Source organism: Pinus tabuliformis, chromosome 2_2 (assembly GCF_031772625.1).
Source record: "Pinus tabuliformis cultivar Carrire ecotype Pingquan chromosome 2_2, CPIR1, whole genome shotgun sequence".
Taxonomy (NCBI): Eukaryota; Viridiplantae; Streptophyta; class Pinopsida; order Pinales; family Pinaceae; genus Pinus; species Pinus tabuliformis.
Window position 1 is genome coordinate 812,746,392 of NC_142300.1, and position 72,089 is coordinate 812,818,480.

At 37.9% G+C, this 72,089-nt stretch overlaps 1 protein-coding gene across 3 annotated transcripts; it reads right to left on the bottom strand.

The window, feature by feature from the left end:
• Positions 1-25,813: 25,813 nt before the first annotated feature.
• On the bottom strand, positions 25,814-42,564 carry LOC149195432 (DEAD-box ATP-dependent RNA helicase 15-like). Of its 3 annotated transcripts, XM_089405254.1 has the most exons (13): positions 42,376-42,563; positions 41,509-41,580; positions 40,248-40,389; positions 40,029-40,129; positions 31,991-32,163; positions 31,623-31,854; positions 31,378-31,496; positions 30,611-30,667; positions 30,331-30,515; positions 26,754-26,898; positions 26,557-26,640; positions 26,327-26,390; positions 25,814-26,143 (listed from the first exon to the last, which is right to left on the bottom strand). In XM_089405254.1, exons 2-13 carry the CDS (start codon positions 41,513-41,515, stop codon positions 26,133-26,135), a joined length of 1,320 nt encoding a protein of 439 aa, XP_089261380.1. In that variant the 5' UTR covers positions 41,516-41,580; positions 42,376-42,563; the 3' UTR covers positions 25,814-26,132. The 3 variants fall into 3 exon arrangements, with proteins under 3 accessions (XP_089261380.1, XP_089261382.1, XP_089261381.1); XM_089405256.1 differs by lacking the exon at positions 41,509-41,580; XM_089405255.1 differs by lacking the exon at positions 25,814-26,143 and having other exon boundaries at positions 26,316-26,390; positions 42,376-42,564.
• Between the last annotated feature and the right edge of the window lie 29,525 nt (positions 42,565-72,089).

Consider the following 72,089-nt stretch of genomic DNA (forward strand, 5'->3'; position numbering starts at 1 on the left):
GACATAGACATAAGCCTAACAACCAAACAATTTTAGGTACTAAAGTTGTGGTTTCATCCCACTTCATGCTTATTTAGATGTCATATTCCTTACAAAGTTTGTGGTTGATATTCTTTGAATATTTTTTTTCCTGAGGGAAACATCAAGTAATTTCATTAGAGGACAAGAAAATTACATGAGTAGAGTATCGTAGAGGGTATTTCCATCACCCCTATTGGATCAAAATCTAAGTTATAAAAAATTATTAATTGAATTATTATATCAATAAGGAACCAAAGACAAGTTACTTGAAGAAATTACATATCAGGAGGTTGAAAGGCTACTGTTGAAAATGCAACAAGAAAATCCTAATTTAATTATGTCCTTGAATTAAATTGAGAATAAAATTGTAATTCCACATCTCATGACAACTTGTATTAGTTAACTAAGTTAATTTGACTTAGTTGGCTCAGTTAATTCGATTTGAGGGTCTAACTTGAGTCATGTAGAGTGTCTCCTACTTTATAGGATCCCTGATTGAGTTTATTTTGAGTTGTAATTAATTAATTCAATTTAACTGAGTTAAAGTCAGTTAAACTAGTTCCAACTGTTGGAGGAACTAGTGGGAGGTCTAGGAGTGGGGTGATGTCTACAGTGATCAACCAGTTAACTGATGATTCACTCATAAATAACTCATGCATGTCAGATCTAAGAGTTACCCAATTGAGATTGGAGTTCAGGGACAATGTATTATCAGTTGCATAATCATCTGAATTGTACAAGTGGTGCATGGTGCATGCAGTCAGAGGAAGGCCTATGATAGATTCACAATTCCTTTGAGGAGTTTCCCTAATTAATATGGGCTAATTCCCAAGAAAATAGGGACTTGGGCAAGCATAAAATTGGTTAAGTATTGGCTTAGGCTTGTCTAGGAAGCTGTGAGACAGATAGAGATAGTGCAGAGGTTGCTCGGGCTTGAGCAAAGCATTGTAATCTTCTCATATTTTCTGACTAATGCAATATATAGATAGTAGGGGTTTTTAGTTGTGGCTTTCCCCTGGAAATAATTGTGTAATGTGTTGATTGAATTATTTCTCTTGTATGCTTCGTGATTTTGCAATCGTTTAATTGTTTCCTCTAAGGAGTAGAGTAGATTCAAGTCTATTGTTTTAGTAAATTACAATTAGTAGTTTGAATCTATTAGGAATTTCTACAGCTACCCCATCAATAAATATTAGTACCATTGTACATCAACATAAACCAACATTTACTTTCTATAGCATTCCAAAAATATCCAAGGTTTTCATAGTAAGGTCTTTCAGCAGCTCATTGGCAATTATAATCAATAAATGTTAATATCATTGTACATCAAAAAAACATTAACATAAACCAAAATGTAATATTAGTACCATTGTACATCAAAAAAATATTAGCATAAACTAACTTTTCCTTTCTATAACATTCAAAGAAAAAAATTCCAAGGTTTTCATAGTAAGGGCTTACAAAAGCTCATTTCATAAATAGACAATTCCTAAATCCAAGATTCTTAAAAATAAGAAAGGTCTCCCTATGTGGATTATTTGATCTCTCAACTGTCTTCTTGCATCTCCAACCCATTCTTTGATCGCCTATCAAATTCCCTATTATTTTCCCTATAAACATGAGCAAATGTGATATGAGTAAAAGAAAATTGTAGTTGTTTGATGTCTTGAAGCAGGAGTTGTAAGAATAAGTTTATTAGCTCAACATTGTCATTGACCCGTTGGATCATGAGGAGGGAATCCCTTAGGACTTGAAGTTTAGAAATACATCTTTGAAGAGCAATTATTAGAAGCAAATTAACAATTATAAATTTCCTTTTGGTTATTTTTAGAACGACTAGTGTTAGATTTAAGTTAAGGAAGTGATTTTGTGAGTGTCAAGTGAAGCCCCCCACTCCTCATCTAAGTGGAGCTCCTTGGGAGGCCCTATTGAACAATGCACATGGATTTTTAGTATCAATGTTCATGTTAAATATCCAAGCATGATGACGTATAGTTGAGAATAGGGGAAAGGAACTTAAGATATTTAGATCTCAGGAAGCGTATTTAAAGGGCATAATGTCATTGTTCTCCATTAAAAATTATGTTTCTTGCAAGCCAAACTCCCAAATTCCATAAAGCAACTTTAATAGAGTCCCTTTTCCATTTGGATTTCAATCCTATAAGTCCTTCAATTTCATTATAAACTTGCTTTGGGAAAGGCAAAGAGAGGACAAGGTGTGTGTTTTTTTTCAAGTTGGATTCACATAAGCTACATCTTTGAGGGCCCTCATAGCTTCTTCTTCTTTTTGGCAATAAATCCCAAGTTCAACATCTATTGTTAAGAAGAAACAACATAAAAAAAATTAGTTTTTGCAAGGAATTTTTATTTCCATAGCACTTCCCACCACTAGCATGAAAGTTGGTCAAAGCCTTCAATGGATAGAGACTTGTATTTGAGTCTAGGTTCATAACCTCCTAAAGGGTTTGTTAACCAAAGGAGTTAATTCTCCACTTCGATGATTAAAAAATTGTGTTATTTCTCAAACTCTTGAGTAGGAGGAAAAGTCTTAACCTTAACAGGAGATCATAGATGCATTGTCAAGCAAGCCACCCACTATAACCTTGAAGGTCTTGCCCCACACTTTAGACTACAAAAAACTAGGTATCCTAGGGTTAATATCTATGGTCAATATAGCTATATGAAGTAGAAGTGTTAGTTAGATTTGATTGTAAAATCAAGTAATCAATAACAGGTTTTATTTGTATGTGAGAAATCAGAGTATGCAAATTACTTAGTTGATTACTTCAATTACACAAGTCCCAAGAAAATTACAAGTTATATTAAAGTGCTTGTGTATATAAGTGTTGGAATTTATCTTAATGAGCGAGACAATGATAGATGACCCCAATTACTCATAAACCCAATGGCATACATCAATCATGTGGAACATTCATGAATACTCAATAGTAGCATTGATATCAACAATCCAATTTGTAAAGAGGGAACTATAACATTCACCCAAGCATGAGATTATAGGAACATTTAAATATCAAGTTGAAAATCTACTCAACACCATTAGGATCACAAAAAATTCTTAGATGTCAAGGATACCATCAATTAATTTATTGTATTGTCCCATAGATTATACTTGTGAGATTTTGATGCAACTTTTTTTTATGTATTGGCAAGTATCAAAACTCATTATCGGAAACAATTTTGATCTATCCAAGGAAGGAGTGACAAATTTCATATTTTTGAATTATTTAAAGGTTGAAGACCATAAAGGACAGTTTCCTTTCCTATGTATAGAAACAATTCTATGTTGATACAAGAAGATTTTGAATCTCAAACAAGGGGGTCTATATACTCCTACAGCGACGCATTCAAATGTGAGAATGTAATTTACATCATTATAAATGAAAATTATGACATTTTCCAAGGAAAAAAATACACTTTTGAGCCACAATAAACGATTAAGTACGCTCATTGGATTATCACACGTGCAAAGAATAGATCATGTTATGCAAGAGGCAATCTATCGCTATGTCATCCTAAAGTGCTATGTTGCCATCCTAAATTATATTCTCAAAAAAGGGTTATTTTCCAAATTCAATTATCAGTCTCTTGAATGTATTGAATGGATAAATATACCTATAATCAATCCAAGCATATTCAAATCACTTTGGAGTTAGAAGAACTGCATTCCTTTCTTGATGTTCTCATATCTAGGAAGAAAGACAACTATTTAAGCCATCAAGTATATCATAACAAATCCCACATTAAATAATAGCTTCATGATCATTCCCATCATCACCCTTTCCGAAAATTAGGAGTTACCAACACCCTTACAGCTCAAACTCTTAAAATTTTGAATGATGAGCATTTGGACCAAGAAAAAAAATGTTTGATCAACAAATTCATAAATAGGGGATATAATGAATTATAGGTTGAGAAGGATTTTCATAAAGACAGAAATATTTCTAGAATCATTGACCATGATTTTATCATAGTGTGTTGATCCCTTATATTCAAGGCACCTCAAAAAGATTGCTAGAATATTAAGTAGAAGAATAATAAAACTATTTTTCAACCCCCTCCTACCATCATGAGCTACCTTAAATTGATAAAGAACTACATGGACACATACCTTCATAAAGGTGTCTATCATATGTCATGTTCCCTTATCCTTCCTACATTGGTGATGGGAGGTCTTTTCAATTTGGAAATAAAAAACATAAAGCTACTAATACTTTTAATCATGTTAGATCCTTAACTAGATGATCATGTTAATAAGGCAATCCATCAAATGGGGTTGATCACTTGCTAAAAAAGAGTGAAGGTATCTATGGAGAAGGTAAAATAGTGAAATTGTAGCAATAGAGAAGATGGTCAGCAGTTATATTATTTTATATATATTTATGTTCATAAGTCCATTGAGGTTATCTCAGGTGGTTGAGTGGAATAGTTGTTATCTTTGAATGTGACACGAAGAGCTATAATGCCTTGATGAATATTGTTGTAATTGTTTTAAGCCTTGTGAACTCTTAAGTGAATATACTTTTAGGTTGGCTTGGTATCAGCAACCTCACTTTAGCCCTACGGCTTAGAGAGAGGTTGATTTATTTCCTCAAAAATATATATATATATATATCCTTCACTCCACCATCAGCCCTTGTTAAATCTAATCGCTACCACTATAACCACCTCATAATTCATTTTCTTTCAATCTTTCTATTTGTTATTACTTCATTATGCAATACCTCTTCTCGTCATTATCTTGATTTTCTTAATATTTCTTTACTATATCTTTCTTTCTGTTTTATTTCAATTTAATTATAAATTAATTCTTTTATTTTTAATTTATTATTTTTATTTACATATATAAAAATAAATTTATTTATTATTTATTTTTATAAATATAACATTGTAATATTATATCATATATTTTTAAACCTTTTATTGTTTAGGTTTATTTTTCGTTTTTATCATTTATTATGATATTTTCTTCATCTTTTAATTTTCCTTTTGTTTTCTTTTTAATTTTCTTATTTCTCTTTATTGTTATTCATTAATGTGGTTTCCCTCTAGTTATTATTCTTGACTTCTCAATTTTGTTATTGTTATTCATTAATGTGGTTTTCCTCTTGTTATTATTCTTGAATTCTTAATTTTGTTATTATTTATTTTATTATATTTTTTTTTATTTTTTTTATTATAAATTTATTTATTTATCAATATTATTTTATTTATTTATAATTTTTATATATAAAATAATATATTTTTATTTGAATTTATAGTTATAATTCATAGTTTTAAAATGAGTAACAAGTTTATAATTATATTAATATTATATTGGTGATAAGATGCATTGTTAAGCAACAATTTTTTATGTTATTGATTTCCTGGCCTTAAATATATATATATATAATAGTATTGTTGTTTTTTTTATATTTTAGTCTCAATTTATTTTATTTTAAAATTGTTGTTTTTCATATATCTATCATTTTTAAATATAATTTCTTCAAATGATTTATTTTAATCATGTTGAATCGGTAACTTGTTGTATTAATCTAGGCAAGACTCAGGATCAAACTTAGTTGTTGTCATTATAACACCAATATTATATCCGGCAGCTTGCAAGCCAAATATACCAAGGATTTATGACTTAGAAAATGTCAATACTCCATGAGGGTGGGGGAGTCTATTCCTTTAGTCTTATCACAACAGGCCAAAGATATCCCCACATGGGATTCGAAACCAGGTGAAGAGGATAACATCTCATTGTACGAACCACTTGTTCCTCCCACGGAGAGACCCTTAATTTTTTTTAACTAAAGGAATCTACCATTGGGTCGGTCTCAAACTCGCATAACACAGGGTCAATTCCAGCCACTACCACTATAACCCCTAGGTGAACCACATCACCACCAACAAGCGGCCACGAGTAAACTCAAGGGATTTTAACCTAGAAGCTCATGGTACATAACACTTCATTATCACGGTGATCGATAAATGCTTTTCCCCCGGGGGATCTTTCTAATGATTAGTTTATATCAACATAGTACACCCACTGTTAGATCATATATCCTCTATGGATGGTCTTTATGAGATAAAATTTCCAACAACTTTTAAATGATGTAAAATCATAATTCATGGATGTAAATACCCTTGCATTTAATATTGTTGTATAGTGTTCCTTTCAATTCCTACTACATTTTTTATTATCCCTTACATCGAAATAACCATTTACTTTATATGAGCTCAACGCAAAGTCTCCAATATAGCCATTTGTACCCTACTCTCTTGTAAACCTATAAGCTATTATATTTTTACCTATTGCATTACACTATATGTATAAGAAGAAAGACAATAACACAATTCTTAGTTATTCATAACAACCAGCACCTCATAAGAAGCAGTTCAACATTGAAATTCTTGGAAAAATGGAAGGTTGTTCTTACCATCTAACCCAAAGCCTTCGACATTGTACAAGAACATGTTGAAGAATGTAACTCGTGTTGGTCTTCATAATTGTATTTGAGTCATGATGTAATTTATTTATCAAAAGAAAGAAAGAAAAAAATTGTTGAGATTGCAACAAGATGATGGAGCTTAGTGAAAAGAGTCGCCTTCACTAAGTGGGCCCGCAGGCTATTTTTGGCGCAAGTCTATTTTTAGACTATGTCTATTTTTAGACATATGGATCATGTCTATGTTTATGGATGATTGATCAAGTTGGGAAAATAGATGGACTTCTATTTTTGATGAAAGTGTGAGTGATCACAGTGTGAGTGATCAAGTCTATTTTTAGACTGGCTGTCAAAAATAGAAAAGTCAAATATTATTATCTCACAATAATATTTGGACTATAAACTTAATCTTATTCTCTTGGAGCACTTCAGTTTGAGCTACGGAAGTGGCACATGCAGCTGTCAGAAGGAAATTCGTTTTTCTTATGAGTCAGTTGAGTTGTTGCATGCATGACTTCAGTTAGAACTCAAGTGAGTTGAGTTTAGTGGACTGGAGGTACAGTTGATGGAGTTGTGTTCAGTTTAACTTAGTTAAACTGGTTGTAGTTAGTCTAACTGCAGATAGACTAATGATGAGTTGTTAAACTAATTATTAACTCATAATACAACTAAAGAATACATCAGTTAACTCAGTTGCATGTCAGTGCATGTTCAGTTCAACAGGGACAGGTGGTAGAGAATCAGATTGCTATCAGTTGTGACTATAGTTGTGCACCAGATCTTGCACAATCAAAGGATTGAGTATGCCAATGAGTTTGCTCACGTATTTGGCCCGCATTTTAGCCTTTGCTCACGTCCACAAAGAGTGAGTGACTATTTTGCAGGTGAAAATCGAGTTTGGGAAGCAATTCTCATCAGTTCTTGAGCAGGTATTGAGCAGTGGAGGCAAGCAAGCAGTGGAAGAGATTTGGAGATCAGATCTGAGCTGTATTGTGTGTAACAGAGGTGGAGATACTTGTGAGAAGTATTATGTTGTGTAATGTTACATGACTCAATCATTAATATACAGATAGTGTGGGGTTTTTAGCGAGATGCTTTCCCCGGGATACATACTGTGTTAATGTGTGAATGCTCTTGATGTTTTATTGTTATTGATGCTGCTATATTCTTGATCAACGTAGAGGAGCTTATGTATTGTGTATGTTTTCCGCATTAGTACATGATCAGGATAATCTCCATTGAATATGTGTTAAATTATTCAAAATTTCTACAAAAATGTATTAAAGAAATTGACTTATTAAAGCATGGGTTTCATGCTTGGGTCACTTGTTTATAGGTCAAAGCCTCCATTGCATGCTTCTAGGGTTTATGTTAAGTTTCCTTGTCCATGACATAATGTAAAGAACCCTTCTTGGGATTTACTTGTCAAGAAAGAAAACTATTTTAATGTAAATTAGGTCTTTTAGGCCTCCTCCACCAAGTCGGCCTCAAACTAGACAAGTCGGCCTCAAAATTGGGGGCAGAATCACTATATAAAGTCAACAACTTGACCTCATTTATCACTCACTCACAAAAAGTTTGATCTGCAACTTTTGGGGCTAGAAAAAGTGTAAATTTCAAGGAAAGAAGAATAAAAGGATAGAGAAGGAGAAGGACATCTCTCACAAGCATAAGAAGTCAAAATTATCTCTCTCTCTCTTTCTCATGTGAAGTTGCTAAGTTTTTGGAAGGGTCAAAACTTATGTTCTATTGCTGGGCCGAAATTCTGTTGGTAGGGTTCGAAGTTTTGAAGTTAAGAAGTCAAATTTCGGGATTATTATTGGGTTGAAGCTACTAGACAAGAAGAGACTATTGAAGGTTGTTGAATCATTTTGGAAGGATGATTTTTTGGAGGAAGTTCTATTGGTCTAAGGTCTTGGTCCATCTCATTTTGAATTACTGAAGGAAGAGTTTTTTGACTGATTTTTCCGCTATATAGGGGTTTTACCCTTGCTTGAGTGCCTACATCTGGTGTCCTTGATATTTTGTATTAGTTTGGTAATTTCTTGATGAACTAAGATAAAAGGTAAGAAAATAAGAAAGATAATAAGAATCTAAAGATATCACAAGTAATTAGCAACTAGAGAAAATATTTTTGCCTTTCTGATTTTTTAACATGGAATCAGAGCTAAGGTGAAGAAGGAAAAAGGAAGGATGAAGATTTATTTAGGAAAATGAGATCAAAGAAAGTTAATTAAGGAAAAAGTGTCATATAAGGAGATAAGTCTACTATATACAGGAAATATGTCAAACTCAATGAAGGGAGAAAACAAACTAGAAGGAGCCTCCAACTACAGGGCCTGGAAAAAGAGTATAGATCTCATTCTCAGAAAGAACAAAGTTTTGGATTTTGTTCAAGGAAAAATCAAGAAGCCTACAGACGAAAGAAGTGAAGCAGAGAAAGCAAAGTTCAAAGAAACTGAAATCTTGGCTATGAACCTAATAGTGGATGGATTTAAGGACAATCTAATTCCATACATGTCCCACACAAATTTTGCTCAAGAAATGATGAGGCTCTCTCCAATTTATTCACCATCAAGAACATTGGTCAAATAGCAAGCCTCAAGAATAAATTAAGGACTATTAAGATGACAAAATATGATATTGTATCATCATACTTTATAAGGATATCTAGAATCAGAGATGAACTCCAAGCAATAGATGAAGTTTTCCCAGAAAAGGAGCTTGTAATTACTGCTCTTCTAGGAGTACAAAAATCTTGTAGTGCCTTTGCATCAGGACTTAACAGTTGAAATGATACACCAACGTTTGAGCAAATGTGGAATGCATGCAGTCAAGAAGAAGCCAGAATATGTTAGTAAACAACAAAAAGGAGGAAGAAGAAAACACCTTGAATGCCTATTTTTCTCATCACAAGAAGAAGGGAACCTTCAAGAAGTTCAAAGGACAAAAGAAGAAAGTGGACCTATCCAAGATTGAATGTTACAATTGTCACAAGATGGGTCACTACAAAAGCTATTGTCTATACAATCCAAGAAATAATAAGAGAGAGAGGGAACATGTGAATGTTGTTGATGAATATCCACCTAAGAAGAACAAGATCGAAGAATCAAAAGTCAAGGACTTATACTACTAAGTCCTCTCTCTCTCAAATAGCCCTCTTAATCTTTTGTTTTTTTAATTGTTTAAATTCCTTTATGTTTTGATTTCTAGAATTTATAGGTCTAACATATTGGACATTGGATAAACCAATGCTCCCCATGTGTTTTGCGACATGGAATAACCACCTCTCATGGATTCTTATCTCTAGCGATGTGATCGTTGACTAACACCTGCGGGTTTTGGTCTAACAGAAATCGTGATTCCCAACAAGTGGTATCAGATCATAGGTCACAAATTTGATACACACCCGGCTCGCATTGGGGGGGAGATTGTTGGACATTGGATAAACCAACACTCTCCGTGTGTTTCACAACATGGACTAACCGCCTCTCTTGGATCCTTATCTCTGGCGATGCGATCGTTGACTAAAACCTGCAGTTTTTGGTCTAACAGCAATCGTGATTCCTAACATAACAAGTCATGTTATAACATTTTTGAATTATTTTGATAAGTTATAGGAAACCGTCTAGATTGGATTAAGGGGGAGCCCTCACCATTTTACCAAAGATAAGTATCTTGTTATTTGTCTCCTCTTTTATGTTTGTCTTTTCTCTCATATCAAGGTTTGTTGTGTTATATACTAATAACATTTTCCTTGTACTTCCCTTGGTAGGAAAAGATTGCAGAATAAACAAAAGTTATGAAGGAGACTTCAAAGGATAAACTTGAAGCATGGAGGAAGTTATCCTGCAAAGGAAGCCCTTCATAGAATTGATGTCCTACAAGGTTTGGTAAGAAAGAACTCAAGGTATGTCTTAGACTATAAGTCTTGTTATAAAGTTCTCTTCATGTAAAAGGTATGTTCATTCTTCTTTTGAAATTTTCTTTACATTACTAACATCGTTATGTTTAAGGATTTGAATCACAAAGGTTTGTGTTAGGGTGATTAATCATTAGATTGAATCTACCCTCATGATATTATTTGATCATTCTTGTGTAACCCTAACCTTTAGGGTTCACTACAAAACCCTAGCCTCTTGTTGTTAAGGGTATGTCAATGTTGATTATGAAACTCTAGTCTACTTAGGGTTAGTGATGAAATCTAGAATTCCTATTCTTTTGATGTTTAGGTTTTGATATTGTTATGTATTGAATCCCTAAATATTTAGGGTTTGGTAAATTAGGGTTTAGGAGAAAATCCATGTATTGTCTATAATAATATCCTAGGAGTGAAACCCTAGGTGTATGTTCGTATGTTTGATCAAAACCCTAGCCTGAATGAAATTGTTGTATACCTAATTTTGATGTATTTATGTTTGTGCATTGGGTTTACCTAGTTGATATTGTTGTGATATACTAGTAGATGATAATGTGGTCCTAGATATGTATATGCAAGTATGCTAACCTAATTGTCGATGCTCTTAGTTTGTGCATTCTAGGGTTTGTAACAAAGCCCTAGTAAGAATATTGATATTCTAGAAGATAATGATATTGTTTTCAATTGTTGAAATGAATTTACTTTGATGATAAAATCTAGGGTTTGCAACAAACCCTAGTAGATTCTATCATACAATTCTAAAAGTAATATTGAAGCCCTAGATGTATAATATTATGATTTAATTGTAATTTGATTGAGTTGTCGATATATGAGACCTTGTGTCTCGATGATAAAGTCTAGGGGTTTGTGACAAAAAGCCTAGATAGAAATTGAAGTTTAGTATGTCTCTTATCTATTATGAACCTAACTAGGCTGAGGTATTTTATGTCTAGAGTTTGAATGCTTTGATGCTTCCATTGTAATAATTTAACATCATTAACCTCATGCTTCTATATGTATTTAGTTGTAATTGCCATTAAAATTTTGCAGGTACATATCTTCGAGATATTGAAGATGTTTGTGATTGAAGATATTTATAATAATGAGCATGATGAAAGGAAGCTATAAGAATAATGATGATCAAGATGACCTTGATGAAGTTGTGAAAGATTGAAGCTTCTTTGATGTTATAGAAAAATAAATTGTTGATCTCCCTAAGTTAAAAGGGAGCATGGTTAGAAGAAAAGAGTGCATCTCCTCAATTGAGAGGGAGGGAATATTATAAGTCATGATGGATACCTTATAGAATAAAACAAAGAATGAATATATTTGTTAAGAGGTGCTACTAAAGAAATGAAAGAAAAAAAGCTTTTGAATATGTGAATATCAATAACTAAGTGGCATCAAGATGATTGAGAACCTCGAACATTTTTGTTTACTTGTATATGTATATTTTAAAGTTTATGGTTGATTGGGGTTTGTGTTTGAACAGGTAAATCTCTCCATAAAGAAGGATGTGTTGGAGCATCTAATTCCAACCACCTGTTAGGTGTCAAAACCATCCCTCCAAGTGTCCTAGTTTAGTTTCAATTAAGTCCATTTTAGTCGAATTTGACTCCAATCATTTATTACTGATGTTTCCAATATAATCTTATTTAACTAATTCATAATACTGAGAAGAGAAAGTCCTCTACTCCACGTTTCGTTCTCTTCAATTCTTGCCATGGTATTAGAGCTTAGCCTGCGTGAGACTCCTTGAGAGCGAAAGAAGAGAAGATAGGTTAGTTTGCATAAGACTCCCTGAGAGAGCAACAACGTGAGTGAAGAGATGGAAGCAGAGAGAATATGTGAGCCAACATAAGACTCTTTGGCAAAGCAGCAGAAGTTTGAAGAAGCCTACTGCAAAGACGCAGAAAGAGAGAGCGTAAGACTCTTTAGAGAGCAATAGCTTGAAGAAACTTGAAGAATCCTACGAAGAAGCAGCAAGAGAACCAAGAAGCCAGCTACGGCTAAGCTAGGGAAGACGAACGCGAAACTGATTGAAAAAAGTTCAATTTAAAGTCAGATTATTTTTCAGAAATTTTTGTGTATTAACGCACCCTACAGCATTAAAGACAACGTATTAATGCCCACACAAAATACCTGAATCGCGTTAGCATTACTAACGCAGCTGAGAAGGAAAAATATCTATGTTAGTTTCAATTAATTACACGCTTTCCGCACTAACGCAGGTTCTATTCAACACACAGAGCGTTAAGGTACCAAGTTTCCGCAATGTCAAAAATTCCTTCATAAAATTCTGTAGCAAAAGTCAAGAAATTGTCTGTTGAAGATAAGGTGAAGCCCATTGGTTGCATGAAGCACGAAATGTGCACAACGCTGAAGGTTAAAGAAGCCAAGACAGCCAAGGAGGCCTTGAATACCCTTGAGAGATGTTTTGGTGTAAGGGGGAGTATTGAAGTTGAAGATGAAGGTGGATCTATCGCTGCAGATCTACATTCATATGAAAGGATTGTTGAATCTCACTGTGCTCAGCCACAAGTGGATGATGTCTATGAAGAAGTCGCAAAAGCAAGAGAGAATGAGCACATATATGCTCATGAACCCCACTATGCACAATCACAAGTGGATGAAGGTATGTTGATTCCAGCAATAGAGATTGTTGATGACAATATGATGAATCCAACAATAGAGCTTGCTGATGAAAGTTTGGCGAATCCAACAACAAAGCTTGTTGATGACAGTGAAACTGCCATTGGAGAAATCAATGCTATGGTGAATCCAACAATTAATATTGCTGATGTAAAGTTTGATGAGGATTTTTTGACTAATGATGAATGGTTGCAGGTGATGCAACAAAAGCATCATATAGACATGATGTTATTCAATGAAAAAAACCCACTTGAGTCCATAGAGGACAACCTACTTGTAGCAGCACAGGTTAGTAAAGAAGTCGAAGAGACAAAGATAGAAATAGAGGAAGAGGCAAAGAAGGAAGCCCACAAAGAGAAAACGGAGACAAAGGCAGAAGCAAAGCTAGAAGTGCAACATAAGGAAGCTCTCATTACAGAGCAAAAGGAACAGAACCAATGTGGTTCTCCAAATATTTTTAATTCTAATACTGATTTCAAATGTGTAGGTACACATAATGATGTTGAAGAACAGTTAAATTTCCTTGAAACATGGCTTGCAACACCATGTCTAGATGAGGTTTGCATAGAAGCTGCAAAAATGAATTTTGAAGACAGCATGCATGATGAAGAAATTAATGAAATTTTCAGGTATTGGAGTCCTGAAGAGATGAAATTGTATTATGGTCTTATGTTGCAACAGATTGATGATGAAAAGCGCACTACAAAAGATAATATGTGGCAGCAGCCCACATACAAGTCATTTTTGAAGAAGTCCAGGATATGCTTAGACAGTCTGGAAGAATGGAAGACCTACACCAGCAAATGAAGAAACTGAGGTTTGAAGGATACAACAAAGAGAAAAAGTTAAAACAATTTAGAGGCTACAAAATCTGGAAAAAGAGAAGAAGAAAAGTTGAAGTCAATTTTTAAATTGTAAACCTAGCTAAGACATAGACCAATAGGTATCTTAATTGAATTTTATGTGGTTGGAATTAAGGGGGAGTGTTGGAGAATCTAATTCCAACAACCTGTTAGGTGTCAAAATCGTCCCTCCAAGTGTCCTAGTTTAGTTTCAGTTAAGTCCAATTTAGTCGAGTTTGACTCCAGTCATTTATTACTGATGTTTCTAATGTAATCTTATTTAACTTATTCGTAATACTGAGAAGAGAAAGTCCTCTGCTCCACATTTTGTTCTCTTCAATTCTTGTTAGGATGAACACTTGGGAAGCACACTTTAACAAATGGATATATCTAGTTTATTAGGGAGAGATGAAGCATCTAATGGCAGATGCTTGGGAGGACATCTAGTCGGCCTATGTGTTGATGTCTAGATCCCGAAGAGGGAGGGTGGCGTTGGTCATGGAGCTCCGACCTTGGATACACACCTAGATCCCTGGGTTGATGGTTAGCAAGTAACCCTGATGGTACCTAAAGTGGTTGAAAGCTTGAGTCCATCTTAGTCCCACCTGGATAGAATACCCTGGTCAAGTTTCTAGTCTACAACACTGAGTGTGCTAGAACTCTTCGTAGTTCATTTTGGAGATCTTCCATGTACCTCTATATATATGTAATTATGAATACCTCCCTAGTTAAGAGGGAGTGTTGAAGAATATAACTAATGTCGGTCTTGTTGAAGAATGTAACTAGGTTCGGTCTTCATAATTGTACTTGAGTCATAATGAAAGGTATTTATCAAATCTATTTTGTCATGTCAAAAGCTTCCTCCATCAAGTCACCTTGCATGTCGTCCTCTATGCTAATCTACTACAAGTCGGTTCCACAAATAAACTCATGTCGACTCATTTACAAGTAGAAAACAACTATAAACAGAGGTGTAAACTTCACTCATCAAGAAGTGAGAAGTAACAAGTTCGGTTAGTTGCAGAGCCAGATAATTTGGAGGTTGGAGGAATATAATCGCAGGCCGAAACATTTGAACTATCATAGAACCAAAATATGACTGGATCGAAGCATGATTAGGCATCTCACATGACCAAAGCATGAAGAAGGTTGCCACAGAATTGAAGCAGGATGTCACAAGACCGAAGCAAAAAAAGGCTACTACAGGAATGAAGTGTGATTGGGATACCACAGAACTGAAGTATGACACCACTGAAGTATGACCGAAGCATGACATAGTTGCAAGAGTGAATCAGAATACCGAAATCTGTCAAGGGTTGTTATCATATTGTTGCAGGGACAAAGTATTGTATAACTAAAGAATGATGTGGCAAGGTTGATTTGATGGATGGAAGAAGTCTTTGGTCTAGGTTATGAGGGTCTTGGTCATCTCAGTTTTTGTTTTGAATCTAATGAAGGAAGAGTTCTTGACTGGGTTTTTCCCTGGTTGTGTGCCTACGTCTCATGTCCTCCTTTGTTTATTGATTGGAATTAGTCTTGATGATAAGAACAAGATAAAGTGAAAGAATAAAAACTAATAATGAAACATCATAAGATAATGTCATAATAAGATAAATCAATCAATTTTCCACCCCAATGGATTTCTCAACATGGAATCAGAGTTATGTTGGAAGAACATTGAAGATCACCTTTTTGGAAAAAAGGAAAAAAAGTCTTGGAAGGAAAAGGTTACTCCCTAATCTATACAAAAAGGAGTGAAGACATGAAACTTATGTTTGAAGGACCGAATGGTTAATTGAGGAATCCATGAAAATCAAGTTGTCTGGAGAGTAAAGCGATGGTGTAAGGATCCTTTAAATAGTCTGAAATCATCATATTTTTTGTGCCACAAAACATGTCAATATATCATCATCAATCATCAAAGAAGCAAGTTATACAGTAATATATTGGGTGATAGAAGATCCTCTATTCAAAAAAAATATGAACCCTGACAACGATATAGAAAGCTGACCTTGGCAGAAATTCAAATGAAAGAGATTGACCTAGTAATCAAAAAGGAGAGTCATCATAGGCACATTCAAAATATGGACAATATCTTATCTTGAAGTCTCCTTAAACAAAGGGCATTCAACGAACCAGATCAAAGAAATCAAGTGTTGTCATTGTTCCTTAACAAATGCATATGCAATAAGTCTCATGGATTATTAAATGAAATGTATGTAAACATAAGGTACGTATATTTATTTTATTTAAATGAGTTTCTAGGATATCAATATATATAATATTATAAAATCCTAGACGGTCCATATAAAACTCCTTGTTTATAATTAGTCTAGGGTAAACATTGTAATCCTTAGGTGACATACGAAAAACTCTTATAAGAACCTTAATCCTTATCTTCTAGGGTTTGTAGGTAATCTAGGATGTCAAGTAAAACCCTAGTGTTGATTGAAAGAAAAGATAACTTAATTTTATATATATAGGGTTTATCGTAGGATTCCATCCTCCGTTATTGCATAGAAAATCTAGACTAAAAATTAACATCATGTTCCTGGTATCACATATTTTGCTTGGAAGTATGTGTTACAAGTATAAAAGATCATGGTTGAATTCAAAGAGAGCACTTCAAGGAATCCCTACAAGGTTTGTTAAGGAACATCTCTAGGTATGTCTTAGACTATACACTTTATTCTCTTAATATAAAAGGTATGTTCATTATCTTTTGAAATTTGTGTTACATTACTAACATCGTTATGTCAAAGGTCTTTTGAATCTTAAAAGATTCTTATTTGGGTGATTAATCATTAGATTGAATCTACCCCCATTAAAATCATTCATCTTTTTGTGGAACCCTAAAAAGGTTCTCTGTAAACCCTAACCTAAGGGTATGTTGATGCTAATGTGAAAACCCTAGCCTACTTAGGGTTATTGATGAAATCTAGAAAATATTATTCTTTTGATGTTTGGGGTTTTGATGATGTCATGTTTATAGTTTTGGTATACAAACTCGTGTCCTCTAGGGTTGGATGGTAATCCTAGACCTTTAGGGTTTTTGGTAAATTAGTGTTTATGAGCAAAACCCTTATGATATCTATAATAAGATCTTAGGACTGAAACCCTAGGTGTATGTTAGTCTCTCTTATTGAAACCCTAGCCTGATCAAAATTGTTACATGTCTAACTTTAATGTATTGATATTTGTGTCATGGATTTGTCTGATAAACATTGCTATGATATGTGCATGATTACGAAATCCTAGATATGTATATGTGCTAACTTAATTATTAATGATCAGTTCTAAGGTTTGTAACTAAGCCTTAGTCGAAATGTGGTATTCTAAGATATGATGTTTAGCCTTAATGATAAACCTAGGGTTTACAACAAACCCTAGTAGAAGTTGGTCATATTGTTGAAACCTTAGATTGTGCTATAATTAGTTTTGACCATTGATATCTAAGGCTTACTGTCTCAAAGATGGAATCTAGGGTTTGCATTAAATCCTAGTAGAAGTCTAACATATGAACTCTGAAAATTGTTAGAAGCATTACTTGTTTGAATTGCTTCTAGGGTTTGCAATATATCATTGAAGAGTTTGTCATATCTCTGAAAGAAATATTGAGGCCATGGATATAATGAGATTGATATCTTGATTAAGTTACTAATGTGATCTAGGATTTGTAGGTAAAACCCGAGCAAGAAGTTGAAGTATAAAAGTATGTCTCTTGTTGATTATGAACCTAAGTTTAGGTATTTGATCTCTAAAGTCTAATGCTTCCGTTATTATATGATTTTGATATTATCAATTTCATGCTTCTATCTATATTTGGTGGTACTTCTTGTCTAAGGTGTGCAGGTACATAATCTTCAAGGTGTTGAAGATATTCGTAAGAAAAGTTGACTTGATGATGTAGCTATATGAATGATAATGATGAAGATAACTCTGATAAGAAGGATGGAAGCCATAAATGATTTTTCGATGTCATTGAAATTAGGTTATATCCCTAAGTTAAGAGGGAACCTAGATAAAAGAAAGGGTATATCTCCCAAGTTGAGAGGGAGGATATATTATAGTCATGATGGATTCCTTGAAGAAAAAATTGGAGAATGTATATTGAGGTGTTGTTGAAAGAAGGAAAGCAGGGTTTAGTTGTAGAATATGTCGATGCATGTGAAGTAGGAAAGGAAGTTGTATGATTGAGGAAACTCCTATCAATATTTGTTTGGGAAGTCTCTATTTCCCACTATGATAAATTGTGAGGCAACATCCAGATGTTTGAAGACCCTGAAGATTTGTGTTTACTTATGTATTTCAAAGTATGTGATTGATTGGGGTTGTGATTGTTCAGGAAATCTCTCAAGGTTTTGGAAGCATGCGTGATGTTACCGATCGATTTGATCGGGAGAGATTCAAGTGTTGAGGCATCATGTGTAAGACATAATGCCTTGGCTGACATATGGTCGGCCTGTGTGTTGATGTCTAGTTCCCGAAGTAGGGAGGGTGGTGTTGGTCATAAAGCTTTGACCTTGCATTACGCACCTAGTTCCCTGGGTTGATGGTTAGTAAGTAAGCATGATAGTGCCTATAGAGGTTGAAAGCTTTAGTCCATCTTAGTCCCACCCGGATAGATTGTCCTCGTTAGGAATCTAGTCTGTGGCACCGTGTGTGACTAAACTCTTCGTAGTTCATGTGTTTTGAGATCTTCCATGTACCTTTATTGGTATATGTAATTATGAATACCTCCCTAGTTAGGAAGGAGTGTTGTAGAATGTAACTAGGTTAAGACTTCATAATTATACTTAAGTCATAATGAAATGTATTTAGCAAAAGAAAGAAAGAAGGAAAAATTATTAAATAAATTGACTTATTAAAGCATGGGCTTAGTGCTTGGGTCAATTGTCATAGGTCAAGCCTCCATTGTAAGCTTCTAGGATTTTTAAAGTCAAAGTCAAATCTATTTTGTCATATCAAAAGCTTTCTCCATCAAGTCACCTCGCATGTTGGCCTCTATGTTAATCTACTACAACTCTGCTCCACAAATAAACTCATGTCGACTCTTTTTACAGTTGAAAACAACTATGAATAGACTTGTAAACTTCGTTCATCAAGAAGTGAGAAGTAACAAGTTCGGTTAGTTGCAGAGCAAGATAATTCGGAGTTTGGAGGAATATAATTGTTGGCTAAAACATCTGAACTATCATTGAACCGAAGTATGATTGGATCAAAGCATGATTAGGGATCTCACAAGACCGAAGCATGAAGAAGGTTGCAATCGAAGTATGATTGGGCTACCACAAAACTAAAGTATGACACCATTGAAATATCACTGAAGCATGACATTGTTGCAAGATTGAAGCAGAATACTAAAGTTTGTCAAGGGTTACTATCATATTGTTGCAAGAACAAAGTATTGTAGAACGAAATATCTAATACAGAACAAATCACTGAAGCATGATGTGACAAGGTTGACTTTATGGATGGGAGAAGTCTTTGGTCTAAGTTATGAGGGTCCGAATCATCTCAGTTTTTGTTTTGAATCTATTGAAGGAAGAGTTCTAGATTGGGTTTTCCCCTACTTAAGGGTTTTCCCCTAACTGTGTGCCTACATCTCGTGTCCTCTATTTATTGATTGGCATTAATCTTGATGATAAGAACAAGAAAAATTGAAAGAAGAAAAATTAATAACAAATCATCACAATATAATGTCATAATAAGATAAATCAATTAATTTTTCACCCCAATGGGATTTCTCAACAGGTCTTCATAATTGTATTTGAATCATGACGTAATTTAATAATATATATATATATATATATATATATATATATATATATATATATATATTAAAGAAATTGACTTATTAAAGCATGGGTTTCATGCTTGGGTCTTCATAATTGTATTGGAGTCATGATGTAATTTATTTATCAAAAAAAATTAAAGAAATTGACTTATTAAAGCATGGGTTTCATGCTTGGGTCATAATGTAAAGAACCCCTCATTTATTTGTCAAGAAAGCAAATTATTTTAATGTAAATCAAGTCTTATAGGCCGCCTTCATCAAGTCGGCCTAAAACTGGGGGCAGAATCACTATATAAAGGTAGCAACTCGGCCTCATTTGTCACTCACAAGAAGTTTGATCTGCAACTTCTGGAGTCAGAAACAGTGTGAATTTCAAGGAAAGAAGAAGAAAAGGATAGTGACGGAGACGGAGGAGGAGGAGGTCTCTCATAAGCAGCAGAAGTCAAAATTCTCTCTCTCTCTCTCTCACACACACACGTGTGAAGATACTAAGCGATTGGAAGGGTCAAAACTTATGTTCAGTTGTTGGACCAAAATTCTATTGTTGGGGTTCAAAGTTCTAAAGCTGGAAAGTTGAATTTCTCGATTGTTCTTAGGTTTACTAGACAAAAAGAGACTATTGAAGGTAGTTAAATCATTTTAGATGGCTTATCTGGTGGATGAAGAAGGTCTATTGGTCTAAGGTCTTGGTCCATCTCATTTTGAATTACTAAAGGAAAAGTTACTTGCCCAAGTTTTCCCCTCATTTGGTGTCCTTGATCTTTGTGTATTGGCTTTGGTAATTGCTTGATGAACTAAAAAAACATAAGAAAGATAATAAGAATCCAAAGATATCACGAACATATTTTTCCCCTTCTCATTTTGTAACTGGACATGTTATAGGAGTAGTTTTTTTTTTTGTTTTTTAACACCAAGGCACTTTTTAATAGAAGGGGCAACCGTGACAATTTTACAATCTGAAATAAAATATCTACCGCAAAAGAGAATTTTTTTTGTAACGCTAGGCACTTTTTAATACGACAAACCAGACCAATAAAAGGGGCAACCGTCACAACTTTACAATGTGAAATAAAATCTCTACTACAAAAGAGAAATCAAGATGGAGAATACCAAGTTGTCAAGTTATAGGGAGAGTCGTCATACACAAATAGCCAATGTAACAAGATAGATTTCCCCCACTTTACAGCTAAAAAAGAAAAAGCTAAAAAGAGGCTGAAAAAAAGAACACAAACCAGCATAGGTAGATGATGAACCTGTGACGAGAATTTGCCATGAGACCAAGCCTTACAGTAAAGACAGAGGCCCTGATCCATCGAAACGAACGAAGTGAACACAGTCGCAACTAGTGAAACTACTAATGTATAATAGTTTAAAGAAAATGGTACTTGACATAATTAATATGTTGAAGAGCCCTAATCTGGTACATGCAAATTTCCAAGGACCGAGACCTCGATGGCAAAAATATTACGAAGGAAAATCCGGTTTTTGGGATGGTGAGGATGTTTTCCTTGAGACAGAATTATTTTGCTTTTTGACTGGGTGGTTGCCTTTCCTTGCATATATAACTCTCTTTAAACTTAAAATAAGAATCCGGTTTACGATGGCAAAAGTATTACGAAGGAAAATCCGGTTTTTGGGATGGTGAGGTTGTTTTCCTTGGGACATGGAATTATTTCGCTTTTTGGCTCGGTGGTTCACTTTCCTTGGATATAAGCCTCCTCCTTAAATATATCGTCATCGTCTTTGAACTTAAAATAAGAATCCCATTCTATAATTTTGGTGTGCCTTTATCATCGATAACTTAATTTCTAACACGATAGGGAAATATAGTCATGAGATTCAGTGGCAAATTAAATCTAAAGAGGAGCAATATGTATAGAGGTTATAAAGTTGCAATGAATATGCGCTGCATTTTGTTAAACACATTGTATAAATATTGAACTAGAAAAATCAATCCAAAAAACAGGTGAAACATAAATCAATTAATCAAGTTGAGGCAATTAAAGGATAGTTCAAATATGTTTGATGCATAGAACACTAAATGGAGTTTTTATATAAATGATAAAATAAACTTATAAATAGTGTAGGGATAAAAGATTATTGGAGAGAACATAATAATAATATGACTTAAATAAAAATTTAAAACCGACAACAATTTAAAAATAAAAGAAAAGAATTTTTAACCAAGTTAAAAAGACACAGATTATTAAAAAATAAAAGAGTAAGTTATATGAATCAAATAAAATTTCAAATTAGAAAAAACATTCCAAATTTACTCATGTGAAATTAAAGAAAAAACAAAACAAAAACATAGCCTTTTTAAACCTTTCTGCTTATATGTTTGACCTTTCTGGTTATATATGTTTGGATAAAGACGAATAAAAAAATTATTTTTTAGGGGTATCAAATCAGTTAATGATAAAGATAACCAAACAAAAAAATCTCTTCATACAAAAATCTGAAATTGTTTTTTTTCCATGAGAAATTGCTTGCAAACCTGAATGATGATGGGGCAGAGAAATGCAGGAATCACCTAACAGTCCAAAAATACTCTATAGATAAAACAGAAATGTGACCAAAATTGCTCGGAAGCACATTATAGCAGGAGAAATAGAAACCCCCAACACCTTAGCTCTAAATCGCTGAATCAAACATCTCAATTCAAATGCTTAACCCACTTTAGGTGTGATCCCTGTGTGATTTTGACAGCTTAAATACCCAAATAACAATTCTCAAACCAAAACTTAAGTGTGCAGTCATCTCAACATTGATACAACTTAGCAAACCCAATAACTTTTTACAAACTAAAATGTAAAATGTGAGTGTTCACGTTGAACACCCTCGTCCTACAATCTATTCATGTTGAACGCCCTCATCCTCCATGTATATATGCATGTGATTACACTTGGGAAACAAAACTCTGGCCCAAAATGCTCAAAGAAGGCCACGTTCCCTCGTAAAGGGACCAACGTGTGTATGCATGTGCACCCTCACTACAAACGATGAGGGTGTGAACCTCTGTGCATTTGGAAAACGACTGCAACCCAAAATGTTCAGAAGCAAGTGATATAAATTCCACGGCCAAGGGGTACGAGGTACTGGAGGATCATCAGGAATCACCACAACGGCCCAGTGTATGTTTCTGCTAATAATATAGGTGTAGCCACCAATAATATCACTAGATGCTTGTTACCCACGGAGGTTCCTCGATATTATCAACAACTCCGGGGTACGAGGTACTGGAGTGGTCATCCAGAATTACCACAACGGCCCAGTGTATGTTTCTGCTAATAATATAGGTGTAGCCACCAATAATATCACTAAATGCTTGGTACCCACGGAGGTTACTCGAGTATCATCAACAACTCCAGGAAGCCGACCCCAAGGGATACGAGGTACTGGAGGGGTCATCAAGAATCACCACATCGGCCCAGTGTATGTTTCTGCTGATAATATAGGTGTAGCCACCAATAACATCCCTAAATGCTTGGTACCCACTGAGGTTGCTCGAGTATTATATACAACTCGAATCAACGGTCCTTTGCTGCTCTTCATTAAAGGCCTCGTACTCCCTTTCGAATCCTCTTCATTACAAGGAACATGAAGAAGATTCCAAATTGTTGATTTCAACCTCGTCATTCCAAGGAGTTGGCAGAGCACAGCTTTACCTCCAAATGAATTTGATGTTGACGATCATGAGATAAAATTGTTAGGGAAATATTCTAAACAAATAATTATATAAGCAAAAATCAGCAGAGCACAGTCGAGATACTGAGAAGCACGGGATAGAGAACGATTTGGCATCAAGGAACTTGAGAGGGTCTCTCTGGAATGCTGGACAGATCTGAATCAAAAGACATCATTGAACACCTGAGCCAGAACGGGATCATCAAACACACTTCCTGTTGATGAACCATACTACAGCAAGCACCCTCAAGGACCTCCAGAACCCACTCAGGACTGCAACCAAACCAGCTGATTATCGGCTGAATACAAAGGGCAGGTCATATCCAGATTAATGATTTTGTTTCTAAGGAACGCTGAAATAGTAAATTGATTGCTTGAATATAACAGATTGTATTAAGAACTATCTACCGACTCTTTTGACAAAAGGGCCAGTGTTTATCTTCTAGAACATCTCCGGACGAGTGTGTTCAATTTATCTTTAACGATCGGATAGATAATGTAAGCTCACTTCTCGAACATGAGATCTGAGATAAACGCATCAAATTTTCTACCTCCACACTACTAGATGCAAGAAAATAACCAACCGCACATACACTACTAGACGCAAGAAAATAACCAACCTAACATCCACTACTAGACGAAAGAATATAACCAAAAGGACATATAAAGTCAACATTCAATGCTTGATTGTAAGTATAATTTTTTATCAGAAATAATTATAGCACATGACCAAGACAAGGGTTCACTTTACAAGGTTCTGATTTTACTGAGGATTATCCGTGAGATGAAACTGAAGACAAAGAATCCAAACATCAAACAAAGCATTTCAACTGCTCCGATAAGATCCTGTCCTACAAGAAAAGCCACCACAGCGAAAGAAAGAACCATACAATGATTAAAAACAAAACCAGTGTTATCAAAACAATTTAAAAGGGTTGTTGTCAGTTCCTGCTCCATGTAATGTTAAAGGTTATGCTAATAATAAGAATCCCCATATAAACAATGATATTGATTATGTTTAATTATATTTAATTGAAGGGTGATACTAATGATGAGAATCTCCAGATAGACAATGATTTTGATTATGTTCAATTATATTTAATTAAAGACAATGATTTTGATTATGTTTAATTATAGTTAATTGTGTAATGATTTTAATTATGTTTAATTATAGTTAATTGTGGAATGATTTTTTCCGCGACTCCACAACACCATTTAGGGCCTCTTTGTTCACATATGAACTATTTTAGTTATATTTCAATTATATGTACCATTGCTATGTGCTTGAGAATTTTACTTATATTTGTGTAAAATGATTAACAGAGATTGGGCAGAATGGTTGTTATCTTCGCCACCCAGGTTCAAATTCCAGCTAGTGACAAAATAAGTTATAATGCCTTGATAAATATTGTAGTAATGGCTTCGTAATAAATATTGTAGTAATGGCTTCGTAAGGACAGATCTCACTCTGTGCCTGCAGGAACAATGGAGATATTCACCGTAACAAAGGATCTAACAGTGGAGATATTCACCGTAACAAAGGATCATTCCATGTGAGGCCCACTCTTCTCATATATATCCTTGTTTCCCAAAATCAAATCAAATCAAAGGTTGGGAATTGTTCGACATGGTCTGTTGCAAGGTTCATGTCATCTGCCCAGCTCCTAAATGTATACTTCTATATTAATTATGATGTACTCTAATGGCGAGGATCTGTACTTACACGCACACCCACCGCCCGATATCTTTTACCTACCAAAACTACCACGAAAGATATACTTGGAGAATGTAAAACAGAGACGATATCAATTCCTATAACAAAATGGCTGAAAGCAAATTTTTAAGAACTAGTCATGCACCCATAAAGGAAATAAACAACATAAAAAACTAAGATACTTTGAAACAAGAATTGAATGCAATTTCTATAATTTTTCCGTCATATAAAAGAAAATATGTAACACAATTCAACAACGGTAACAGACCTGACAAGCATATTTACCATTGCTCTAATATGAAAAATGCACGTCTATGATATTACTTTCATGTCCTCAACTTCTAAACAAGATATTCACATAGCCAAGTTTGGCAAATCAACATGCCACAATACAGCATACATGTTTTCTACTCTGTTACATCATCCCATCTAACTTCGATATCAATCATTCTACTTCGATAATCAAGATATATGCCCGCAGAACAAATGCTACCATTAACGGAGATCAAAATATATGCCCGCAGAACAAATGCTACCATTAACGGAGATCAAACAGATACGTATGCCTGCATATGATCTTTAACTCATAATATTTTCAAGATATAGCCATAAATTAGGGCACTTCATACTATTTTGGATCTCAGCCTTTAGGCATTTCTTAGAGCATTAATAATACACCAATATATATGTTACAAGTAAAAGATTTGAATAAATAAGCCTACAAAAGCATTTCAGGGTGAAAAGAAAGACCAGGTACTTAATAAACAAATGCTAATACAACAGCAATGTGTTCATTTATAGGATATATCAATTCAGTCAAGTCTTCAGCAGCATTTCCAGAGTGATTATCCCATCATAAGAGTAGGTCAGGTTAAACTAACTGATCAATCTAAATATACGCTGCTCAACAAAAATTGCTGCTGTCTCCAGCTCAGATGTGTTCAAAATTTTCCAGACATCCTTCCAGGGGGAGGCAGAAACGAGACCAACCCCTTCTTGAAATTGCTCGAACTGAAAAGCCTTTGAAAGTAGCATCATACCAAATCATTTATGATGGCACTGCAATCAAACAGAAACATACGTTTTTATAGCCAACATGCCACAGCTGCAATCACATCATCGATAAAAGAAGGCCGCACTATGAATGAATCATCAGCAAAAGCCAAGCAGTGAATGGATACAGCAAATGGCAAGGATGAAATGAAAATCAACCATTCATAGGTTTGCACAACTAATACTTACTATATGTAGATGTATCTATTTGTGCTGGGAGCTCCTTTATGTCAACTTCAAAACGTTCTTGAACCTAAAAAAGAACGAAATATATGTTGCAAGTCAACTTCAATAAATTCTTAAACCTACAAAATGCACGATATGAATGATGCAAAATAACAAAAGCTGTCATTAGACGACCATCCAGGCAATGAAAATCATTAATAGCTCTTGAATAAATTCTTCAGTAAGGCACATGCCTGGTTGAGCACATCTGAGTCAGAAGCAGAGGAAACAAACGTGATTGCAAGACCCTTCGTACCAAATCTGCCAGCCCTTCCAACCTGCATAAAATCCACACTCTCAGTTCTATATCTTAAAATTAAAATTACAATTTATAAATATTTGAATACTAAGTAAAAGCATTCTTGGACCGTATATATGTATGTAGGCATACCCTGTGCAAGTAAGTATCCGCAGAATCTGGCATGTCATAGTTAACAACAATATTTACACGCTCAATGTCGATTCCTCTACCAACCAAATCAGTTGCAACTAATATCCTCTTATGACCCTCCTTGAAACCTTTGTATCTTGTCAATCTGCACACAGAGAGTTATCATGAATTACTGATGGCTTAATATATCACAGCAAATTAATGAATAATAATTGTAATCAACAGCCTCTTAGAGGCAACTTTCTCAAAAGCAAGAAATAAGATATGTTCAACCTTGGATGAAAGCTATAATTTTCAATTACCGGATATTAAAAATATGGTGTAGCAAATTAATGTGCCGTTATATAGTGGCACTCAAATGCTTTGTCAACTGGGTCTAACTTAATTGAAGTTGTTCTGCTTCCCATCCAAGTTTAAATCACATTTGACATGTTTGCCCCCTATGGACAATGGGGTGGCTCAACCAGTCATGAGCCAGACATGAAATCTCTCCCAATTTAACAAGATCATGGGTTCAACTCTCTTGACCCCCCCCCCAAGGTTAGGTGCTTGGAACTTTGGCATCAACAGTCAATCCTGCTTACAAGCAAAGGATTACATGGAATACTCAGCAGGCTTTTGCATATATAAGAGGGTGGTGGGTATTCGAAAAAAAATAATATCATGTCTACATTATTATTTTTTTCCCAATATCGACACCCCCCCCCCCCCCCGAACAGCCCTTTCGTAAAAAGATATTACGTCATTCAAATGCCACCAACATAGATCCATGTCAACCCCAAATCTAATTGGGGTGAGAGGGATCGAGAAGAAACAAGGCACAACCTTAATTTCTTTTCACCTGTCTCCATGCTTATTATTTTGGGGTTAAGATGGATCTATGATGGTTATTTATTATTATATATATGATTGATAGCCTACTTTTATGCACCACAGACCTCAATTATTTTTCCATTAAACACGTGGACATTACATATCTCATTCACTCTGGGTTGTCCATATCACTTCATATTCATTAGCAAGTAAAACAAGGTAACTACAGGTATTGGTCCCTGGGGTTGGGGATGCAACACCCAGGTCCCCCGCACTCTCATCCTTGGGAGCATCCCAGTGGACCTACAAATTTCCGATATCACAGGCTCCTCCTAAAGGCTTCCCTCATGGACCAATATGACTCTTCTAGATGAAATCATGCTAACATCATACTGCAGGTGATGTCACTGCCATTAGTTCCCCCATTGAATTGAAATTGTTTTTTCGGTAATGTAAGCAAAAGCATAAAGACCACCAGCTTTAAACTATTTTCACCGTTATGGGCTAGTTATTATTGGGACACTAGCAAATTCAAATGCTAGAATAAGGGCTTTAAGATCTGGTGAAATTAACCTAGATATTGGAATACGCTATCTGACATTTATTTCAAAGACAAATAAATTTGCCTGGAATGCACTTAAATGCAAAGGGCAATAAAATAACCACAAAAGTGGCACCGAGTAAAAATCATCTGAAAAGAGGCTTAAGTTTATTAAATAATTGTTCATAACAGTAACATAAAAGCAACTCAATTGGGTCTAACCCAGGCAGTTTAGGAATGTCATACTCTGCACCCAGGAACAAATCCCACAAAAGACATGTTGAGCTCTTCACAGTATAATGTTGTCTAGGCCTTGAGCCATAAAAAATCCACTTTAGCCCGATGTTTTAAAAACCTTAAAAACCAGCCTGGTCCAACTCATCATAATAGGTCAAACCAGCCAATCAGAAAGGGTGCCAGTTCAAATCAGCCAACAATCCAGAACAGCGATCCATAAAGAATCCACTTTAGCCCAATGTTTTAAAAACCAGCCCAGTCCAACTCATCACAGGTCAAACCAGCCAATCGAATAGGGTGCCACTTCAACTCAGCCAACAAATGAGACCAGCAGACCAGTTTGTAGCTATTTAGTACAGTGGCCCAGACCAGCCAAGCCAGCTCACAAACCACAGTTAGAATGTGGAAAATGTTGACTATGTATAGTGTATAGGGTTTGATCTACAATTGTCCTTTCTACATGTTGGCCAGAGTTGGTCCTCTTATAACAAAGTATTCAGTGAGGACCTTCAGGTCATTATTGCAAGGCCTGAAATATGCATTGAATGGTCGAGACTCTAAAAAATGGATTTTGATGCATATTCACATCAGTAGAATGCTGATCTGTAGGCAATCTTGTAAAAATCCTACATCATATGGGAAAACACACCTCACCAGGAGCTGACACAAACATCATATTTGCATCATTTTATTAACTCAGAATCAGTGTTAGTCTACAGGGGAGAAAATCTTAAATCTGTTGATAAATGCCAAAAATAAAAGCGAATAAAAGCTGATGGTATTTGCTGACAAATGCTCTTCTTCACTCAGCATTATGCTCATATTATTGTTAACTGGGCACTTCGACAGATTTTAAAGGCTATCCAAGGAGATAATCATGCTGGAAGTTGTTGGCAGCACACCTATTTTCAAAGAATCTTAAGTTGTTGCAGCATTTGAGTCAATCCAAGTCTGAGTCAAAACCCAAGTTGGTAGGTGGCCAAATCAAAGACCGAATCTGAGTTTTAAAACATTGGTTTTGCTTGGGTACCATGCTTGAAAAGAGGGGAAATGCCTGGCAGGTTTCATGGGGATATGTATTTCACACGAACCCAAACAAAAACAAAAACAAAAAGCAACAAAAGAGGACAGCCATAGCTACTCCCAAGCATCAAAAGCAAAAGAGATACAAGTGACACTAAAAGTACAAATAGAGGTAGAGAGAAGAATTACTCAGCACCAAAAGTACAAACAGAAGTAGAAAGAAGAAATACTCAGTAACAAAAGTACCAATAGAGATAAGATGTTGGGGGAATAACATGGCTCCTTCTAAGCACCAAAAGATACAGGGGAAACTAGAGGTAGAGAGTAATACAGGTCAATACTACAAAGAGCACTTCTCATCACAAAAGTAGAGGTAGCTGTTTAGATGCATTGTCGGCAAGCTAACCTGACATCACCAAATCCTTGTGTACCAATTCAAAACCTATGATTTTGAAATAACAGCCTATGATGGAACTGAAATTAGTCACAGTTTCCAGTAAGGCATAGTAACTTAGAGAAGCTAAACACAGGCTACTCTAGAATAATGCAGATATAAACAGGATTTTGATATGCCATTAGTCGAAGATTCTAGAAATGTTGTCAACAACTAAAAATAAAAACAATTTTAAAATTTTAAACCGTACTAAAGCATTCAAGGCAACACAAAATCAGCACACCTTAGTATAACCAAATATAGTAATAGTTTACAAATAAGGAGCATAATAAAACATGATTAACAATCATCAAAACGCAACGGATTTTCATGGAGTCCTACAGAGCTAACAGCCACAGCCTTCAGTTAACAACACCAGCCATTCAGAAACCGGGGATGAGGAGTGAATATGCAGGGCACTGGTCAAGAAACAAGCTTCCTTGTTCTGAAGGTTCAAATGCAGGAAATACAGTGGTGCTGAGCCAAAACAAAAAAAAAAAGTATTAAATATTATGAAAATATAAACACACCTTTCTTCCTGTGTCATCCCAGAATGAATGCATATGGAAGGAAAGTTACACTCCACAAGTAGCTTGTTTAGCTCCGCAGCTCTGTTCACGCTCTTAACAAATATCACCACTTGGTTGAAGTCCAGCGCATCGAGCAAATCATTCAATTTTCGGTTCTTCTCCAGCTCACTCAACTTGATGTAGTGCTGAAACAAAGACAGGGTGTAAGTACCAAAAAATTGACACAAGAAATGATTGACAACATGAATTTAATTTGCATAGTACACTTGTAAATAAACACCTGAACTAGTCCATGAAGTGTCAACTTTGCCTCATCATCAACGTATATCTCCATAGGCTGTAAATGGAAACAAATGTCAGGGCAACATTAGGTGAGGTGTTGCGATGAGGAGCCAAAAGTGCCACAACACTTGCTTCTCCTTGATCCAAGCAGAGCATATGTGGAACGAAAAGGACTGAAATGTTCAACTAGCAGCATCGTGGTCCAACATACTGTCTCTGAGTTCTGAATTTAATACTTTGCTACTGCAATGAATTAATTATTTGTATTGCTGTTACAAAAGCCAGTAACTGAGGCCACATGTAGCCATATCTCCATCACATGTGCAATGGCCACCATTATAAAATGCAGCCCTGCATTCCCCCTAATGCAGCTCCATTCTTGAGAATGCAAAGAGAAGTCTTAAGTAACAGGCAAACCCAACATCGAACATTTATTACATTAATTACAAATCTCAGATTCTTCACAGTTGACAGACTCCAAGAAAAATCACTGGGAATTAACAACGTGCCTACTTTGTAAACACAAACATTGACATCTACGGAACCTTATCCAGAACATAATATGTCGAAATGTATCTGTGTAAATACAAGTTAGCACTTTAAAACAAATAGAAACACTGAACTCTACTGCATGTGACTAATAACACTAATATGCATGTAACTAAGAAAATTGAACAAGTTAATCATCACCCCCTAACTAGTTTCCTTGATAAGGAAAGAATATTCTGTCAGTTAACATGAAATCAATTGGACAAAAGACTTTACATCTTGCATAAATCTTTTGCAGACAGGCCGAATTTCCTTGCTCAGTGTGGCTGAGAACATCATTACTTGCTTGTCATGAGGGGTCATCTTGAAAATATCCTGGACATCTTTCCGCATGTCTACACAGCAAGTAATGTCAGATATAGCAGCAAAACTACTTGAATGTATAAAAATAAAATAGTTAATATTGAAGTGACAAAAAAGGTATATCACGAGATATTTAAAAGAGTGGTTCACTAGCATACCAAGAGATTCTAGCATTCTGTCACATTCATCCAGAATAAAATGCCGGACATTTTTTAGATTCAGATATTTCTCTTTTTCTAATTGCAGTATCCTTCCAGGGGTTCCAACAACTATATGGGGGCATTCATTTTTTAGTAATGATTTATGTGTTTTAATATTTACACCCCCATAGAATACAACCACTTTCAAGTCTGTCAAGTAGGTGATAAACCTCTCGAATTCATGGCATATCTACAAAACAAAAATTCAGAACTCCCAGTCAATATCTATGATATAGATATCAATGTAAGATATATGACTAACATGCATAGGTAATGTAAAAACTTTTTTCAAAAAGCTATTAAATCATATCTATTCTTCAAAATACCTGATATGCCAATTCTCGAGTATGACACAGGACAAGAGCAGCAACTTGTCCTGCAACAGGTTCAATCTGCTGCAGTGTTGAAAGTACAAAAACAGCAGTCTTCCCCATTCCAGACTTTGCTTGGCAAATTACATCCATCCCAAGGATTGCCTGGGGAATACACTCGTGTTGTACTGAGAGAACCAAACAAAATAAAGTAACATTCTCCGTTAGGGCTTATATGACATTCATTATTGTCTGATGCAGAATTCTTTAAGATAGCCATCATTATGCTCCAACTTTAGAAGCACGGTGCAAGTAAATTACCTGCACACATCATTAAATGAACGTTTTAGACCATAAATAAAAATCAAATTAAAAATTTTCACACAATCTTTTCAAAGGATTTGTTATACACCAGTGACCAGAATGTTAAATACACTGCCAATCTAAACCACTTCAAAATCTTATGTTCACGACAAACACCAACTCTTGATGCAAAAATGAATAAATTTGTATTTCCTGTCTTTACGATGTTTGGCACAAAAGAAGCAACAGGACTTCTGACAATAGAGCACATTGTACCAAATTAGAGGCCCAAAAAAAATTGGTATGTTGTGAAACTTTAAATTCCCTCTAAACAGAATATACAAACCCATATCTAAGAAGAGAGAACTTGTCACAACATTCCACTATAACACTCCAAGACTAGCAAAGCAAAAAATACATTCAATTTCTGGCATAGGGAAACAATTTGTGAAGATTGATTTTCCTATTATTGAAGTTGTGAAAGGACTACAAAAGAAATAACACAATAAAAAATATAATTTCAAGTCAACTTACAACGGCTGTATTTCAACATATTACTAGTGAAACTTGAATTGTAAATTTAGTTTAATTAAACAACACTTTCATTTGACAAACTACTATCGAAGAAACATACAGAAGATATATAGCATGAAACAATTTTATTGTACATGAACAAATCTATACTTGCATGTAGTATCAGATTCATAGTGCACCCCTTTCCTTTGCTTACATTATGATTAAATCGATGAGAGTCCTCTTTTCTTATTGGAAAGAGGAGCGAATTTTTTTACCAGTAACAAGCCCATTGTTTTCTCAAAGGCTAAACATGTTTGATTTTGGAAGTGAGTCTCTTAACTGGATGGTCAGACAGCCATAGAGAAGGAGGCCGAAATACAGAGAGCCTGGTTCAAGTGGCCAACACTTGGGCTGTGTAGTGCAGAACTCAGAAAACAGCTCGGGCACAAGTAAAAAAAGGAGAGTAGATTCTGCAAAAGGACTCTTTGTGTTTCCCATACGGTCTGGGTGACTAGAGCTAATTCTTACCACTGGATGTGTCTGGCACAGCAGAACGGGTGGCATGCATTGCTTGATATAGGTGCTTTGGGTCCAAAGGATATAGATTCTCTTGGACTGTGCCTCTTTAGGCCAGATTTTACAAGTCATTTTACAAGGAAGCCAGTTCAGACCCAAGAGATATTACTTGTGAAACTTTAAGTTATAAACTTAGTTTAATTAAACTGAACCAGTAACGCAATCAGCAATATAAAAGAGATATATATAGCATGAAACAATTTTGTTGGACAAGCACAAAGCTATCGTCATGTATGTAGATAGTATCAGATTTATAGCACACCCATCTCCTTGGCTTCAACTATGATTAAGCCAACACAAGGCCTCTTTTCTTATTGGAAAAGAGGGCAATTTTTTTTCTTATCAGTAACAAGTCATACTAATGTTCAAAATGCAATCCTTCATCAATTTTCATAGAACAGTCCATATAAAAACTGGACATATTTATAGCCTTGAAATGCCTACTGAAGTTACCAATCCCAGTGTATCAGATATCTGATATGGGTACCTATGCTATACCCAACACAGGGCTGATACAAAGTATCTGTATCGAGATTCAGATATTGGCTATCCAAATCCATACAGAATGGCAGTACCTGGAACTTGTATACTACAGAAAGACAGAGCAAACGATTCAATAAAGAATAGAAATTTAAAAACAAAAAAGAACAAAATAATTCTTAAAAAAGGGCTATTGTCACTCGTGTTAACAACCTCCACAATAAGTATGAGAGTGGACCTGAACCCCACAGCAACAGCGAGATGCAAAAGGAAATGACAACCCCTTTCCGCTACAGGGTCCATGTCACCATATAAATTAATATATAAAGGAGGGTAGAAGGCTTGGTAGATTGTTAAAAAAAATTGTTGAAGTTTACATTCAAAAAGTGTTTAATAGTCAAAATATAAGACTAAAGTTTGATTATCTTTTAACACTTTAAAACTTGTAATGATATTACACACAATATATTACATTTTTTTTTAAAAAAGACATTTGATTATATTTTAATCCTTTAAAACTTGTAATAATGTTACACATAATATATTAAATTTTTTTGACAAAAAGACGTTTCTATTAACTTGTATACTACAGAAAAACAGAGCTAACGATTCAATAAAGAATAGAAATTTAAAAACAAAAAAGAACAAAAAAAATTCTTAAAAAAGGGCTATTGTCACTCGTGTTAACAACCTCCAAAATAAGTATGAGAGTGGACCTGAACCCCACAGCAACAGCGAGATGCAAAAGGAAATGACAACCCCTTTCCGCTACAGGGTCCATGTCACCATATAAATTAATATATAAAGGAGGGTTGAGGGCTTGGTAGATTGTTAAAAAAAAATGTTTAAGTTTACATTTAAAAAGTGTTTAATAGTCAAAATATAAGACTAATGTTTGATTATCTTTTAACACTTTAAAACTTGTAATGATAGTACACACAATATATTACATTTTTTTGAAAAGACATTTGATTATATTTTAAACTTTTAAAATTTGTAATAATGTTACACAATATATTAAATTTTTTTGACAAAAAGAGGTTTCTATTAATATAACACTCTCCCCCAAGGAGACATCTAGTATTTTTAATAACCATTCAAACTACCATGGGAATTATCATAACAAACACGTGATAACAAAGACAGAGCCCCACAGCAGTAACGAGCAGATAAAGGAGATAACAACCCCCTGCCACTACAGGGTCCATGTCATCATATAAACTACTAATATGGAGAGGGGTGTTGAAGGCTTGATAGATTGTTAAAAAAATTGGAAAGTTTAAATTTTATAAATGTTTTTTATAGACAAAAGATAATACTAATGTTTTGATTACATTTTAACGCTTTAAAACTTGTAATGTATATTACAAATTTTTGACAAAGACATTTCTGTTAATATAAAACTCATATCTAAGGTGACATGAAGATATCTGGCATTTTCAATAACCATTCAAACTACCATGGGAAATATCATAAAAAACACATTGTAACAAAGACAAATAACACATAACTAAGAACAGGCAATACATATTTTAACCTGTACAAAACAGGAAATCTAGCCATCCAAGAAGTGGATTGTTGTAGATGAAGAGATCACTTGGAATGTTAAAATCCATTGTTGTAACAGCTCAAAACATAGCGCTAGCTGTAGACTGAACACATCATATGCCAGTGTCTCAATGCTATTGGGTTCCTGGCTCTTGAAGTTCTCATCAATCAGACGTGGATAAGTAATGTCCAGAATCATGATTGCAGTGTGTAGACGTGCAAGCACATCTTTTGTTATCTCCGCTGCCAATTCATCCCTTTCTCCAGCATATATTTCAACCTAACAAAGAAACCAGAGTTCTCTTCTTTGAAACCAAAATTTGACTGCACAAGTTGTTTCCCGGGATCAGCCACAGACTTCTTGGCCTGACTTGAACAGTTAAGGCGTTAAACAACTCCTATGTGTGAAAGGGGTTCTCAATCTCATCTCTGACTGCTGCAGCATAATCCCAATTTCTTGGGCACCCACTTCGTCTCTAAGCTAAGAAATCCACCATAACTCATAGCAGAGAGCAGAACAAAAGAGGCAGACATTGCGATATCCCAGGATTACACAAATGAGGCTGCATTTACTTGGATTCTATGATGTGGGAATATACTAACATGTCAATACCGTTTTACTATCAATACAGTTTTACTATCCATGCCAGGCAGGAACTGACCTGCCAAATCTATCAGCTCTTGTGAACATAATTTGTGAGGTGAACCGAACTTATGGTAGAATAACGGGTGAAGATATTTTAAAACATTAGTACTAAGTGTGTTTCACTATTTGAAGGACACCATGGGCATCAGTACAAATCTCTCTCGTTGAAGAATTCTCTTCTTTGATGGACATGGCCCCATTAGCTAGCTGACCTGCTAACTAGAAGGAGACCACTTGGGCGTGCTCAAATTTAAAATTCTTAATTCACTATGCCAATATTGATCTATAACATCAATCACCTGCTAATCATCCACTAATGTTCCCAGCTCTTTCCATTGTGACTCTGTATGATGACATTAAAAAGCCACCTTCAGAAAAGAAATTTTCCATGTAGTTTCAAAGATCTTGTGATTCCATCAAAATGATCCTAATCCACTTGGGTTTTCCTCACTCCTACATCTCTTGGATCATGGCCTGCATATCATCCCCAACATTCAGCATCCTCATAAATGGTTCGGCCTCTCCCTTCCTTCATTCTGAAAGGGGATTGAGACAGGGCTGCCCCCTCTCTCCCCTGCTCTTCCTTCTGGTCATGGAAGGCCTTAGTCGTCTCATAGACTCTGCTAAGAGAGCTGGTGATATCCGGGGCCTTCGCATATCCGATTTATGTTTTCTCACACATCTGCTCTTCGTGGACGATGTTCTTATCCTTCTTGATGGCAGTATTCGAGACTCTCGGTCTTTTTCAAAGATCCTCCTTCTTTTTTCTGCCGCTACAGGTATGCTTCCAAACCAGACTAAATCCTCTATCACATGCTCTCGTACTACAGTACAGGAATCTCAGCTAGCCCTTCAGGTTTTTCCATATATTGCTCTCCCTCTGGATAGAGGACTCAAATATTTGGGTTTCAGACTCAAGCCTACTTGTCAAAGAATTGCTGATTGGGTGTGGTTGGTCGCTAAATTGGAAAAAAGACTCTCAGGCTGGAGCTTCAGATTCCTATCCAGGGCTGGCAGATTGGTTCTCATTAAGTCTGTACTAGAGGCCACCCCGGTCTTCTGGATGGCACTTGCGTGGATACCGAGGAACATTCTGGGCCGTTTGAAGCAGCTGTGCAATCGATACCTATGGAATGGCAACCAGGACAAAAGAATATTTGCATGGATGAGCTGGAAGAAAATCACCCTGCCCAAAAAATGGGGTGGCTGGGGTCTCAAAGACCTACCCGATTTCGCATTGGCTCTTGCTGCTAAGATGGGATGGACACTATTAACCAGCCAAAACCTATGGGCACAAGTATCCTACCACAAATACATTTGGCCTCAGAACATTCTGGATTGGGCTAGACTACCATCTTGGACAGCGAAGGGATGCTCATCAATATGGAAGGCCCTGATACACTCCCTTCCCCTCATCTGGGATAATCTAGTATGGAGAATAAACGATGGAACGAGGATCGGCCTAGATCCTTGGATTAATAGTGGGGGCAGACACATCCTCAACCGAGATCTCATTTCATTCCTACATGATCGAGACATTTGGAATTTTGCTCATATTGCTGATCAGCTGCGCACAGACATTTTCACTCAAGCTTGGAAATCGGCTCAGCAACTTGACCTTCCTCCGCAGTGGCATCAAGAATGGAGTGAATATGTTCTTGCATTGACCGAATCCCATATCCGCATCAAACAAGGATCTGACGAACTTATTTGGTGTAAGGCGGACAATGGTATATATGCGCCTAAGTTTGGGTACAGCACACTTATCTCTCACAAAAAACCGGAGCCATCGCCATCGTGGTGGCGCGACATTTGGAAGCTGAATGCTCCTCCACGCACCAGATTATTTTTCTGGTGTGTTCTCAAAGATACCATTCCCACGGCTGAACACCTTACTCGCAGATCCATCTATGGACCTTCCTGGTGTACATTCTGCAAAGCAGCATCAGAGACTTCGGCTCACATATTCCTCCATTGCCCGGCAGTTCACACTATGGAACAACATCTGCACACAACTTGGCATTACGGGGAACTGGAATGGTGATGACATTTTGGGTGCATGGACTGCCTGGAATCACTGCCACCCGGGTTCCAAGCTCCTAAACCTCCCCCTCGTGACAACCTGGCACATCTGGTTAGCTCGGAACCGAGTTATTTTTGAGGATCAGGCTGTGTGCTGGCCCCGTACAGAAGCAACCATCGTTGTCATGTACCATGAATTACCTGACCCTCCTCCCACTCTAACCAGGACGATACAGGCTCATCCCTCTATTGATAAATCGACCCCGTGGAGCAACCATCGTTGCCATGTACCATGAATTACCTGACCCTCCTCCCACTCGAACCAGGACGATACAGGCTCATCCCTCTATTGATAAATTGACCCCGTGGGCCTTCTTCGATGGGGCTGCGAACCAAACAGGAAGTGGAGGTGGATTTGTTTTGCATATCAATGAACACCATAGATACCTTGTAAAAATGGGATTTGGCAGAGGATCAAACAATTTCCCAGAGCTCTTGGCCATTCGAAATCTACTACATTTCTCATTGACACATCAGTGCACCAATATTAACATATTTTGGGACTCAATGACGGTTGTTAATTGGATCAATAATGTCACTATTTGTCATACACACACTCTCAGCAATATATTATATGATGCACATACTCTCAAGGCTGCATTTAATCATTTCTCTTGTCTACACATTTACAGAGAACATAACAGCGAGGCTGACAAATTATCCAAAGAGGCCATGATACTTCCCAGAGGCGAATGGCTAATTGTGGAGCAGCAGGGGACGGATGAGCACAGGTTTTATCATAGGCCATACATAGACCAGAGAGATCAGCGGGACAACAGTCCCGGTAGCCGACAGTAATATTGCAATTTTGTCTTTGATGAAAAACTGTATATAGATATGGATATTATATAATGTATGCAAATAGATCCCTCGTGATCTCGAACAGGCTACACAGACAGACTCAGTTTTGTTTCTAAATCATTTTGTAAAAACTCTGATACATCACCCTGCGTGGTGGATTTTGTATGAACACTACAGCATATGCCAATGGCATCTACTATATGTAATTTTCTTAATATAATGAAAATTACTGATTTTTCCAGTGGAAAAAAAAAGGAACTCCAATGTTGTTAGTGATTCTTGGAGTGACCTGATGCCTGTACTTTAAATATAATTTATATAATATAATATTTGTTATAATGTCAATTAGGGCCACCGATGGGGCATAGAGCAGACGGTAACAGATTTACACAAAGTGAGTCTTGAAATCTCTGATTCAAAAACACCACAAATTTCAGACTAAAAGAAAAAGTGCTGACACTGAATCCTTTGAAGGAAAAATCGTGGATGTTGGCACTCACTATTAAACATAAGACTATCTTTGAGTTTGCTGAGACCAAGAGTAATTAATTTGTGCTTGACTTCCAAAATTAAGATGATTGCACACAGAGAAAAAGAGTGAGAAAAGGTGTGAAGCAAGAATTAAGTCCAGTAGTTAATTAACAGAACTAATGACTTCATTTCCCTTTCTGCAGATAGTGATACCAATTGATCAACACTAAATTGCAAAATCACGTAACACAGGTTAGTCATGCATTTATTACAGCATTCAAATCACTGAGTATTTATATCCAGTATTGTTAACAAAAAAAATTGCTAGCCTAATTTCCTTTCTGCACAGAGGCATATTAGATAGCATTTTGTGACATCAAAAACACTCAGAATACGACATATGCCTATCATTTTTCTGCTTTTTGGAAAGGAAGGAATTTCACATTCTAACGGACCAAAAATAATAAAACAAATAATAGCAACATCAAACACAGCAGTAAGAACTCAGAAAACAAAATTTTGTTTAACAAGATATATAATCATCTTTTCTGAATTACTGTAACCAGATAATGGCAAAAAAAACGGGAGAGAACTGTCATATTATACCACCAATAAGTTAAACAAGAATACCTTCTGACGGATGTTCAAATCCAGAGTCTACAATTGCACGAAGTAACTCTGGTTTCAGAAGAAAATCCCTGAAGCCTGAACTATGAATGCCAACATAACCTCTGTGGAATAATAGATGGAGTTAGTTGTTAAGTGGCAAACAATCCATGTCCCTAAATTCTTGGAAATAAGAGTAAACATTATATTCACTGCTCAAGAGTACATCATACAGAAACTTACTTTTTCACAGTTTCACCAGCTCCCCTTGCTGCAACTGATTCCTGTGCAACATCTTCTTCTTCATAGTCAAGGAGTTCTTCCTGGTAAGTGTCGCTTTCCTTCAATTCTCCCATGTTGGTTTCTACCGTGAGAAAATGTGACGCTGTAGAGATAAGACACGAGTGTCATGCTAATAATAAGTGATAAAATCTCAATTTCTAAAACAGTAAACAGAAACAAGATGCATTCCTTTGTACAAAAATGGCACTTCGTAACTGTCCCTTAAAAGGCAACATAAAAATGTGATAAAAAAAATTAACCAATCAAGTCAACTTTAAACAACAAAATTGGACCACGTTTACTTAGGTTATGATAAATATATTGATTTACAAAGGAACAAACTGTTGCAGAATTTATTTCTTAATACAAGAATTAAGTTTTATCATTGCCTTTAAACGAGGCAAACAAAAAGGAAAAAAGGCAAATAACTTGATTTTCAAAGAAGCAAACTGTAACAGGACTCATTTCCTAATAGAAAATTATTGTCCTTTAACACAGCATACAAATTGGAGAAAACAATTAACAAAACTTTAGTGGTTGCAAACTGAAATTGCTATAAAATCATTAATATATCAAACAGATATAACAAAATTATACTATGATTGCTTATGCATGCTAAAATTGTTTGCTCCATGTGCCACAAAAGCACGAGAAAGAAATGTGGCAAATAACTTGATTTTCAAAGAAGCAAACTGTAACAGGACTCATTTCCTAATAGAAAATTATTGTCCTTTAACACAGCATACAAATAGGAGAAAACGATTAACAAAACTTTAGTGGTTGCAAACTGAAATTGCTATAAAATCATTAATATATCAAAACAGATATAACAAAATTATACTATAATTGCTTATGCATACTGAAATTTTTTGCTCCATGTGCCACAAAACAGGGGTTAAAATAAACACTTGAAATCGTAAGTAACCATTTCCATTAAGACCAGACGAAGAAATCCATGTATTAAACTAAGTGGGCAAAAATCGATCAACATGAAAAGCAAAAGCTCAAGATTAAACATTTTATTATTGTGTATATTTTGTGACAACCTCAAGTGTCAATAGAAAGAGCAATATTAACGAGAAAATATATGCTCGACAAATAAGGCTTAAAAGTAAAGCCAGAATATCTCAATTCTAAAAAATAGGGTGCCAAAAATAGTTTCTTTTTTCCGAAAACTAGCAAACTTCAAAACAAAAGCATATTAATAAAAAAAACACTTAACTGTTCATCGAACTATGGTCCAGTAATAAGCGCTTAACACCAGGATGGCCCCAGGTTCAAATTCGAAGGGCCTCTGCCAGTGATTAAAAAGAGAGAAGAGAATACAACACAAATGAGAAGTTGCATCTAATTCTTTAAGTACTACACAAAACAAAGTTCCAGAAGAGTGATACTAACAATAAGTCAAGTTCTGACCCAAAATTCCTGGAAAATGTCAAAAAACATTGGAAACCCGTGCTTATTTCACACCCTAAATAAAATTGCGCGTTGTTCATACCCTAAGACATTGACAGAGTTTAATTCCAACAAACCCTCGGCCTCAAAACATCAAATACTTCAAAACATACAACGTTGCTTCAGAACCGAACGCCGATTTACTTCGAGTTGAAAGCCCTCCTAATCTTGAGCTTCTCCAGTTGAACCTCCAACAGACTTCGGAATCCAAAAAATTAAATAAAACAAAGTGAAACCCTTACAGATCAAAACATTCAACAAATAAACACTCAAACCCTAATGTTTTCGAGAATACATAGAAGACAAAAGCGACAGGTTGAAAACTCGGGATAGTTTAGTACACCCCTAATCCAAACCATATAGACCACATACAAAAGGACTAGTTACTAACTCTCAAGAAACCACTAAAAACAGGGAATAAAAAAGGGTCTAAAGGTCATTAGCACCTACTGCAACCTTGAAGAAAATTTCAAGGAGGAGCCTACAGGAGATCGCGAAACAAAAAAAATAGGTCAAATAACACACAGGTAATTATCACCCATAAACAGCCACTTTTTGGACCATACAGAGGCGAAAAAAAATATTCCACAGGCAGAACGCCTGCAAAACACGAGGAAAGCTTAAGCGCACATACCACAGAGAGCGTGGAGGCTCGAACACGCAACCGCCGAGAGGTAACGAACAGATCTGAAGACGCAGCCGCAGTTGTGGAGCAAGGACAATGATAAAGATGAAGAGAATAAGAGAAGGAACAAAGAAGAAACCCTCGCCTTGTCAACGCGCTCAAACTCCACGCTGACGGGTTTCTTCCTAGGGTTTCAAGTGGAATCTTTTTAGATTTAATTTCTAGATGTTTTTCTGTGCTCTAATTTGCTTAAACTTTGGTAAAGTTTGTTAATTTTCTTTTCAACTACAAAGTTAAAGCTTCAAATAATCCAGTTTTGAAAAGTGTGGTTTTATCCGTTGGTAGATTGTGCTTTTTAAGGTAACTTGGTGGTGTAATAATTGGGTTTTACGGTTCACATTGGCCCTTTTTTAAATTAAATTATTTTTATATTTATATTTCCTCCACTAATTTGAAATATATTTTTATGAAAATGATTATTTTGAAATTTACGTTGTAATTTAAATAAATGTGATTAAAAGTTATTTGCAATGTGAATGGTTTAATGATTGAGAACATTGTTTTATTTTTCTTTTCTCCCGCCCAAAGGAATTCAATATGTATACTTAGTTAAACTATTGAGCGAGATGAATTCAATATCTATACTTGTATTTGTATAAGTTTAGTTAAATTAGGTTTGATAAGTTTTTTTGTATCAGATTGGGAGCACCTACAGCGAGACCAACCAGCATCCATCAGCAAGGAGGCCAGCCTACAGTATGCAAGAGCATATGGAGCGGGACGAACCAGAGGCCACCTGCATAATCTAAGGACCAAGGGTGGTCGTTCCCTAAACCTTTCCTTTTTGTGCCGCCCTGCATATCCGCCACGTCTCATATCCTTATCAGCCATAGTTACTAGCTTAGCTCTCAGCCTACGCACTGGCATTATGCCCTGCATATCCGCCACGTCCCATATCCTTATCAGCCATAGTTACTAGCTTAGCTCTCAGCCTACGCACTGGTATTATGACTTTGTTCCACGTTTATGCATGCATGTGATTAGTTGCGTGGACAAATGGCCGATAAAGTGTTTAAGCCTCAAGCGCTCTAAAATCTTATAAAACCTTCCTGCATTCAATCGCACGCGGTTTTGGCCTTTCGGCCTTTCGTCTTCCCCTCGTCTGGACTGGGGAGGTTCACGCTCGGTTGTCCTTGTGCCTTAGTCTGAATTATCGTCCCTCTGCAAAATGTTAATATCAAAATTCCCCCCGCTCGTTGATGGATTGATGATGCACAGTCGCATGCGGTCTCTGGCGCTCTCGCTCGTGGTGGTGGCTCGTTGTTAAGCCTTCCAATGGTGGTGAAGACAAAGGGAGCCAAGGCGTTATCTCATCGTTATTATGATTTGGTGTGCATGGAACTGGAGGAATTATAAAATTTTCAGAGACTCAAAGGCCCCCTATAATTCCATTTTGCAGCGCATCATTTCAATTTTTTATTCAGTTCCAAAAAAGTAGCCCAAAAGTCTGGGTCTGTAACATGACTATGGCCTCTTATCTATGGTTTTTTTGGTGGATATGATGTTCAGCATGTGTATTTTTGAGTGCTTTTTTGCCATGATCTAGAACCCGTTCTAGATGTTTTGGATTATTGGTAGATCTTGTTTTCCACAGTCTTTTTTTTGTTGTGCTGAGCTATTTGTCTTTCTGTTCTAGACACTATCATGGATATCTGTTTATTTGTTTATTTTTCAAAAGATGTCTTGGTACATGGCTGCTCAAGCTATCTTTTTTGTATCCTATCTCAGTTTTTATATTGACTCAATAAATTTCTTTTTATCATGAGTTATAAGTTTATATAAATTAGTTGAGTCTATTTTTGGTGGTTAGGAGGGTTTAATGATAATTTCCCCACCCACATTTAAGTCTTATTGACATGATGTTCTTTTGGGAGTCGTTTATGTAATGTTTGTCTTGACTATATTGATTATGTAACTCTTCATATACTAAGTTGTCCAAACTTTGATCTCTTGCATAAGGTTGATGACATGTGGTATTTAACCTTTTGATCTCTTGCATAAGGTTGATGAGGTTGATAACATGTGGTATTTAACCTTTGAGAGTATTGATCGACAATATTTTATGGGGTCCAATATAATACACTCCATATGCTTTATGACGATATAGTTGTCCATCAAATTTGAAACCCCTATACTAACTCGATAGTCAAGTAATTACAAAATGATTATGCTTACTTGATTGGCTTTCCCATTCCTTTATATAACATGCATGTACATGTCAATACCAATAAGAATAATAATAAAATGAATGAAAATAATAATGGGATATACTTTGTTTTGTAGCTTCATGAAATAATATTTATGAGTATAAAATCTCATTATATGTTTTCCTTTTAAAAGTCTTTTTTTCCAACTACCCACCTATGTGTAGAGGATGATCAAGTTCATCATATTAACTCATGATTTCAAGACCCTACCATCATAGATTTGGGTTGATAGGAGCCTTTTTGAGGGAGAAAGTAAGCCTTATGAAAATTTGCATTCAATGCCTTGTGGTTTGGGTATCAAACATATTATGAAATGGAGTGAAATGTGAAATTCCAAAAAAAATGACAAATGCAATAAAACTGTAATAAATTATAATTGATACTTCAAATGAAAGATTTTGACCTTTATATGGTGATTAAGGTAAAGCAAAACATTTGATCTCAGGTCATGTTATAATCATGACACACATCCATACATTATCCCTGAGAGGATGGGGATGGAGGGTGAAGGTGTACATGGGTATGCATTCACACACTTACTCCTCATGAGGGTGGATAGTGGAGGTAAAGGTGGGTATGTGTGGTGGTGGTGGGGAACTAAAGGTGTGTTTTTAGGTTTTATTATAAACATGCAAAAAAATTCCACTTCGTACCTTCTCAACGAAGATGCCATGTCAATCTCTATTCCTTTTTTGTCTTTTAAAGAGTGAATACACTTTCTATGAGAGGAAATAATATATTATTAGTAAGAAAAAGATGCCTTAGAATGCAAATATTTTGAACCAATCACTAACATCAACCTTGAAGACGTGATGGGAAATGTCTTTAAACTGGTAACCCTCGATCTCACTTACATTTTATGAGATTATGGTCATCTTGAAAAGGATCCAAATTGGATTATTAAAAATTGGAACTTGCTTAAGCATGCATATTATTTATCATTCAAAAATAGAGGTTTTTTCGTTGTTAGTTTCTCGTATGTGGATGATAAGGATTTTGTCATTGAGGGAGGCCCATAGTTCTTAAATTTAAAATAGCTCTACCTGAAACTCTAGGGAAAAAGGCTTTAATTCAAGTGTCAAATTCTCATCTAAAGCCGAGATCTAAGTTCATTTGATGGCTACACATTAATGCACTCTTCAAAGTTGGAGCACATTTTTTTTGGAACAACTTTGGATGTGTGAGAATAGTTTAAATAGGAACAATTCTTGATTGTAACTTTTATAATCAAATTTTTTGGTTCTCTACCTTGCAAGCTTATGTCAAAGTCTTCTTGCAAACCATAACTTGGATTTTCAATCCTATTCACTTTGACAAATTTATGCTTGTAATTTTTTCCATATGAGTAATAGCCACCCTTTTCACAACTCCACAGCCTCTGCATATGGTGTTAATGCGCTCTATGATCATTTCCTGCAATATGGATCAAGTTGCATTAGATTTCACATATAGCTCACTTTTACAACAATTCAACCTTATTTTGGGAAATCATAGTGTTGATGTCTAACTTGGTCGTTGTTTGTACTAACTCACTTACACCGATTATGTATGATTTTCCTTAGCTATTTTTTTTCTAAATAAGACTGAGCTATTATATTACAGCAAGAACAAAAATTACATCAGCAGTATTACAACAGAGCTGAGGCTCTGTAAAACCTGTCGTAGGATAGACAGTAGACTCAGGAGTATGCATTTCCAGGTTTACAAAAATTGAAACCAGAGCGACATTCATGAAACCGACACATGGACTGAAGTACATGAGGACTGAAACAACAGAAACACATGGAGTCTGAAACAACTGTAGATAACCGAAACTGTGACAGAGAAGGACAGAGATACATAGTGACAAAGTGCAGACACATATAAGATAGCGTAAGGAGCAGACAGAGAGAAAATTCCTTGCTGAGAAACCTGGAGCGCGAGCTGGGCGTACTATTCATCATCAGTGGTTTGCGGGTCGTCCTCCATCTTGCAACGGGGAGGCTGGTGGATGGCCTTGCCAACGTTGCGCTGCACAGGTTCGCTCGGGCCTGCTCCAGGATCTGGGGAGAGGCTGTCTTGAACAGGGCGCAGAATGTCAATGGCGGGAAGTTGCATGTCAACTGTGGGTGCTATCCCAGGAATCCGCGGAGGGCTGGCGCGAGGAGCTTCATCTTCACCCCAAGGATTGCTGCAGTGCTCCACCGAAACTGTGACAAAGAAGGTGGAATTGGACAATGTACATGGAATGCGGTATCTTACCATTGGGTGCTCAGAGTGCCCGCATTCCATTCGCTCTTGAAAATTCGTCGCTCTTCCTCTGCCCGAAGGCCTTCCCCTGGTTCTTCTGCGCTCAGAAGAAACTTCAATTGAGGAGGAGGGAGAAGGGGCATGCCTCTGAGATGGGGCTCTGCCACTGTAACTACCACATCGACTGATTCCTCTTTGGCGTTCTCGCTGCATGATGGTAATGTGCGGGTGGCAAGTATGCTCACGCGAATTGTCGCTCTGAACCAAACTCCCAATCCTCAAACTAGACTGCGGGTAGCAGGTATGCAACACCGCCAAGCTCCCAAACTCTAGACCAGACTGCTGGTATGCCCCCAAATTGCCCAAATCTATGGCCTCTAAACCATCACAGTCGCTCTCAGAACCTGAATGGGAGCCGAAACAGTGAGCCTCCGCCACCTCCCTCAAGACCAGAGCAGGAACAAACGAGAAATGCGGGAGAATGTCCGAGAACCTCTGGCTTTGAAGCGCCATGTTCCGGTTCTCAAGGCGAGCAGTAAATGTCGAGGGGACGCTTCTGCTGTGAGCCATGTCCCTCCTCCTTAAATGCTGCATGCTGTAACGATGTGGGCGAGTCCTCCTTGTGTACGTGGCTTGTCCGGGCGGACACATGCCCTGCTGACAAGCCATGAGCCATTTATAACTAACAACCACCCGCATCCGGGGGGGAGAGGTCCTTTTGCACCAAGGTGCTGCAGTCTTTTTTGAGTTGTTCATCTTCAACTATGTCCAGGGAGCCTGAAAAATATGGTGAAGTCTGAGAAACTCCTTGGTTGGCCATTCTGTCGGCTACCTGATTTACTGTTCTTCGCACATGCTGAAAGGTAATGCTATGTGGATTTTTGAGCTTCGCTTCCAAGGATTCCAGCCTGCTTAGAAGTCTCCAGCTAGTTGCTACTTTGTCCGTTGTCGCCCCTGCTTGAATTTTCTTGGCTGCAGTTATTAGGATGAGAGAGTCGCCTTCCACCTCAAGAGGGAAGAAGTGTTGTTGCTCTGCTAAACAGATCCCTTGCCAAAGTCCTTCCATCTCTACAACATTGTTAGTGTCTTTGCCTAGAGAGCCATAATAGATGTGCAGAGGTGCTCCTGTATGACTTCTGATGATTCCTCCATAACCTGCCGGACCGAGGTTACCCTTTGCTACCCCATCAAAGTTGAGCTTGAAAGAGTTGAAAGCTGGTGGGGACCAGGAGGACGGGGAGGTGGAGCTGCGAGGGGGACGGGTGATGACCTTTGCAAAGGCTGAAAGGTCAAGATTCCATTCTTTAAAAATATCCCTTTCTTGTTGCGTTTCTGGCATGTCCGTGTCATACCAGGTTCTCATGGCTAAGGTTTCCTGGATATTTCTTTTGTAGATAAGCCACAGAGCATCTGTTGTCCGGGAGGTGTTGTTGAAGATACGAGAGTTGCGCTCTTTCCAGAGAAGCCAGTACAGAAAACCTGGAATTAGACCCCATAAGGTATTGAGAAGTTGGCTTTTGAATGGGTTCTTGTCCCAGTTCCTAATATTGTCCGTTACATCCTCGCCTCTTGGTGCTGTTCTTTTATTGCATTTCTCCACTTTCTCCCAAAGCTGCTTTGCTAACGGACAGGTCTCCATTAGATGGCTGATTGTCTCAGTGTGAAGATTGCAATTTGGGCATCTAGAGGGCCCAATGAATCCCCGTTTTATCAAATTATCCCAGGTAAGAATGCGCCTTTTACTGAGCAGCCATAAAAAGGTTGAAATTTTAGGCCAAAGCCCTGGAAGCCAGACTCGTGCCCAAATTTGGTCTTGATCCCCTTGGGTGTCTGAATAGCACAACTGATGTGCTTCTTTAGTGGTGAATGTGCCTTTGTGCTTGTGACCCCATCTGAGCTTATCCTGTTGGTTGGAGTAGCGGATTCTGCGTTGTGTGAGTTCCTGGTCCAAGTCTGAGTAAGTTTCACCTTCCCAGTCTCTTTGCCAGCTGTTTGCGGGTCTCCATATTTGGTATTCTTGATGCTGCGTTTGTTGCCAGAATTGATGAACCTGAATGAGGTTTTCTTGCTGCATATACGAATGCCAGAGTGGCATCTGGAATAGATTTGCCAGTTTGGGGAGCTGCTGCCACGAATCCTCCCAGAACTTAGCTGATGTGCTAGAGTGGATTTCCCAAAAACTATGTTCCTGTATGAAGCGGCTGTGTATCTTAGCAGCATTCCAGATTGGAGAGCCTTGGGCGATGGAGTTAATTCTGATGAGATCGTGCCATTGACTTCCCATAGCATACTTCGCTTGCCATAAGCGTGCCCAAGGTGAATGAGGCTTGGAGAGCCAGTTCCACCACATCCGGGCTCCCATAGTGTTGTTACTTTGAAGTGGATCTCTAAGCCCTAGTCCACCCTCTGTTTTGAGTTTGCACACTTCTTTCCAATTAACGAGGGCCCATTTTCGATTTCTGCCCATGGAGCCCCATAGGAAGTTGCGCTGAAGGTTACGAATGGCTTTAAGGACCCATTTTGGAGCTGCCAGTGTGGAGAAGAGGTACAGCGGCATAGCTTGAAGGACAGACTTTATCAAGACCAATCTGCCTGCCATGTTGAGAGCACGAAAGGTCCACGAGGAGAGTTTTGATTCCAGCCTATCAAGGAGGGACCGCCATGAAGCGTGTTTGATAGCTGAGTCTGAGAGGGGTGCTCCAAGGTATTTAGATGGCAGATGGGAAATGGTGAATCCCAGGATTCTGGCAATATTCCTTTGTGTGGAAGGGGGGGTGTTGAAAAAGAATAGTTGCGACTTTGAGGCATTGATGGAGGTGCCAGAGGCATCAGAGTAAAGGGAGAGGAGAGATTTAAACACTGAGGCTTCTTTTGAGGATGGATGGCCAAATAACATGGTGTCGTCCACGAATTGCTGATGGGACAGCGGATTGAGACCATGGATAGAGATACCTTTAAGCTTTTGAGAGGCAATAGCTGATTTGAGAAGTCTGCTAAGACCCTCTGCCATTAGAACAAATAGAAAAGGAGAGAGAGGATCCCCTTGTCTTATGCCACGGGAGGGTCGAAAGGGAGAAGAGGGAGAGCCATTCAAAAGAACTGAGAAGCTGGGGGAGGTAATGAGATTCATGATCCACCTGGTCCATGTTGCACTGAATCCAAAGGCTAAAAGCATTTTTTGAATAAAATTCCAACTAAGCTTATCAAAAGCTTTGGAGAGGTCGAGTTTTAGAATCATACCTGGTTTCTTAAGGATCTTTAAAGAGTGTATAACCTCATTTGATAGTATGATTCTGTCCATAATCTGCCTTCCTTCCACATATCCTGTTTGTTCCGGAGATATGAGCAGGGGTAGGAGAGGTTTGAGCCTGTTTGCAATCACCTTTGAGATTAGCTTGTATATGACATTGCATAGCGCTATAGGTCTGAAGTTTTCCGGCCTGTTGGGTTCTTCACCTTTGGGAACCAGAGCTAGGAAGGTGGTATTGAGGGACGGGAGGATCCAATGCATACTTCTGGATTCTTCAACAAGGTTCCAAACTTCATTTTTGATGAGGTCCCAGAATTCGTGGAAAAAATTGGTTGTAAAGCCATCAGGACCAGGCGCTTTTCCGTCCTTGAGTTGAGCCATGGCTTCTTCAACTTCTTGCAGGGTCGTGGGCTGGAGTAATCTGTTGTTGTGATCCTCAGTTATGATGCTTGGAATATGCTGCATGATGGCCCGGATTGCTGCGTCCCTGTTCTCAATGGGTTCTGTTAAGATTTCCTTGAAATACCCTGTGTATTCCTTTTCCATGTCCTGATGTTCCTCAATTCTTTCGCCTTGTTGGTTGTTGATGAACGCGATATTATTGTGCATTCGCCTTTGAATGGTGGCCTTATGGAAGAATTTTGTGTTCTTCTCTCCTTCTTTGAGCCAGTTGATTCTCGATTTTTGCCGCCAGAGTATTTCTTCTTGCTTCCTGCGTTCCTCGATTTGGTTCCAAAGTGCCTGTTCCTGTTGTGCTTGTTCTTCTGTTCTGCCTTGGAGAATGAGATTTTGTTGGAGCGTGCGCATTTGCTGTTCTAATTGTGAGCGCTTCTCCTGAATGTTGCCAAAACTTGTGCGATTCCAAACTTTGAGGACATATTTCAGATTTTTCAGCTTTTGTTGGAATTGATACATTTTGGCTCCCTCTGGCGGAGTGTAGGCTGCCCAAGCATCACTAACTACCTTCCTGAAAGTGGTGTTTGTTAGCCAGAATGCTTCGAATCTGAAGGGTCTGTTGCATTGGTTGCCTGGTCTGGACCATTGTAGCAAAATTGGCCAGTGATCAGAACCGCTTTGGGGGAGGATGGAAGCATTGAAATCCCCTCCCAGATGGATTGCATTATCAGAGAGGAGAAATCTGTCAAGTCGGGAGGCTATGTGATGAATGCCTCGTCGTTTGTTTGTCCAGGTGAAAATTCCATTGGAGGTAGGGATGTCCATAAGTTGATTGTTTTGAATGAATTCTTTGAGGCCTTCACTGTCACTGTCAAGCCTGATTCTGCCGCCCTGTTTCTCTGCCATGGAAGTTATTATGTTGAAGTCGCCGCCCCCGATCCATAGCGGGAATTGTCTATTTTCATTGAGGATAGAGATTGTTTCCAGTAGTTCTAATTTTTGCTGAATTAGTTGAGGAAAGTATACATTTGTGAGATGACCATGTATGCCGGTGCCTACGAGGTGGAATGAGGCTTGAATGAGATGGAGGGTGGCGTGGAAGTCATATAGAGTGATGATCTGTGGGTTCCATAAAATAGCTAAACCGCCTGAGGCTCCGGAGGCATCTACAGAGATGGCCCTGCTTCCTGCCCAAACTTTGCTGCGGATTCGTTCAATAGCATCAGTGTTGCTTTTGGTTTCTTGCAGAAAAACTATGGTTGGTTTTTCTTGTTGAATCAAATGTTTGATCATTCTGTGTTTTGAGGGACTGTTGAGTCCTCTCACATTCCAGGATATTAACTTCATGTAAATTGTGATTTGGGTTTGTAGAACTTTGTTAACTTAGGGAATCGCCCCAATTCCATAAGTATTTCACCTATTGCTATGGTGCGTTGTAGGTCTGTCTTTCTTCCCCTTTTCTTGAGATCCTTGAGTATCTTTTTTCCATCCCATAGACTGCCTCCCTGTATGCCCAGGCTTTTATTATGCTGCGCCTTGGCTAGAACTCCTTCCAGCTTGTCTATTTGCCAGGGTTGAATAGAGTTGTATTCTTTTTGTTTGCATGTCGCTTCAAGTGTGAAGATGTCTAATCCATCTATATTGACATCTGCCTGATCTTCTTCCATAACAGTAGTTTCACCTAGAACTTCCTCATCCGCTTCTTGCTGAAGACTGAGAGCCAGAGTAGCATCGGTTTCCATATCAGAGTCCTGTTGCATATTACCACTGTGGGTTTCTCTTTAGAGAAAGAGAGGGGACTGGAACTTGATACGGATTTACCTTTCTCCAAAGAAGGGCCTGGAGTGGGATTCATTGAGGCAGGGTCAGAGGGCTGCAAGGGATCTGAGTGAAGGAGGGATGAAGAGGGCGAAAAGGGGTTGTGTGGGGGTTCAGAACTGGGATGATCATGTTTGTCATGCGTAGCAAGAACAGAGAATTTGTTCTGGTGGTCCGCTTTGTAAGTGTTTTCAATAATTGGTTGACTCTTTTTGGCATGCCTACGGCGGTTGGGGATTTTGATAAAACCTTCAGGGTCTTTGTCAGAGACAACTGCAGCTGCTTTGGACTGGGAATTTAATGGACAGTCACGGAATAGGTGGCCGTGCTCATGACACTTACGACAGCGAAAGGGAATGTGTTCATAATCTAAAGGTTGAGTCCATTCATAATCATCGTGATAGAGTTTTACCGTATCAGCGAGAGCTTTGGTCAGATGCATCTGGACGCAGATCCGGGCGTATGAGGTGTATTTGCGAGTTTTTGTCTCCGCTGCAACTCGTATGAAGGTGCCCAGTTTGTTGCCTATATCTGCCAGCGTTTCTTCTTTCCAGTACTCTGCTGGGAGGGAGTACATCCTGATCCAGACCAGTGCCCAGCTGAAATCTTCCTTATCGGGATTGAATTTGGGCTTCCATTCTGTGAGATAGAGTCCTGAAGAGTTGAAGAAGTACGGCCCTCCTTCGAATATCCGCACTCTGTCCTCCACACAGTGAGAGATTGCTGTAAAGAAGCCCTTTGGTCCTAGTTACAGAGTTATTTGTCCTTTGGGCTTCCATTTTGAAGCTATCCAACCTTGTAGGGCTTTTTCCGTAGGCCAAAAGCCTAGAAACTTTCCGATGAGTGCATGATCTTGCATGTACTGAATTTCACCATTGATGCGGTGGCTGGGTAGGTCAACTTTGATGGGTTCAGCAGCTTTTGGGATACAAGTGGCTGAGGTTGCCTTTGGCTGAGTCGCCTTAGCTTTATCGTGGTTCTCTTTGTCAGCATCGTCTTCTCCTGTCGGGGCCGTATGAATCCTTGCCTCAGCCTTCCGATGTCCGTCTTGACCTGCATCTGGGCCTGCGTCAGAAGGGTGCAGAGGCTTTGAGAACTGGGTATTGTCAGAACTCGTGGAGTTTTTTGGAGGGGAGGCAGAGCTCTCCCCTCCGACCGCCATATCCATTGCTATCGATCAGCAGGGGAGCGACGGCTGTAGCAGGGTAAACAGTCAGGGGCGGCGGCTGGTTAGGGTTTGGCTGCGATGAGCAGGAATTCGCATCAGAGCGATTTTCGACCTCAATACTTTTTTCCTTAGCTATTGTAATACTTATATGAACTAATAAAGTTTTTTTTGGGTTTTTGTAAATTATTTTGATCGATTAATGGGGAGTTATGAACCCCAAATCTACATTCATGTAATATAATTACATACTTTAACACGAGGAAAATAGATTTGGACGTTGTACCTCTACCGCCCAAGAACAAAGGATTGACTAATTAGTCATGGGGTAGTCCTTGAATGATAAATAATAAAGTTAATAGCACATTCTCATGCAAGACTATACAAATACATGTTTCATATACAAATGGGCTCTTGTGTTTTAAAAGGTTGAAATTGGTGTAAAAGATCTTCTTGATTTGCATTTGTGTGAGAAAAATAGCTAAAATATTAGAACATGCAATATCACCTTATACTTGTGCATTCAATTTTAGACTCAAGATATTAGTTTCCAAGAGAAGGATATGTACCCTAGGTATAAGCAATAATCTTCTAAAAGCACAAATGACATAAGGCACAATATCATCAAAGGACATTCAATTGAGAATATATTTCTCAACAAGAGGGTAAAACTTAATGGCAACTACCAGGTGATTGATTGGGATAGGACAACACATATGTCATTGCAAGGCCTTTATTCTATGAGAAGGCACTTCTACAGCACAATATATCTAACTAGTACCAATCAAATTGATATCTCCTTGTTGGCCCCGAACTAAGAGATAAGATAAGATAAGATAAGATAATTATATTTATGTCCAACCAATGACCACAAAGTAGGTCAAAGGGACTGTTGAGTACACTGATGTATATACAAAGCGGGAGAACCAAACAGTCTCCTATAAAAGATACAATGCATGAAGTAAATCAACATTTGGCCCTAGCGGAGAAGATCCGGGAGCTAATAGGTCTGAGGATTAGACCCATCTCTCCTAACATTTGAGGCTAAATGAATAACACTGAAGAAACATCAAAGTTTGTTGGCCTAATGAAGATCTAATGGCAAGTGCAGACTATCCACTAAATCGTTTCCTGGGGGGGTTCACATGTTGCTGAATGTTGGAGGAACTAGTTCGTCTCCCATGAACGGATCTGAGACGGAACTGCTGTTGAGATCTCGTGTCACATGGTGAGGTCCCACGGATCCTCATTGATCTGGAGTATGGATACGTACTGGTATTAATCGATCTCTTGTGGTTCCCCTGTCTGAAGATAGTACCCTGAAAAATGTCGTGATCCTCTGTGTGGGGTCTAGTATGATGGGAGGCTAAAGAATATGTGCTCAGAACCTAAGAACCTCCTGCATATATAGGGCCAAACATCTCTGATCGGGATACCTGAAAAAGTCGGCGAGGGTCCAAGAATCTTTGAAAAAGCAATGAAACCTTCATCTGATCTCGTAGTAGACAGGGCATCCAAGAATGAAGTGCACCTCATTCTGCACTTCCTGTAAATGACATATCTGGTAAAATATATCTAGCCTATCCAACTGGTGGTCCGTCTCTACCCGAAGCCTATGAGAACCTATTCTGAACGGGCCTAAAGGAATGCGAAGAGCATGCATCGAGTGGTGAAACGTATACTGGGGTCGAACAATGAGCCCGTCTCTCAACTCCAATAAGTGCTCAGTGTAGAAGGCCATCTTTGGGCGCAACCCTCTTAGAGGATTGACCTAAGTGACTTGGAAGAACTACCTGTAGATGTCCTCCCCGATGATCTTGTTTATCTCTTGTCTAGTAGGTAAAAGGTGACCAGGAGCATCTAACGAATATCAGAAAGGAGGGAGATGATCCATCTGAATTCCCACTGACTCTAAGAGATTTGAAACTCTTGTAAACCAAAATTTGGCTTGGCCTAAGGGATTATAACGGGCAATAGTCTCAAAACACCAATATGTCAAGTAAGGATATCGATCCCTACTCTTTATCAATTTTGCCAAGCCCTAGACACGATGCAGGAATGAAACCAATCTGAAAACCATCTCAAGCCGAAAGGGATGAGCTCTAAACTCTGCAAGGATGATGTGCTGCGGCACTGTCAGTTTGCATCCAAATGATGCAGCGGAGAAGAAGAATTTGGACTCTCTTAGCTGAAGCCCAATCTGACTCAAGTAAAGATGGTCCCCAAATACTTGAGCCATATAGAACAGTGGGACAGATCAAGGTGTCCATGAGGATCATCTTGGACGATATGTCTTGGAAGTGATGTCGAAAGCATTGTCTCTCGAGAAGGGCTAAGGATCCATATCCTTTGTTGATCTAAGGCTGAAGCGTTAGTCACAATCTAAAGCGAGGACCTAAGAATTGCACCCCCGAGTAAGTATACATGCTGGTGATCTCAATCTCCTCCCCTTTGAATAGAAAGTGAAGGTCTAAGGTTTTCTTCACCCCATTTAATATCATAACCTTGAGTTTACCCAGGTTGACCATCAACTGTCAATGATCACAAAATAGAGCTAAGGCATCTAGCTGCCTCTGTAATCCTTCTGGGGATGAGGAGAGGAGGACCACGTCGTTAGCAAAGAGTAGAATAGATATCAGAACCTGGCGAAGAAGGCAGCCATCAATGTCCTGGATATGCTCGTGTAGAAATGCTTCTAACTCACCAATATAGATCCCAAACGGGGTAGGGGATAGTGGACAACCATGTTTAACCCCAATAGTGCTTCAAATGAAATTAGACATCCCATGGGCTGCATGAAGACGACCAAGAATGGACTCATATAGGCGCATACTAATGGTCAATGGGGTTGTAAAGATGCCAATATCTCTGAGTCTCTAGAGCAAGGCCTCCCTCAAAACAGAGTCAAAAGCTTTCCGAAAATCTACGAAACAATAGTAGACTTTCGAAGAGCGGTGTCATGCCTCCTCAATCACGGTGCGAAGGGTGAAGATGTGGTCAATGGTTTGATGATTCGGTCAAAAACCTTCATGTCTCCTAGCTCTGTGTTGTCTCCGTTCAAGGTCACTAGAAAGCTTCCTATGTAGAACAGTAGCATACAACTTCAAGAACGTGTGACCCACCATGATCGTTCTGTAGTTATTGGGATTTGAGATGGAACCTGATTTGTGGATCGGATGGATGATGTGGTGTGACCATGTTGATGGAAAACCTTCACGGACTACATGGTTGAAGAGATCAGCCAAGTAGTTAACCAAAGCATGGAAATCGTACTTAAAGAACTCTGCTTGGTAGCCTTCCTCATCGGCTGCTTTGTTGTTGTTCATCACCCAAATGGCCTCTCTAATATCTATGTCTGAGAATAGATAAGAAGAAGAGGGTGGGGAGGTAACATGAATTTGGGCCTGCCCGGGAATATCATAAAGGTTGGAAGTGTGAGAAACCATGGATGTATGGTCGAGGTCAAGTGGAAGAGGGGAGCGTCGGGGAAGGATGGCACGCCAAAATTGTTTAGGGGAGTGGACAAGGAGAGCAGAAAGTTCTCATCTTCTATGGGAGACAAAGAGACGTTTCTTGTGACGAAGGAGACGATGATAAGAAGCTTTGATGTCAGAGTAAAAGGGTTGAGAGTGGGTGAAAGCATATCAAAGTTCTCGATGTAGAGTCTTGCATTCATCATCGTACCATTTGTTCATGGGGCAAGATCCAACTTTAGGGGAGATGGAAGTGGAATGAGTGGAGCGGGGGAAGGATTTGAGTGATGCTTCCCAAATGGCAGCTGAAAGACAGATGTATTTAGTGGAAGCATAATCAAGCAAGGAGAATTGGGTCTTTGATGGGAGCATCTTGCGTAGGGTAGAGGAGAAGATGTCAGGGTCTCCTTCGTCAAATCGGAAGGTAGTTTAGGGTGGGCCCCGAGGGGAGGGATGGGGTGGAAGGGGAGGGTCAAACTAGAGAGAGAAGGAAAGAAGTGCATGATCAGTAAGGGGGGTGGAGGAGACTGAGAAATGGTGAATAGAAGGGAGCAATTTATGGCTAGCAAGTACATAATCAACTACACTCGCACCCCTACCATATGGCTGACATGTGAAAAAGTGAGAGTCTGGGAAACAGGGGAGACCATTTAGAATCAACAACTCCTGGGATTCCCCCAACTGCAATAGATGCTTACCATAAACTGTAATGGGCCCTAAAGCATCATCTGACATCCGGTGAAGCCCTATTGAATCTGGATCTATCCCCTGGGTACAAAACACATCCTCTGATCGGTCGTGGAGAGGGATTTGGAGATCTCTAGTGCGAGCATTGAAGTCACCTAGGAGGATGACTTCCCCATTAGCACAGGGGTGATTTCGATGTCAAATTCTACAAATGGGTCCCCATTTGATCCAGTATGGACAACAAATGGTGAAGAGGCTACGGGAAAGTAACAAACTGCAATGTAGATGTCCCTCGGAGGAGAGACTCTGACGCTAATCTGAATCCACATAAACCTAACAAACTCATCTTCGACTACCAGAGATACCCTATTCCAGAGTGAGTCACTAACCAAACAAGCAACTCCACCTGATCCTCTAACCCCTCCTGAGCTCCTCGTCTCCTGCTTGCAAAGTGAGATCCAATGGTAAACTACAATATCTAGGAGGGGTTGAACAGGGCTCGCATGAGTATCGGTCTTGAAGAGGATGTCCGTTGATTCAAGATCATCATACAAGAGTCTCGATGATGACCAGAAAGATCCATTGTCATTCCAACAATGGATAGAAATGTTGTACCCTGTCACCTCCCCAAGCGGGCCCGTCATTTGGAACCTCCAGTTCAGGGTTCCCACCCAGGTGGGAAGGAGTCCTGAATGACTACCCAAAGATTCCTGATAACTACCCATTTCCCTACCTGTCGTGCTGCCATAACTTATTCTCTGGATTGTTTAAGTTCCACAACCTATGCTCGAGTGAGGTCCTTGTCCAAGAAAATCATGTTGGGAAGAGAAAACAACTTCCGCTTAGCCCTGAGGGCGCAAATTCGATCAAATGCAGTCTGAAACCTAAGGAAGAGAGTGGAGTCGTAGCCCAGCCAGGCTCTGTCCAAAGCTATATCAGGGAGGCTAAGGGTGTCTTGAAGGAACCTAGCCCCCACTTCCATAGGATCTAGAGAGGGGTGGGGTAAGGGGAGACCTCTCACCTTGAGATTCAATTCTCTTGCCCATCTGTTGCGTTCTTCCACAAGTTTTGCTTGCATCACCTCCTCAACTGCTGCAAGAGGGGTAGGAGTTTTATCCTTCCCTCGAACCACCTGTACCCAAGAATTGATGTGTGTCTTTGCTTCTTGTTTGAAGGTGGCTTGTTGGGATCATATTTATTCTTTCTTGCTTTTAAGGTCAAGAATTTATGCATGCAATGCACCATTTGGAGGATGGAGAATTTCATGCTCTTTAGTTTCATGTAACATATTCTTAAGGGATAAATTATCCCCCTCCACCTCTGAAACTCTGGCAGAGAGGGTGTGTATTTCTGAACAGAGCTGCTTGCTTTCAGTTTCAAGAAATTCCATTTTCCACAGCATTTGTTTTACCACGTTTGTCCAAAATGAGAATTCAGACTCCGCGCTGACTACCACTTGCTCTCGCCGGTTTTCAATAGTTGATAATTTAGCAAGGCTAAACATGTCATATTGGCACAACTCGTCTTGTTGCACAGATCCAATCCCCAGATTTGAACCCATTCTTTTGTCTCTGTTTGTTCCTCAGTAGTAAAATTCATCAAAGGATTTAGAGAAAACTAATCTACCACCATACTGGTATTAGAGTCACTGTCAAATTTAGTGGGCAGGTTCCTTCAAACACTTGACGTGCATCCTCAGGCTGCCTGTTCTGTTTCAGTAATCTACCCAACTCCTCACTGTTGCTCTGTTGTTGCTATCTGTTGCCTGCTCAGGGAACTCTGCTCGTCACTGTCAGGAGGGATATGGTCAAGAGAAGAAAGTATCCAAATAATCCTTGGTGTCCCCAACCAAATCAAGAGATAAATTGAGTATTAATATAACCCTTGTTGGCCAATTAATTCAAGAAAAATAATGCAATCATATTTACCTTGTTGGCCAAGTAAAGAAAGAAAATAGTGTAACAATATTTACCTTGTTGGCCAACTAATCAAGGAAAAAACATGCAATAATATCTACCTTGTTGGCTTCGATCAAATAAGGGAAACACCATATTAATACCATCCTCAATGGCCTTGTGATCAACAATGTCCATGTGTAAGGTTTCATTCTTTTACTAGCCCCACCTAAGTTTCAATTTCAAGTTTGTTTGATTAATTAACGGTATTTATAAACCCCAAATCTACATTCATATAGTATACAATCCTACTTTTATAAGGAAAAAAAAGATATTTAGACTTTGCACCACTCGCATGCAAGAACAAAGGATTTACTGATTGGTCATGGGATGGCCCTCGAATGAGAAGTAACGGAGTTAATAACAATTTCTCATGCAAAATTATAAAAACATGTGTTTCATATACAAATAGGCTCTTTCATTCTAAAAGGTTAAACTAAGTGTAGAGACCTTATTGATTTGTATTTGTCTGAGGAAGATATATACAAATAATAGAAGATGGACTATCACCTTATACTAGCACTTTCAATTTTATATTCAAGGTACTAGTTGCCAAGAGAAGGATTTGTCCCCTAGTCATAAACAATCCTCTTCTAAAAGCACAAAAAAGATAAAGCACAATCTCATCAAAGGAACTTCGATTGGAGATATGTATATCGACAAGAGGGTAAAATTCAATGACAATTACCATGTGTCTAATTAGGATGGGACAACATATATGTCATTCCAAGACTTCTATTATACATGAAGGTGCTTCTACAATGCACTAAATATATCTTTCTAATATCAATTAAATGAAGATGTCCTTGTTGGCCCCAACCAAACCAAGAGACCACTTAAGTATCTACACAAACCTTATTGGCCAACTAAATTAAGAAAAAAAATGTAATAATATCGACTTTGTTGTCCTAACCAAAACAAGGAAAACATTATATAAATACCAACCTTACTAGCCTTATGAGCAACAATGTCCATGTGCAACACATCCTTCTTTTACCACCCCTCACCCAAGTATCAATCAATTTGTCATGCCCTTTATTTTGTAATGTAAATGTGCATAACTCTTATATAGGTCGGTGAGCCTGGTCATATGACCAAGGGCGAAAGATTTACGTAGTTAATAATGAACATAATAAAAAATAATAAAATACATTGTTGGCTACATCATAGAGGGATCAAAAGCGTATGGGGGCCTATGACTCCACAAAGGGGGGATGAAAATGGGCTAAGGGGTCCAAAGCCATGAATAATAATATTTTATTGCTACCAAAAGTACATTTACCTTAATAGAGAAAGGGGAAATCAATGTGCGGGATTATGCCAAGTAGTTGGGAAATGACTTCTCTTTGTGCCAAGTGTTGAGTTGGACACATGCATACTTAATCATTGCCTTGATGTATTAGGGGCCATTCATTCATCCATTATAGACCATTCATTCTTTCCTTCCATCCTTATGAATTTGTATGGCTCTCCAAAGGAATGAAGGGGACATCGTAGAGAGCCAAATTACATGCAAAACTAATGTTTAATTGTCTTAGAAGCATCCATAGTGTCTTGACATGTAAATTTTCTTGGCCCTGCATTAGAGTCCTAATGGAGGGATTTAATTTTGTTATGCACTTGACCTGTGAGAATAACAAAATGCCAGAAATATGAAACAATATTGCCATAAACACTTAAATATCACATGAATTGAGACAAGCTGCAAAGATATTTTATTATTCAGAAACATAATACAATGTTTACTTACCTCTTCGAGGGGTCAACCTCCAACAGAGCATAGCTCAATTACATTAAGACTCGATGATTCTTCCCTTAATATCTAAGACTATTTATAGCTTTACGACCTCGAAAACCCTAACTGCTAGTGGTCCCTTGCATAATACGGGTTAACTACTTTATTTATTAACTATGGCCCATCTATAACTAATTGTGGTACCTTTTCTATAATGCAGGTCAACCACTTACCATTATTATTAATATATGGGCTTTATTGACTCAACTAACTAACTGTGACTCTGACTAGGCCCCTTGGACTTATTACATAAATAAAGGGGTTAGAATTGGACCCTAACATGCCATCCCTCATCCAAAGTAGCCTTCTCCTCAAGGCTGAAGTTGAGGACACTGCTGAAGAATATTGGTTGGTTCCCATGTTACATCTTCTGGAGATGTGTATTTCCACTTGATGAGGACTTCCTTGATCGTGCAATCGCAAAGATGTCTTTCACAATTATCGTGGACCTATTCAGGTCGTAGCCAAAGTGAACTTTCCTCATCCAATTCTAGCAGACTTGTTTGAATCTTGCAATTGTTCCCCGCAACTTTCTTGAAGCAGGATACATGGAAGACTGGGTGGATTTTTGTAGTAGTCGATAGGGCTAGTTTGTAAGTGATTGCTCCTATACATTGAAGTACTTGATAAGGCCCATAGAATTTTGGTGCTAGTTTCTAGTAGCCCTTGTCTTTGAGAGAGGTCTGCTTATAAGGTTGGAGTCATAGGAACACCTAGTCACCTACTTGAAATGACCTCTTTGAACGGTGTTGGTCGACCTGTTGCTTCATTCTATTATGAGTTTGATGTAGATTATATTTAAGATGAGCAATCATGGTGGCACGGTTCTGCAGGAGTTGATCAGTTGTCTATACTTTGGAAGATTCGGGGATATAAGAAGTTGGTGAAGGTGGTAGTTGGCCATACACTACCTCATATGGTGCCATCTTGGTGGCTTCATGATAGTTAGTATTATACCATCATTCATCTAAAGGCATCCATTGTACCCATTGATGTTGCTTGTCTAAAGTGAAGCACTGTAGATAAATCTCAAAACATTTTTTGACTGCTTCTATTTGACCATCGGTTTGGGGATGATAAATTTTACTTAGTTGTGTTATGAGGAATATTGTATCTATGGATAAATACTAATTCCCTGGATAAGTAGCCATATCTAGAAGAACAGTTTAAGGCACTTTAACCTTTTCCTATAAACAATAGATAAGACAAAGAGAATGAGAGGAACTACTTGTACTTTCACTTTCCTCTTGTCTCCTTTGTATTGGTCCCATCACTCCTTCCCGTACTTAACACGCTTGAGAAGTACTTGTAAACATCAATAAAAAACAAAGAACCAATCAAAGTAAAAGATCTATTGATTACAAGTAAATGGAATCAGATTATTCACACATATAAGCATCATATATCAATATAAGCATATGGAAAAAGGTGTAAATACTTTATTGAATAGAAGGAAGAATTACAACCATGAAGCCTGATTCGAATTCACTCCTCCAGCTTTGGTTCCATCCACATCACATTATAAGCATGAGATTTCAACAGCATAACGACACTTACAATAGTCTCAATTCTCAAAGTAACATTATCTCCTTACAATTCATCAAAGTCCAGCCCTTGATCACTTAAATGAGTCCTTAATTTATAGGAAAATGGAGGAGGTTTTGTCATCAACGAGGGTATTAAATGGCCTTCCAAACTTAGAATTAGTTTTATGGAGGAAGGGATCAGAGGATAGGAGGTATCTTAATTCATTCCTCATCCATTTTCGAGCTCATAGGAGATGATAAGTGTGGGAATCTTCTAGAAGGTTCAAGAAGATAAGAATATTCCCCAAACGCTATGTGAATTTCGCTCAATCTCGCCCAACGCAGGTCAAAGTGGGCCTAAGTGCTCTGCAAAGCACCCTTGCATGGGCCTAAGTGCTCTGCAGATCACCCTTGCATGGGCCTACCTGCGCTAGTCCCTCTAGAAGTCATTTCAGGATGTCTTTAGGCCATGAAACTGACTGGGAAGGAGGAATTCAAAAGGTTGACTTGTTTAGGGCATGTAGCAACTGAAATTAAGGTTTGATGAGCCCTAAACACTGATCTGGATGATGGGAGTGATGTGCCCAAATGGATCTGTAACAACTTCCCCTAAAGCATGAAGTCGAAAAATGTTAATTTCGAGTGGTTGGTGACCTGCATCGATTACAATACATAATATCATGATATTTTGTTTTTTTTCTCATGAATTGCTGAGGGAAGGCATACCCATGCTCAGCATATAAACTTTCATTACAAGTACATAGACAGTCGTCTACAGATAGAATGACCATCAATGTAAAGCCATTGTATGGATGATTTGGTACATTTCCTGAAATCACAGCCCGGATGGATGAAACTAGATCTAGGGTCTTCTATCTCGTTCAATCGTTCGCTCAAGTATGAGTCTAACCATGTGAATACGTGATCTGAAGTCGAACATGGGAAAGCATCATCTGATTACCAGCCAATGATGTAAGCTGTTAATAGACGTGAGAGAAATCACCGATAATGATGATGATCCTCAAGATATTACAGTACATTTTGCATGGTGTGAATGGATGTTTTGATGTCAAACACCATACAAAGTCTTTCGGTCAAAGGCCAATGATATCAACCTATCGTCGAAAGCGAGAAACCTGCCATTGATGTATGCAAGTCTCAAGGTACTTGTCGTGGCGGAAAAAGTCGTTTGTGCAGACACAACTGACCTCCCTAGGAGTCTAAACTCTCTAGCGACAAACAAGACAAAATGGAGTGATCTTTCTCTAAATATACCTTTTAAAACATGAAAACTACAAGTGTTTAGGCTTACCTTATTCCAAAACGCGGTTGTTGTAGTCCGTCCTTGCCGATCTGGATGAGCTCCTCCTTCAAGTCAATTCCTGCAACCACAAACAATCAAACAATTACCAAGCACTTGCATTTCATATAATAAAACATATATTTAACATGCAGACCAAGGAACACATGAAATAACTCATTAACACAAGCTATTGAGAAAAATAAACCAGTTTGTATTAATAACGAAACAAAGAAACTCTTACAACCTGGCCTTGGTGTTGTGCAAGTTCCTCCCAGGGTCCATCAAGGGTTTTCCTCTACTTTGACAAAGCTCACCCACTTCCAAGTAGAATCAAGCAAAGACAATCTCTCCTCACAAGGTTCTAAATGGGAGTCCTAATTCCTGCAGCATTTACCCAAAGAAAATGTATAGCTCCAACCTCTCCTCCCTCTGGCTCAATGTCTTTATTTATAGTGCTGTAAAGAGGTTATTCAGGTCCACCATCAATGGGATAATCCCCCTCTTTGGGTGGGATAGCTCCCTTATTGATGGGATAAGTTCCTCCTTAATAGAGATACATGAACCAACTGGAGGCGCATCCAATTCATCAAACCGACCTCTAGAAAGTTCTAGAAGTAACCACAAGTAACTTTTTTAAGATGAAACTCACGCATTTTGCCTTTTACAGAAGGACGCACCTGTCCCTTAACATACAGAGCGTCCAAGGACGCACCTTTTGTGAACATGGTCAGCGTCCCCGCAGGTAAGGCTAGAGAGAACCTGCGACCCCAGAGATAAACATATTTTTGACAAGACTTTCTCTCTTCTTTGAGTTTGAGATGGATAGCAGAGGCATAAGACTTGCCTAAGAGGGTAGCATGACTGTTGATTTGAGCCATACTAACTGTAAGTGGTCATGGTGACATTTTTTAGTGTAACAGTACTGAAGGGGTGTTTCTAAGTCAACTTCTTGGATAATGTGTTGATATCGACAAGAAGCGACTCGTTGTAGGAGGGCCTTGATGTATCCCACATTAACAACATGAAACGAGTGCAATGATTTTGGAGATAGAATGTGACTGACGACACAAGGTTCAGGAATGGAAGTCATGAAAATGAAGGTTTATGAGTATTGTAAAGGATGAATTTCAAATTGAGTGACTTCTCTTGAACATGTCATCGACACTCAACGAATTGGCAACATTGACCCAAAACCAAAGTAATGGATGGTGTGATAGACCATAGGTATGATAACCATCAAGAAGATAACCCACCCAAATAGTCTGAATGAATTGGTAGCATTGACCCAAAACAAAAGTGATGGATGGTGTGATAGACCATAGCTATGATAACCATTAAGCAAATAACCCAGCCCAAATAGTCACAGTGATGAAGTGAAAGTGTCATGTTCAAGAGCGACCTGCTACCGTAGAGTGGTTTACTCCTTTTTCCCATTTTCCCCAGTCATTGCTGACCAACACCTCTTTATTTTTTATCAAGCTTGAGGAGGATAACATATCCTTGTTGTATAATTCCACCCTTCGGGTGAATCCATCGCTATGTGATGTTTTAACGAGTCTCGCGAAGGTGAAACTCGGTCTTGTCACGATGGACAAGTTTGTCGCTATTTTATGTTTTAACGAGTTTGATGACAAAGATAACTCGGTCCTTCTCATGTTTAGAGAGTTTGAAAAGGGACAAAAAGAAAACTCCACAAGTTCTTTTTCGTATATTTGTCTCTCAAGTCCGAGAAAGCGTAAAACAATACAAGAGAGAACCTATTGACCATGTTTGATCAACGTGTTCCTTTTTCGTAAGTAATATATCTCAGTCCAGAGAAGGGTTAAACTTATACTGAGTAGATGTCATTTCCAATCCGTTAACGAGCTGAAAAGGACAAGCGCTCGGCAATCTTTTCATATTTCGAGAGTCTGAAAAGAGCTTAAAGAGGACTTTGCTTTGAGGAACGAGTGGTGTCTAGGATAGAAACTGGTTCCGGTGATGTTGGAACTTCTCAAAACATGTTGATTTATGTGAAGAGGCTAGCTCATAAGACCACTCATTGCAACTGTTCCTCAAAAAGGGTAAAACAACCAAGTGAAAACGTATGATTGACCAAGCAGATAGTGACGATGGAAGGAGAAAAACCAAGGCTCGTCTGGCGCAATAGGGTGATAGAATGGTAATCACGAGGGTTAAAATGGAAATGGGTTAATTTTTAGACAAGTTTGAACCATAGGGAACTATTCTTGGATTCAGTTTCATGTTTACACAAGCTTGAAACAAAAAACTATGCTTGGATTCAATTTCATTTTTACACAAGCTTAAAACGAAGAACTATGCTTGAATTCAGTTTCATTTTTACACAATCTTGAAATGAAGAACTATGCTTGAGATTAGTTTACATGCCCCCAACATGATGAAAGGGAGAGTCTCTTGTAACCAGATGGAAGTCGCTGCGGTGAAGCAGGACGGTTATCCAACACCTTTTTGGCTTCGTCCAGATAGAGACAAAGGTGAATGGGGTGATTCCCTTCACATAACCTACAAGGAAACTTAACTTTACCACTAGGTGCATGCCCCCCAAGCTTCATTACATTCACCTAAGTAGACTACTCGTGGCTATTAGGTGGATGGAATGAAGGTTCATTTATGAGATCAAGTGAAAGACTTGACTGGGATTTTACGAGATCTAATCAAAGACTCGACTTGGAACTTTGCTCCAGGGGACCTTGTTTTATTTTTTAATGAGCTTGATACAAGACAAGGAATTCTACTCAGATTCCTTGTTTCATTTTTTAACGAGGTTGACACAAGACAAGGAACTATCCTCGTATTCCTTGTTTCATTTTTTAACGAGCTTGACACAAGACAAGGAACTATGCTCAGGGACCTATTTCATTTTCTAATGAGGTTGACACAATAAAAGAACTATCCTCATATTCCTTGGTTTCATTTTTTAATGAGGTTTACACAAGACAAGGAACTATCCTCATGGGAGATGTTTCATTTTTTAATGAGGTTGACACAGTAAAAGAACTATCCTCATTTTCCTCGATCACGACTCATAAGAGGTCATGACTTCCAAGAGGTTCTCATCAGATGGGAGAACAATGCTCTGGAAGGGATCCGTAGTAAGGAATCCATTAGAGAGATCTAGTTCTAATGCCCCCAGTACATAATGTACAACATCACTGAATTGATCATCAGTTGATGTAGGCATGGAACGGGTTGCCACATAATTAACCCATGGCGGGGATGATACCATTGGTACAAAAGGACCACTTAGGGAATATGGTTGATTGGAAGCCATATTTGGACCGGGAAATGAAAGCTGGTCAACGGTGACAATTCTACCTTCATGCGGGAAACAAATCACTCGAAAGAGTGTTGAAACAATAACTCCCATGTCATAAACATAGTCGCACCCAAGAAGTAAATTGTAATCTAAAGGGCCTGGGACTACCATCACATTGAGATAAACAATTTTTCCTCCCAAAGTAATAGGTAACTGAGGGAGGATCCCTAATGGTTGATTGGTTCCTCTGTTAAAAGCCAACAGATTCTGGGTAACTGGCACAAGTGGTGCGAACTGAGCGTTTGCCAAGCAGTAGAGGAAAGGATACTCACTGATGCACCTTCATCTATAATAGTGTCAGATACAATCATATTATAAACCTTTACTATGATTTGGAAAGGCACATAAGAAGGAAGACGACATCCTGTCAGTTGATTCCAATCGAAGGAAGTGACCAGACTACTTGGAGGGGGTGCCGTAGAAACGAGAGAATTAACCCCTCCGGTTACGAGAGCGGGAGGATTTTCCTCTTGTCTTGATGGAACAGGGGGACTGCCCCCAAGCTCATTAGAATCTGAAGAAACCAAAAGAACCTAAGTGGTATCATATTCGCTCTCTTCGGGAAAGGTACGATTAACTGAAGATGAAATCGAGTCAACTGTTTCCTTGACCTGTGATTGGTCAAGTACAGACTCATGGGATTCACATTCAGAGAGGGTGGGTTTGACCGACGGTTGATTTTGGTCAGTCAATTTATCAACTAGTGAAGGATTAAGGGAGAGTCTCCTGTAACCAGATGGAAGTCGCTGCAAAGAAGCAGGACGATTATCCAACATTTTCTTAGCTTCATCCAGATAGGGACAAAGGTGAATGGGGTGATTCCCTTCACATAACCTACAAGGAAACTTAACTTTACCCTTCTTTCCATGAAATTTACTACCACTAGTTGATGGTGTGTCACCAGCATGATCTCCAGAAGTTGATGACATAGGATGATGTGAACGAGAAGACCATTCTTCTAAGATCTAAGGAATACCGGGACAATTTCGAAGAAGATTGTCTCCGTACAAAGTTTGCATGGATATCGAACTTTGTGAGGCTTAACGGGCGGCTTCTCATGAAATGTTGCATTCAAAGCAATGGTTGCTCGGTTGCCCCTCTGGTGAGTTTGCTTCTTCTTCTTCTTCCCTTTCTTCTTCTTCTTAGCCATGTGGTTACTAGTACCAATACATTCACTAGGCAAAGAAGAAGAAGGGAAGGAAGAAACAACCGAGGAAGAAGGCAAAGGGTCAACTGGAGGTTGATTTTGTCTAGTTGGAGGAGTACTCGATTGTGGAGAAATCATGACATTTTGAACCAAGGAGGTTGAAACAACCATACTAGCAAGCTAATGGTAAATCCCGGAAGGAACAATGTAGCCATATATGGAGCACCAATATTTCCAAAAGGAGGAAAAGGATTAGGATTCCCATCAAAAGGAATTCCTTGATCGGTGGACTCCGGATTTGTTGCCATATGCCTCAACCTAAGACCAACTAAGGAGCAAGAATGGAGGATGTTATCCGTAATCAATTGATTTTATTTTAATCAAAATAACAAAACAAAACAAAAGAGGGATGATCTAGGCAAAAGGATTACCAAGTAACTGTGAACTACAAAATACCTCCTAGCAAACCAAGAAGTACGGGCAGGCAATCTCCCCGAATGTTGTGTTCGGTGTATCACAATGTACAAGGCGGCCTACTCGGTTACCTAAGGATGGATAGCAACCTAGTGTTGTCCTCCCATATATACCCGAAAGTACGTGGAGGCCCAATCCGTATTAGCACTATTTAATGCAAAACCGCACGATGAAAGAATTCCCATATACTTTATGTAATGTAACATTGCCCTATATACCCAAAGTTACGTGGACAAAATACGATATACTCACGTACGTGAAATGAGATATCACACTTGGGATGTATTGCAAACAAGTTAGCGACAGCTAATATGTTTTACAACGTTGGAACATGTCTCTAGCCTAGACCTCTAAATGTTTTTCGTTAAGTGACAATGCTCCATTAGGTTAATTCAGATAAATTTTAAGTTGATCTTCTTTAGAATTTGCCTTTCAAAGTTCACCACGTGATGTATGTTTGCAATTCCTAAAATGCAACTAATATGATAAGCATTCTTCTCATTCAATTGAACAATGAAAACCTTAGCTAGTAGGGATAGAGCAATCAAATCTTTGACAAAGAGCAAAGAGCACATCTAATGCAATTTCCCTAGCTATTCCTTTCAAACATTCACAAACTACAACATGAACGATGCAAGTTTTTCTTTTCAATTCCCTTAATGTTACGATGAACAAAAAGGAAACTAATGAACATAAAATCAATCAATCTTTTTACACGAACGATGACTTTACGACAATTATGTTTCGAAGGAAAAGAAGACTTTTACGACACTTTCTTTCGAACAAATATTAATCGACTATAATCTAACTTTGGCAATGAAATGATAATGATAAAGAAATCATTTAAGAAACATTAACTAATAAAGCCAAAGTAGGGTTGTGTTGAAGCCCCGAAAATCGGGTCTACAACAACGGGGATACCCGCCCGGTCCGGACCTTGGTTGGCAGCTCCTTATCCGTTTGGGATAGCGGGTCCGACTAGGGATATGGGACCAATTTCCCAATTTATGAGTGTGTGTGTGTAGAATTTGATGTTCCTGATCTAATAGTTCCTAATTAAGATAATCTAATTCTAACTTTAATCTAATGCTATGCTATTGTATTCTAATAAGCAGCAACGTCTAAGTCTATACTAACCCGAGATGTAATTCTTCTATTATGCGATCTAAAAATATTTCAAAAACAACAAGTAATAAAGATCATTCAGCTATTGTGAGAAAAAAAAATAAATAAAGATGAACCACTTCGCATAAAAAGTTAGACGAAACAGTTGTGAAAAACATATCGCATAATGAGCTATTCATGCATTAAGCATAAACAAATAGCTATCACCATACAAAAGTGCCAAATGATAACTCATGCATTCATACATTAATACATAAACAACTAAAAAATTGTATATCACTTTAACACATAAGCAGAAATGGTTAAGAGATAAAAGTACCATTTATAACTAGTCCTACTCATGGGCTTCAAGCGACAATGATTTATCTCTCCTTGCTCTAACATCCACTAAGAGTACAGAAGTGCAACATCAGTAGCAGATATTAAATGCAGACATCAACAAATCCTGTTCCATTCATTCATCAAAACCTCCTTGGAGGGCGCAAAATTGCATGTTCTGAGGACAAGTTTTTGATAAATTTCTGGACCCCCCTCTAAATGCATGAGAAGGGTTTAAATACTACTAAATAAATCTAAAAATAACTTATTTACAAAAATTCAGGATGCGGTTTAAATGACCGTCCTGTTTCTAGGAAAATAAAGCAACATTAAAGCTAAAATTGAACCTAAAATTAAACTACTTCTGTATTTGGTCTTTGAAATTGCACGTATGCAACATCTGTTTAAGGAGAGTCGGCTGGTTGTGTTATGAAACCAGCTCAAGAAAAGATAAAAAAAATATAGATCAACGCCTTAGAATTCAGCCTCTTCGAGGGGGCAACCTCCTTTACATTACATAAATGAACAATTCTTGGATGATTCAAATGACAAAACCTCCTTTCTATATATAGGAGTCTAAGGAGTCACAATATAATCCAGCCGACCTAACAATAATAATATAAAGCCACAAAAATAACAATAGAGGGATTCTATGGGCACAATAATAACAATATGGGGGCAATAGGGGCACAACAATATTAATAACGGGAATAAATACAATAGTAATGGGGTAATCACTAGTATTATAGGGACCCAACATGCCCCTCTCCTTTAAAAAAAGTGTTGTCCTCAACGCTTGAGTAGTTTTGGATACTTCTGCATAAAATTCTCATCCTCCCATGTGGAATCTTCAGCGGATAAGTTCTTCCACTTGATAAGATACTCTGAAATTGATCGATTTCGTAGCTGTCAAGTTCTTGTTTCTGTGACTGCTTCCGGTTCCAATATAATTTTTCCTTCCTCGTCAAGTTCTGGCAATATTGTTTGAACTGGGAGCTTGTCGCCTATAACCTTCTTTAAACATGAAACATGGAAAACTGGGTGCAATCGAGAAGCTGCAGGAAGCTCCAATTTGTATGCCATAGTACCAATCTTTTGCAACACCTTGTACGGACCATAATACTTTGGTGATAATTTATTATCCTTCTTAGCTTGCTTGAGGGACATTTGCTTATATGGTTGTAGCCGTAGGAATACCCAATCACCTACATCAAAACTTCTTTCACTACGATGTTGATCTTCCTGTTGTTTCATTCTATTTTGTGCCAACACGAGGTTATCCTTTAAGAGTTGGAGGACTTGTTGTTGATGTTCGATGTGATGTTCCACTGCCTGAACCTTAGAATTTTCTCTTAAATATGATGTGATGGATGGTGGTTGATACCCATAAAGTGCCATAAATGGGGTCATTTTTGTTGTTGTATGGAAGGAAGTGTTATACCACCATTCAGCTAGAGG

Coding starts and splice junctions, on each gene's coding strand:
- LOC149195432 (XM_089405254.1), bottom strand. Junction 30,668..31,377: donor GCAAAAGATTTATGCAAGAT/GTAAAGTCTTTT, acceptor TTCCATTTACAG/CCTATGGAGATATACGTTGA. Junction 30,516..30,610: donor CACTTCATGGACTAGTTCAG/GTGTTTATTTAC, acceptor TCTTTGTTTCAG/CACTACATCAAGTTGAGTGA.